Below are 72,089 nucleotides of genomic sequence, written 5' to 3' on the forward strand. Positions count from 1 at the left end.
CGAAGGTGGTTGGAGTTAATTAAGGACTATGATTTGGATAACCAGTACCATGAGGGAAAAGCCAATGTAGTTGCGGATGCCTTGAGTAGGAAATCAAGTCATAATGTTAATGCGTTAGTAGTTGCTAAGGAGCTGTGTAAGGACATGCAGCGTTTGAACCTTGAAATAGTAAGTGGTGAAAGCCTTGTAAGAATAATGAATGCCTTAACCATCCAACCGTCAATATTTTATGAGATTAGAGAGAATCAAGCTGGTGATGTAAAGTTGGAGCGAATCAAGGAAAATATTTCGCAAGGTAAGGAGTTAGATTTCCGAATCCATGATGATGGAAGTTTGAGGTACAAAGGCAGGTGGTGCGTGCCTCAAAAGTGTGGAGAACTGGAAGAGAGATTGATGAAAGAAGGGCATAATACGCCATATTCTGTGCACCGAGGGGGTGACAAGTTGTATAAGGACTTGAAAAAGGTCTATTGGTGGCCAAGGATGAAGAACGAAGTGGCTGAATTTGTGGCTAGATGTTTGACTTGTCAGAAGGTTAAAATTGAGCATAGGAGACCTCAAGGGAAGGTCCAACCTTTAGAGATTCCAAGCTGGAAATGGGACTGTATTTCTATGGACTTTGTCACTTGTTTACCTAAGTGAAAGACTGGGAATGATACAATTTGGATTGTGGTAGATAGGTTGACCAAGTCAGCAGTGTTTATACCAATGAAGGAAACCTGGAAAATGGAACAACTAGCTAAAGCCTACATTAAGAATGTTGTGAGGTTACATGGAGTTCCTAAGGATATCGTATCAGATAGGGATTCAAGGTTTCTTTCGAATTTCTGGAAAAGTGTGCAGAAGAGCTTTGGTACGACATTGAAAATGAGTACAGCCTTCCACCCAGCCACGGATGGACAAACTGAAAGGACTATCCAAACCCTGGAGGACATGCTTCGGGCATGCGTTATTGATTTCCAAGGAAGTTGGGAAGATAGCCTAGATCTGATTGAGTTTTCCTATAACAATAGCTATCATGCTAGCATTGGAATGGCACCATTTGAGGCTTTGTATGGACGAAAGTGTAGAAGTCCACTTTGTTGGAACGATATTAGTGAAACCGTAGTGTTGGGACCTCAAATGATAGAGGACACCATGAACCAAATCAGAACCATCCAATCAAAGATTCAAGCGGAGCAGGATCGCCAAAAGAGTTATGCAGACTTGAAACGTAGGGATGAAGAGTTCAACATAGGTGATAAAGTGTTGCTCAAAGTGTCACCAATGGAAGGTGTCATGAGATTTGGAAAGAAAGGGAAGTTAAGCCCTAAGTACATAGGCCCATATGAGATCTTAGAAAGAATCGGAAAGGTAGCTTATAGACTAGCCTTGCCTATGGACTTGCATAGAGTGCATAATGTGTTCCACATATCTCAGTTAAGGAAATATATCCCGGATAAATCGCATGTGTTGCAACCGGAGACCATAGAATTAGACCAAAGTCTAACCTTTGAGGAAAGACCTGTCAAAATCCTTGATAGCAAAGTGCGTAGTACGCGTACTAAAGATGTGAAAATTGTCAAAGTGTTGTGGTCTAATCAAGAATCTGAGGAAGCCACTTGGGAAGCGGAGGACGAAATAAGAAAGAAATATCCCGAGCTTTTTCCCGAGGTTAGTTGAGTTATGGGGTCGTAACTCGTGTCTTTTAAGGGGGGTAGAGTGCGGTAGAATTTTGCGCTTTTTACCTTGTTTTCCCCTATTTTATGCTCAATTTAGTGCTTTCCATTGAATTTGCACTTATTATTGTCCTGTTTAATCATGTGAAGAGTACAACAACTTAAATTTTTTGTAAATGAACGTATTGAAAGTCTCAGAAAGTCTCAAGTTTTGAATTGAATTTTGATTTCCGAACCCAAGTTTCGGGACGAAACTTCTTTTAAGGAGGGTAGACTGTAATACCTTGTATTTTTATAATATTTATAAATATATTTTATTATATTTATAAAGCATTTTACGATTTATTATCGTTTAAATAATATTTAAACGCATTGCATTTAATGTATTTTAATTAATTAGAATATTTATTAGTTTAATTAATTACGAAACGAATTTAATTCTTGAGTCGGAAAATTAAATGAGTTGCAAATGATTTTTAAAGCTTCGGGTTTTAAATAAAAAGTCCAAATCGTTTTATTAATCGAGCCCAATCCAAACAGTTTAATTTAAATCCTAAGCTAGCCCAATTCATTTAATTCCTAAGCCCAACTCAAATATCCTAAGCCTAGCCCATCAAGGGATTAGGGAGCCTATAAATAGACTCCCCCATCATTAAATGAACCCCTAAATTTCATAAAGCCCCTTTTTGATTTCTTGCACCTCACTCCTCTCCTCTCTTTGCTCGGCACACCGCACGCACGCACACAGCCCCGTGCTCGTGCTGCTGCGCCCTCGTGCTGCTCGGCCTCACGCCCAGCGCCCACTATCTCTCGCTCTCTCCTCGCGCACGCCAGCGCCCACTCCCTCTCTTCCTCTCTCCCTCGCGCACAGCGCGCCCCTGCTTCGCTCACCTTCTCTCGCGCACAGCGCCCACACTCTCGCCTTCTCTCGCTCTCTCCTCGCGCACAGCGCGCGCCCCTGCTGCCCTCGTCCCCTCGTCGCAGCGCGCCCCTGTTGCTCGTCGCCCTTGCTGCGCGCACACACACGGTCGTGTTTGTGTGTTGTTCGTTCGTTGTTCAATTCTTTTCGCCCAATCACAATATATTCGTGGTTGTTCCGTGCTATAGGCCGGATTGGTATAATTCTCTTCTTCCTTGCCTATTCTATTTAAATTCCGTATTTTAAATTATTATATTAATATTGTTTTGAGTAATTAAAATGCTAGGAACCGGTTATGAATACCGTGGTTTGAGGATTTGTGTGTTGTGATTCATTAGGTTTGTTTTAATTATCAAAGGATGAATTTTCAGATTTGTTTATTGAATAAAGCATTGATTTTTATGATAATAAACTAGTGTTATTGGGATTTTCAAGTTAGGGTTTTAACCTAGACCTAATGAGTCAATTGATTAGCATAATTAGGTGATGATTTTAATTATGATAATCAATTATATTTTCAGATTTGAATAAAGGTTTAAAGTGCCGATTTTTATTGATTTTAAAGGCGGAAAAAGTATGTTTTCGTACTAGGGATTGATTTTGCAAATTGAGACGATTTTATTATTGAAAAACGATTGAATTCTAAAGTCTAAAGGAGGTTTTAATTTTTATAAGTTGCTGGAAATTTAATGAACATGGAAATAATTTAAGTTTCATTATTTTGATGATAGGAGGTGATTTCTAGTTGAGTGCTCGTTATTGCAAAGTGGCCCCTACGCTTAGGTATTCTAGGTACGTACAAGTCTAGGGCGACCACACCTTTTGTCAATGACATTACATGATTGTTGATGATGTGAATTACATTATGTGGAATCATGTTTATTTAGGTGAACGAGCATGTGATTTGTAATGTTGGATTTATTGGATTAATTGTTGAACAAGCATGTTGAAATTATTATGAGTATGGATTTCATTGTCAATCATGTTGTTCAATATTTATGCATGTATGGTTTATTTCACATGCAAGGGATGGATTATTTATTTGTATGCTATTGTACGGGATGTCTAGCATACTTTGAGCCATTTATTTGTCCCTCGTTGTACTATTTATTTTACCACATGTGAAGGGTTAGCTCACGTAAGCCACCGCACATGTAGGGTTCAGTTGGGAATATTATGTATGAAATGAATTAGGATTTGTCGTGCAAGGGCACAACCCTCATGTTAATGTGCATGATGTGGAGTCTCACTTTGGTGAGGAGGAACATGGTAGTAATATCACAAGTGTCTTGCTTGGTTGATCACAAGTCTTAAATCATTAAAATAAGATTATTTTGGTTGTTGTTTATTAATGGTATGTATGCATGTTGTCGAGTCTTGAGTTCGCCTGTATTAAAATATTAATAAACGTAAAGTGCAACCGGAACAAGCTTCAAAACTCTTGGAACGTATATACCTTGAGTATGAACAATGGGGGGAGTCTTGCCGGAAAGCTTGTACTCCTACTAATGATACAAGACGTTGTTTCATTTATATTATGCGCAGGAATTCCGTCGGTATGGCCCGACACTCGGTATGGCCCGATTTTATTATTATTATATTTGGTGTATAGTTGGCTCCCATCACCTTTTCCCTTTGTGGATTATTCTTTTGGCCCGTTCGAAGCTTATTCTAATTAAATTGTGAGTCAATAGTCGAGTCAAGAGTCGAGTCTTGTGTCTCAGGATTGTTTGTTAAGTATTATATGGCTTTTGCATGTTGATTAGTACTTAGTGAGTGATGCATGTTTTAGTTTCATTTACTCTATGCTTGTAAGTACTCAGCTTTTGCTGACTACGTGCTTTGTGTGTTTCTGGTCATGGCCTTTGCCTTAATGACCCTATGATGATCCATCATTTGCACTTGCATTGTTGGGGAGTAGAATAATATAGCAGGTTGGTAGATCAAGTACGATCGAAATCATGTGGCTTGGGATGATTGAGAGAGTTGCATGCTTTCGTTCTTTGAAACTATTTTATTTAATACTTTAATTATGTTTGAAATGTTTGAATTATTTATATTTTGGGTTTTGGGCCATTATGGTTCCAAATTGTAGGAGGCCTCGATATTTATTATTTATGTTTTCAAAAGTTAGTTGACATTTAATTCCGCTGCGTAATTCTGGTAATAGCCTTAAGCGTTATCACGGTGGCGGTAATGCTTTAGTAATTCCTTTATTTTAAAGTTGGAAAATGGTTTTATAAAAGCAAGGAATTGTTAGGGTGTTACAGGGAGTGCCCAACATTAGCCCACGCGGTGTAGTCCTTTCTAGTTCAATTGTGACGACGATGGGACATGCGTTATGCTACATTACTACCCTGGATTGATTTTAATGCACAAATATTACTAAACAGATGTCAAAATGTTGATTTAGGTTAATTCAAGGTGCTTAGCAATAAACCGGTTTGTCCAAGTACTATCTTATTTAGACATGAGCAATATAACAGATTAAAGTGAACAAATTTATATAGTGACAAAAGCTGTAAAATACAGATTCAGGTTACAGTATAGCGTAAGCTACACTGCAGTTCTCAGAAACACCTACCACTTGACTTTACTAGCTTTCCTTTTGGCTTTAAAACTTTCCGGTGACTGACTGACTGCGGGACGGGATTCTTCCAGAGTTTTTGTATATTTTAGGCTTAGGAATTGGGTTGGGATTTCAGCAGCACTTCAGGAGTATTCGAACTGATTCAGGTGATCGTGCATGCAGGGACTGCTTAACAGAGTGTTAAATGCGGCAGACACACAAATACGAGACAGAGAAAAGCTTCAGTCAATACTCAAGCTTAGGGTTTAGGGTTAGGAATGTGTGTTATTTTTCGGATTTCAGAGGCCCTATTCATAGTAAAATAGGCCAGAATAAGATAAAAATTTTAAGAAATGTGAGTTTTTAGACTGAGATCTGTGCAGCGCTAGAAATTTCCAGCGCTTGGATCAGGAGCGCTGTTAATTTCTAGCGCTTCATATTCTCAGTGCCAGATTTGTTTTGATGACAACTGGATTAACTCTATCTTTGCGTGATTGTGTGAGAAACAAATTGCAGAGTCAGAATATAATGACGCTTTTGATTTGTGCGCTAGAAAATTGTGGCGCTTACATTGCCAGCGTTAGAATTTTCTAGCGCTGGTGTTTTACTTCACTTTTCCAGTCTTATCGGTTTTTACCCGAATCTCATCACGGTTTCTACCCTTTAGAATATGAGTTGGGATGCAACTCTTATCCTTTATCCAATGATAAATCGTAATGCACCTTAAACACTCGGATATTTTATCTTGCACAGTTGCCATTATGGGCAGTGTTTAGGCATATCAGTTAATATAAATATTAGTTTCTAAAAATGGAAATACAGTTTGCGGGATCATCGGTCAGTCTAGAATCGTTCGCGGCATATTTAGGCAAGCTTAGTCAATCGGTGTTTAGTTTTATCATTGAACACACCGTATCAGGCCTAGGGACAAATGTAGGCGTCTACAGGTGGCAACGGAAGAGCTTAGGGCTCAAAGATTCGATAGTGGACTAACTATGAATTTGCAGTTGATGCTAGTTGGAGAGACCTTTACCTCTTTAGACACCTTTCGGAAAAGCTTCCCATTTGTATGGACTGCAGCAGAGGACGAATGGAATTGGTGAGAAAAGAAAAGATGTTGGGAATCAAAATCAGGGAGGTAACCAACATAATCAGGGAAGAACAAGGGGAATAACAACTTTTAGTTCAAGGGAAACAATGGTGGAAGTCGCAACAACAATTTCCACAACAATAATGGTAATAGGAACCAGAATGGGGGAAATGGAACAAGGACTTATGATTGCAGACGCTGCAATCATAATCACCCCGGAAAGGATTGTGATGGTAATCTAGTGGTTTGTAGTGTCTGTGAGAAGTTAGGGCATAGGGAATTTGAGTGCTTTATTAAGAATGGAAAGCCTAACCAGAACAACTCTTAGAATAACCGCCGGAACAACTAGAACCGGAATGGAGCGAATGCTGGTAATAATGGTGGAAACCAGAGAGGTTACCAAAGTGGGTAACAACTACAGTAATGGCCAGAACAATGGAAAGTCTGGGAGAAACTATCAACAGAATGGGAACTGAAACACCAATGGAAATGCCAATGGAGGTGGCTATAACAAAGGAGTTGTCCAAGAAAGCTGAATGTGATCACCATGCAAGAAGCAGAAACTTCGTTTGACGTCATCGCCGGTACTTTTTTTTATTAACTCCATTTTAGTTAAAGAACTATTTGATTTTGGTGAAACTTATTCGTTTATATTGATGGGTCACTAGTAGAAAAAACCCCTGTTGCAGCCCCCTTGTTGCAGCGTACATGTATTAATACGCTTCAACAACCAATCGGTCAACGCGGGTCAAACCCTTTAAAGGGTTGTTGCAGCGTACAATTTAATTGTTCCCTGCAAAAAAGTTTATTGCAGCGTACATTTTAAAAGCCCCCTGCAATAGCCCGTTTTTGTTGCAGCGTACAATTTAAAGCCCCCTGCAATAACCAGGGAAACACAATTATTCTCTAGCTAATTCATAACAAATTAAGCCGCGTCTCAAAATTTTAATTCTGGCGCTCAACTCCCTTCTTTTTCCCTTACCTTTCCCTGCGTCGTCCCCTCAAAAAATAAAAAACCTAAACCGCATCCCAAAGTTTCAGTTCTCGTTGCTCGCATCCTGTTCTCCGTCAACCTTCTCGCCGCGGCTAGTTCTCTTCGTTGTCCCATCTCTTTTAGGTTTGTTCAATTCGTTTATCTGATTTTTGTTTTAAGAATTAGGGTTTGTTCAATTCGTTTTTAGGGTTCTGTGCTTTTGTTCAATTCGTTTTTAGGGTTTGTTCAATTCGTTTGTTCAATTCGGTTTTAGGGTTCAATTTGTTTGTTCGATCAATTCATTTGTAGGGTTTGTTCAATTCGTTTTAGGGTTGTTCTCGAAGATGGATATGCCGAAGACATTAGATGCGACTGGGGCAGCTGGTGAGAAGCGGACATTGGAGGTGGATGCTGTGATTGGAGCTGATGGGGCCAATTCTAGGGTTGCTAAGTTTATTTCTGCTGGGGATTATGAGTATCTATTGCCTTTCAGGTTAGTAGATTTATTATGGGGATTATAAGTCATATATTCCATTGTGAAAATGTCCAATTTCAGTAGGAATATAATACACTAGTAGAAAATACTCAAGTGCTTTGAGCCAAGTGCTTGGGTTTTAGAAATAACTGCTTTTAGCATTTGGTTTTGTTCTTCTTTTGCTTCTTTGTTGTTTGGGTTGTAAGCAGACCTGTGTTGGTTCTGCAGTTGTTGTTAGTTTATCTGAATTTATGAGAAAGGTAAGAATTTCTTCAATTGAGTATGTGGTGATAGTTTTTTGCGTTTTCTGTTTTTGTTGAGGTTCAGTGAATCAGTGATTGTCTAATGTACTTGAATTGCTTGTAATATGTGATTTCTTTATGTAAATTATTCCTTCTTAATGCATATGCTTATGACTTGCTGGTTATATTTGCGGGTTTCCGAGCTTGTTATGAGGTTTTAACTAGAAAGAAAAAGGTGTGTGTTTTTTTTTACTGAGTTAGTCTCTGTTGCAGTTGGGAAACAGATCATGTCGAGGCTGACCATTTAAAGGGTAGTAGAAACAGAGATTCAACATCAGTCTTTTCATTTACTCCGTAACTTTTTATGCAATTAGATCTCTTAGGGTCAAGAGCTTGAGATCGATATACTCATATTGAGTCACATTGTAACTTGATGCATTTGTTGGAAGAATAATGGTTGACATCAAGTGATTTTAATTTAAAAGTTTTAAAACTAACACTGGTTGCCTGAGGTTAGTTAGTTTAGCATCAACTGACATATTCAATTATGAAAATATTTTTATTTGTATGCAATATCCTGAAATCTTAGATGTAAACGTATCTGCCGTGTCCTTGTTATAACTTTGGGATTCACTGAGGTTGAAAATCATCTCAATTTAAATCATAAATGTAGATGAAATAAGCTGTTGTTTTTGGTTTTTGGTATAAGAAGATTTTGTTTTTGGTTCTTGGTATATGATTTAAAATCCATGTCATGGTAATTGTGTACAGGAAAATAATATATTTGAACCTCGTGCAACGAATCTTCAAGACCTTTTTAAATTTTTAGCATGATACTTCAGACACGGGGTTCACTCTATGTTTTATTTCATTTTTTAATTGAAAACCTTGTGCTGTAGGAGCTCTAATCTGTACGCAGTCAGCTTGTTGCAGAGCAGTCTTGGTGTTTTAAGCTTGAGGTATGTAATACCAGACCTGTTTTGATTTATTGTACTTTTTTCCGCTTGAGTTGACATCTTTGCAGCTTTGTATGTTCTGAAATATTTTCCCGCACGTTCGTCTTGGATATATGGATATATTTAAACCATGTTTGGATAGATACCCATCTCTTGTCGATGGCTGAGGCTAACTTAAAAACATGGGAAATAGCTTTGGGCATCTGATTTAAATAAATATTAGTGTAAAAGCTTTGGGCATCTGATTTCTAATCCATGTACTTATGTAACTGGCGTTTCATTTTTTTGCTCCCAAGTAATTGATGCGTGCATAATTTCTCATCTATTTGCTCCCAAGTAATTGACGCGTGCATAATGCCTTGACGGAGGGGAGGGGGTCTGATTTCTTCAACCATCAGAAATCTGTTTCTGACAACCTTGCAGCTTTGGCATAGATTGCTTATTCAGGCAAAGATTGTGGTATGTATTTTACTCTGAACTTTCAAATGCTGAATTTTTCAATCCCATCATTCCTTTTCTGGGTTTTCTAAGACATCTCTTCTTGCTAGGTATGAGTATGCCTAGTGCAAAAAGTTGGCAAATTGCTGAATTTTATAGCAACAAAGTATTGCTTGGAAACTCTTTTTGAATGATATAAAATTAATGCAAGTATCTAAAGAGTCAGATATGCTTACAGTCAACAAACAACTATTTTTGGATGAATTTAGAAAGAATTATTTTGTCAGTTCGTTTTTGGCCCTCTGATGTTCTTCAGAAGATGGTTTGCCATCACGCATACTGTTGTAATTTAAAATTTTGCGGCTTTGTACTGTACAAAAGTACTTGATATGGATTTTCTGATTGTTCGGATTGTTCATTGTTCTTAATTACTCAGGTTCTGGTTGAGTACAGAAATAAGGATCTTAATCACGTGGAGTGGGCCAAGGCTTTGAAGGAGCTCTACTTACCAGGTTTGAGGGATTATGTTAAGAGTTTCTATCCACTTGGACCACTGTGGAGTTTCTGTAGCAAAGCTATTGTCTCTGCTGCGCCTAAATCCCCTGCACCAGCTGCTCCTGCAACACCCCCACCACCTCCTGCTCCTTTCTTCTCAGATCTAAACCTTCCTCTTCAAAACCAAAGGTTGGGATGTCTATCGTTTTTCCCCTCAAAATCCTTCTATTATTCGGTTAATTTTTTCGTGACCATACTTTTTTCATTCCTAGTCCCGAGAAAGGTCACTGATGACATGAAGGCAAAGAATCGTGCTGACCGCAGTGGTGTTGTCCCTGTTTGTGTATGAGATGAAATTTTCTTTTCCATAGCTGATTAGTTTCCCTTTTGCACTTCTTATTTAGCGAATGGAAGAACTTGAAAGTGAAACGAGAAGAATGAGGAAAGATCTAGACAAAGAAAAGGTACAAGGGGAAACTTATTTTTATCTCCTTTTCTTTCTCTTCCTATTTTCTCCTGCTGTAAGAAGAATTTGTTGATTGTAGTCTAAAGCAGGGCTAAGCAATTCTGTGTAAATGAGTAATTGTCCAAGACAGAAAGTAACCTTTTTATGGTTTGCTTGTTGCAGCCAGAAGGCATCTATAGCTGAACTGAAAACATAGCTAGATGAAGAGCGTGACCAAAGAAGAGAAGAGCGAGAAAAGGCTGCTGCAGATCTGAAAGCTTCAATACAAAGGGTTCAGTCCGAGGCTGAAGAAGAATTAAAACGAGCATCAGATGCTGCTTCGAGGTGAGAAAGAGAACAACAAGAAGTTATCAGTAAACTTCAGGTACCAACCATTACTTTATTATAACCTCTATTTCATCTGTAGATTCAATGTAGGTGATGAATTTGTTTTATTTTTATTATCTGGAATCAGAAACATCGATATAGAGTATAAGACTATATGGATTTCTATACCATTTATGGTATTAATGTGCTATTGTTTTCACGGTTTTCACCCCATTTTGGATTGCTGCATTGATATAGAGTATTAGCAAGTTTGTTGGATTACGCGGTATTAATAGCAAACCAAATTAAGGGTCAAGTGTCTAGCTAGAGTAAGATAACAAGTCCTGACATCCCACCTATGTTGTCACTGACTAGTAATCTGTCATCAGTTTGCCTCTTTTGTTGATGGAAGTAGAGTTTTGGCTTGTAGTTCATGAGAAGTAAAAAGGGGAAGAGAAGAGCATTGAATTTAACGAGATAAATGAAGTTATGTTGCTCAATCACGAGACCCACTAATGAATCCATGTGTTTAAATCACCGGGCGATGTGGTTTAGTGTACTGCTCGCTTATCGACATTTTGGATTCTATATGTGATGTGACTAATTTCAAAATTGTTTTGCCTACTTAGAAGTAGGGGAGAATGAGTCTTAGAAACATAAAACTAAGTTCATTAGTTGAGAGTTGGGAGAGAAAACGACCATTTTAGTCAAACGAGGTTTAAATGTGCATAACATGACCAAAGTATGTGATAATGAGTATTGGCAACCTAATACTAAGTATATCAAACATATGAATGGTTTAAAATACCTATTTTGGTTAATTAGTTGAGAATTGGGAGCGAAAACGACTATTTAAGTCAAAATATGACATATAACGATCAAACGAGACTAAAATAACATTTTCGGTCCTAACTTTGAACTAAAGAACCTAAGGACCCATTTCAAACTTAATACATGATTAATATTCTTAGTTTTAAGTTTTCAATACTCATTCCAATCTATTTATGCACATTTAAGGCTCATTGGGTCATTATAGGTCATATTTAGGCTAAAATGACATTTTTGCTCCTAACTTTGAACTAACGAACCTAAGAACTCATTTCAAACTTACCACATGATTCATATGATTAGTTTTAACTTTCCAAGGCTCAATCCAATCTATTTATGCACATTTGAGACTTGTTTGGCCATTATATGTCATATTTAGGCTAAAATGACATTTTCGCTCCCAACTTTGAACTAAAAAACCTAAGAACTCATTTCAAACTTACTACATGATTTATATGATTAGTTTTAACTTTCCAAGACACAATCCAATTTATTTATACACATTTGAGACTTGTTTGGCCATTATAGGTCATATTTAGGCTAAAATGACATTTTCGCTCCCAACTTTGAACTAATGAACCTAAAAACTCATTTCAAACTTACTATATGATTTATATGATTAGTTTTAACTTTCCAAGACTCAATCCAATCTATTTATACACATTTGAGACTTGGTTGGCCATTATAGGTCATATTTAGGCTAAAATGACATTTTCGCTCCCAACTTTGAACTAACGAACCTAAGGACTCACTTCCAACTTATTATATGATTAATATGATTAGTTTTATGTTTCCATGATTCAATCCAATCGATTTATGCACATTTGAGACTTGTTTGGTCGTTATAGGTCATATTTAGGCTAAAATGAGGCATTTTCGCTCCCAACTTTGAACTAACGAACCTAAAAACTCATTTCAAACTTACTACATGATTCATATGATTAGTGTTAACTTTCCAAGACTCAATCCAATCTATTTATGCACATTTGAGACTTGTTTGGCCGTTATAGGTGATATTTAGGCTAAAATGACATTTTCGCTCACAACTTTGAACTAACGAACTTAAGAACTCATTTCAAACTTATTAAATGATTCATATGATTAGTTTTAACTTTCCAAGAATCATTCCAATCTATTTATGCACATTTGAGCCTTTTTTTTGCCATTATAGGTCATATTTAGGATAAAATGACATTTTCGCTCCCAACTTTGAATTAACGAACCTAAGAACTCATTTGAAAATTATTACAAGATTTATATGATTAGTTTTAGCTTTCCAAGACTCAATCCAACCTAAGGACTCACTTCCAACTTATTACATGATTAATATGATTAGTTTTAAGTTTCCAAGATTCAATCCAATCGGTTTATGCACATTTGAGACTTGTTTGGTTGTATTGGTCATATTTAGGCTAAAATGAGACATTTTCGCCCCCAACTTTGAACTAAGGAACCTAAAGACTCGTTTTAAACCCTTTAAATGATTAATATGCTTAGTTTTAAGTTTCCAAGACTCCTTCCAATCTATTTACGCACATTTAAGGTTCATTGGGTCATGATAGGTCATATTTAGACTAAAATAACATTTTCGTTCCCCACTTTGAACTAAAGAATCTAAGGACTCATTTCAAACTTATTACATGATTAATATGCTTAGTTTTAAAGTTTTCAATACTCGTTACAAAATAATTATGCACATTTAAGGCTCATTGGGTCGTTATAGGTCATATTTAGACTAAAATGACATTTAATCTAATGCTCCCATCAAAATTTTGTTTTTGAAGGTCTATACTCCGAGGAATGCGCCTTATGGTAGTGAGGAAATTGATGTGGTTCGTGAGCAATGGGATAAGTTTTTTACCTGCAAGTATTTATTATTGGCCTGAGCGCGTTTGATCGAGTTGGCTTAGATGTTATAGAACAATCTTTTATATTAAAATGTATGCGTACGTTGAAATTGGAACACATATATTTAAATGTACTACATGCACTTTGTTTTGGGATATATAATATACAAAACACCAGTTATTGTTTTTATAATTGTTATACAGGTTGCGATATTATTATTGTTGTGACAGGTTTCTATATTTAGTGCTAGGCAATCATCCCTAAATAAGATTAAAATTTTCCCGCCAAAAGTGTTTTGTTGCAGCGTACATATATATATGTACGCTGCAACAAGGGTGTAAATTTTGGCAAAATTTTAGACTTGTTGCAGCGTACAAATAGATGTACCCTGCAACAGGTGGGGTCTTTTGTAGCGTACACGAATTTGTACGCTGCAACAAGTCAAGATTTTGGCGAAAATTTTGGCACTTGTTGCAGCGTACATGTATATGTACGCTGCAAAAAAGTACTTTTCGCAGCGAACATTGTACGCTGCAACAAGTCCAGACTTGTTGCAGGCCCCCCAGTTGCAGCATACGATGTACGCTGCAACAGGGGTCTAAAAGCCCGCTGCAGTAAGGGTTTTTTCTACTACTGGGTATTTTGGAAAAATTAGACTTGAAAGAACCTGGAGCAATTGAGGTACCCATAGTTATACCAACGGGTAGGATAGTAAAGTATACCAAGATCCATAGAGATGTGCCTTTGACCACAGCCAAAATTGTATTCTTATCTAGCCTAATTGAGTTCGAATTAGGGGAACTAGACGTGATCTTAGGTATGGATTGGTTGTCCTTGTTCAAAGCCAAGATCGATTGTGAGAAACAGAAGATTCATTTGAGGTCTAGCTTAAGAAAAGTAGTATCCTAACGTTGTTTTGGAAAGCCTATAAGTGTAGGAATCATCACGGCAATGGAACTCGTGAAGCTAGTCAGTAAAGGAAACCCTGTTTTCTTGTGCATTCTAAGAAACCTTGAACATGTGACTAGGGATTAACTTGAGGACATTGCAGTAGTGAATGAATTTCTGGATGTGTTTCCGGAAGAGATCCCGGGAATGCCGCCCAATCGACCTATTGACTTTACCATAGACTTAGTACCTAGAACTGGACCTATTTTGAAAGATCCATATCGAATGGCTCTAGCAGAAATGAGTGAGTTGAAAGGTCAATTGGAGGATTTGCTAGAGAAAGGTTATATCAGACCAAGTGCATTACCATGGGGAGCACCAGTCTTGTTTGTGAAGAACAAGGATGGAAGTATGAGGCTCTATATAGACTACATGGAGCTCAATAAGGTCACAATCAAGAATAAGTATCCTTTGCATAGGATAGATGATTTGTTTGACCAGTTGAAAGGAGCAGGAATCTTTTCAAAGATCGATTTGCGATTGGGTTTTTCATCATTTGAGAATCGCGGATCATGATATACCAAAGACTTCATTTAGGACTAGATACGGTCATTATGAGTTCACTGTTATGCCTTTGGGGTTAACCAATGCACCCACAATATTTATGGACTTGATAAATCGTATATTCCATTCATTCTTAGACAAGTTTGTAGTGGTTTTCATAGATGACATCCTGGTATATCAAAGAGTGAAGAAGATCATGCGCAACACTTAAGGTCGGTGTTGAGTACGTTGAGAGACAACTAGTTGTACGCCAAATTCTCGAAGTGTGAATTTTGGTTGGAAAAGGTTGCATTTTTGGGACATTTTGTGTCTAAGGAAGGAGTTGCGTAGACCCTACGAAGATCAAGTTGTTAGTGAGTGGCCTACACCTAAGAGTGTCACCGATATTCTAAGTTTTCTTGGTTTAGCTGGATATTATTGGCGTTTTGTGCAAGGGTTTCTAGAATCGCAAAGCCAATGACTACTTTGATGAAAAAGGAAGCTAGGTTTGAGTTGAATGAGCAATGTGAGGAAGCATTACAATCTCTGAAGACGCGATTGACAACCGCGCTAGTTCTAACTCTACCAAAAGAGGTGATACCTACGATGTGTACTATGATGCATCGAAGAATGGTTTAGGGTGTGTATTGATGCAGAACGGGAAGGTTATTGCATTTGCGTCAAGACAGTTGAAGCTGTATAAAGCAAATTACCCTACCCATGACTTAAAACTAGCTGCCATAGTGTTTGCATTGAAGATATGGCGACACTACACTACTACAAAACTGGGCAAAGAGACCCATCCAAAATGGCATAAGAGACCCCATATAAGGGGGTCTCTAGATAGGGGGGTCTCTTTATAAAAGAGACCCGCTCATCTATAGGGGGTCTGTTTGTTAAAAACAAGAGACCCGTTATTTAAGAAAAGGGGTCTCTTACGTTTACCTAGACCTGATCAAAAGGCGGGCCGGGCCGAGGGCATAAAAATCTGCCCATTATGTCGGGCCGGGCCGGGCTAAACTTCGGGCCGATTTTTTGTGCCCAAAACCCGCTTTTTCGGGCAAAAAATAGCGAGCTTTTCGGGCCATTTTCGGGCCGGGCCAAATTTATAACTAAAATTGTTGTTTTATACTATTTTATCCAAAAAACCCAGACCCCATATATAAGATAAGGGGTCTATTTGAGTTTTTTAATATTTTTATAATTAACAAATTCGGACCCCATATGTTAGATAGGAGATCTCTTTGAATATTTTACTATTTTTTATTATTCTACTTGAGAGAGCCCTTTTTATACCCAACGGGTCTATTTTCATTAATTTTTATTAAAAAAAAAATATCAGTATACCCAGACCATTTTTCGAAAAATAAAAAAAAATCAGCACACCCAGACTATTTTCCGTCCTAAAAAATTAGCATTTAACCAATTTGGTAATTCCAAATTAATTCATACAATTACAATAGGGAAAAAATCCTCCCACTTTACATAAGTTGTAATCTCCAAAACATAAAAACAACAAAAATCTACATAATTGTGACAAGATTTGATAATAAACGCGGACACAAGCACACGTGGTATTAAAATGTATAGAATAACAAAATTGCAACTTCAGGTCCTATTTCAAAATGAGGGCTCAATGAATTAATGCACGCAGAATAAAGAATCACGTACCTTACCTGCACAAAGTACGCAGTGGAATCAGCAATATTGAAATGAAGACAAGTTACCCCGACTCCCAAAGTACATGGGGTTACAAGAAGAGAAAAGAATTCAATTCAGATACTTCGTATAAAATTTGCTTCAAACTTTCCCAAAGAAAAGATTACTTGGAGATTACTAAAATGGGTAGCAAATGCGCTATCTCTCAGTTTTAGCTTTGATTGCTGGGACAAAGCTGGGTTGGAAAATTAATCCATAAGCTTAGGGTGCGTTCGGCACTACTACCGATTCTCAGTTTTTTGTTTCTATAAAACAAAACTAGTTTTGTTTTAGCTTCTTATTTTATTAAAACTAAAAGAAACGTACATTTAAATTGCTCATTTTCTCTCATTTCCGTGAATCGTTCTTGGATTCACTACCAATCGAGGAAATTTACTGTTACCTTTCTAAAAGGATTTACTGCAGTGCAAGATATTTAATTATAAACAATAATTAAAACATACATTGAAGCATGCAAAGTCAAAAACATTTATCATGAGTAATAACTTGAAAATTAAAGCAATCGTGCAATTTAAACAAGTTATTGGCATTTTATTCGAATTTATTGTTCCGGCAGGTGTGAATAAAATGATTCCAAGATCCTTAAATCATTGAAGAATTAAGCACATTATGTATTTAGACTCAATTCTAAAATATTTTAGGTAAGCAAAACCTTTGCTAATAGTCTAGAAACTACTCTTGGTTGATAGGTACGTCTAAGAACTTATTAGGTAAACCTATCCCGTTTTCCACGACATACAAGGACTCCTTACTTATATCGTTGAGTTTCACCAAAACTAACATGTACTCACAATTATTTGTGTACCTTACCCCTTTTGAATCAATAAGTAACACCTCGCTATGGCGGAAAACTATTACTAAGATTGATGTAAAGGTTATCCAAGTAAGTGTTATTTTGGCATGGCACCTTTTAACTCAATTTTTAAGTTTGGAACTTAAGGCTCTTACTATGTTGGTTAGATTTTAAGTGAACTAAAATCCTTAATCATGCAACATAATCAAGCCACAATCTCATGCATAATTAAGACATATTGTAACACCCCGACCTCTAAATCACTTATTAAAGCATAATTAGCAGCGGAATTAACCTAACTTGGTCGAGACATTACCTGCCGTAATTCCCTCTTGGAAATTACAAGGCAACTATCATAACATAAGCTATCAAAACCCAAATTATTATAATAATCCTTTATATTCCCAAAATACAAGAACATAAATTACTAAAAGTCTTTAATTAAACTATTAAAACATTAAGCATAAACTAGGTGAATATTAATAAAGTGAAGTTCCTCGCCACTACTCGTGTCCATTGTTCCCCGCAGTACCTAAAACGGAAAACAAAACGGTGAGCCGAAGACTCAGTAACGACTACCCTAGCAACGTAAATTCATTTCAACTCATTTTATTTAATAACACGGGGAGAATAGAATAAGTAAAACATTTAATAAAACATCATTTTAAATTCATTCATAAACTTTTAATGAAAACGTCATTCATTAACATGCTAGTTGTCGGCAAGTACGAACCGTGAAGGAATTCTCCACTGGGCCTGGGCCCATAAGAGTCTGGGCTCATCATCGAACTGTAACATTGGGCCTGGGGCCTGAGCCTGGGCTCATAACCATGGGAGCCTGGGCTCGTAATCCATGGGTGGACAGGTGTCCGTGGTGCATGCATGACCGATAGATAGGAAGATGGTAGTTTATATACCGCTAGACAAACCAGGTCTTTCACTTTCATTTATCATGTTGTATGTAATTTTACCAAGCCTTGGCTTGTATTTCAATTGAAATAACATAACTCATTTTATATCATAAAACATCATTTTGATCATGGGATCAATAAAATATCAATTCTTTCATAGCATTGCATAAACATCATTTTATGAGAAAACTCAATCAAATCATATTATAGGAAACAATTCAATCAAATGATATTTCATCCCACAATCCATAAAACACATCAAAACATTTAATACATTTAATTCATAAATTCAATCATATCGTCATATTTTCATAAATCATATTTATAAGGGGATTGCGGGTACTAGCAATAGCCGTTACCTCAACTGTAGTTTTATACTTCCCGTCTGATGGATCGTTCTTCCTGAGCTCCGAGTCCGAATTCTTTCAAAATATTAAATTATTGAATTAGTAGTTAAAACGATAAATAATCTAAGATCAATATTTCATAAATTAGTTTATAAATAATGAATTTTCAAATAACGAACTTTAATAAAATTATAATTTCATAAGTTTAACGAAAATATTATTGTTAATCGAAATTTCAAAAATATAAATTTATAACTCATATATCACTTTACATGAAAATTACTTAAATTCCCTTTTTGTTAGCTCAAGCTAGTAACTTAGTTTTAGTAAAACCGGAAATTAAATATATTTTCCTACCTGAAATAATAAACAATTTTATTAGTAATTATTTATATAAATATATATATATTAAAATACTTTATCAAATTTATTTAGAAAAACATGAAAGGTAAATTCATAAATCTGAAAATAAAAATAGAAAATGAGCTTACTAAAACCCAAATATTAAAATTGGGCCCAACCCTTTTGTTTTGGATTTGCTAAAACAATAAAACGTATTTTTGGTTTCTGGTTCCTGGAAGTCGACCAAATAGGAGAGGGAGTGCGAAACAGGGGAGCACGAAGGGGAGGAGGAGAGGAGAGGAGATGAGAGGATAGGTGAGATGGGCGGCGCAGATGCACAAACCCGGCGCCGGAGGCGACAGTGATGGTGGTGGTTGTGCTGCGGTTCACGACGGAGTAGTGAGGGGAGATGTAACACCCTAATAATTCCTTGCTTTTATAAAACCATTTCCAACTTAAAATAAAGGAATTACTAAAGCATTACCGCCACCGTTATAACGGTTAAGGCTATTACCAGAATTACGCAGCGGAATTAAATGTCAACTAACTTTTAGAAACCATAATTAATGAAATATTGTGGCCTCCTACAATTTGGAATCATAATGGCCCAAAAACCAAAGTATAAAAAGTTCAACAATTTCAAACGTAATTAAAATATTAAATAAAAAAGTTTCAAAGAACGAAAGCATGCAACTCTCTCAATCATCCCAAGCCACATGATTTCGATCGTACTTGGTCTACCAACCTGCTATGTTATTCTACTCCCCAACAATGCAAATGCAAATGATGGATCATCATAGGGTCATTAAGGCAAAGGCCATGACCAGAAACACACAAAGCACGTAGTCAGCAAAAGCTGAGTACTTACAAGCATAGAGTAAATGAAACTAAAACATGCATCACTCACTAAGTACTAATCAACATGCAAAAGCCATATACTAATTAACAAACAATCATGAGATACAAGACTCGACTCTTGACTCGACTCTTGACTCACAATTTAATTAGAATAAGCTTCGAACGGGCCAAAACAATATTCCATAAAGGAAAGGTGATGGGAGCCAACCATACACCAAATAATAAATAATAAAATCGGGCCATACCGAGTGTCGGGCCATACCGACGGAATTCCTGCGCACAATATAAATGAAACAACGTCTTGTATCATTAGTAGGAGTACGAGCTTTCCGGCAAGACTCCCCCCATTGTTCATACTCAAGGTATATACGTTCCAAGAGTTTTGAAGCTTGTTCCGGTTGCACTTTACGTTTATTAATATTTTAATAAAGGCGAACTCAAGACTCGACAACAAGCATACACACAATTAATAAACAACAACCAAGACAATCTTATTTTAATTGCTTTAGGACTTGTAATCAACCAAGAAGACACTTGTGATATTACTACCATGTTCCTCCTCACCAAAGTGAGACTCCACATCATGCACATTAACATGAGGGTTGTGCCCTTGCACGACAAATCCTAATTCATTTCATACAAAATATTCCCAACTGAACCCTACATGTGCGGTGGCTTACGTGAGCTAACCCTTCACATGTGGTAAAATAAATAGTACAACGAAGTACGAATAATTGGCTCAAAGTATGCTAGACATCCCGTACAATAGCCATAATCCATCCCTTGCATGTGAAACAAACCATACATGCATAAATATTGAACAACATGATTGACAATGGAATCCATACTCATAATAATTTCAACATGCTTGTTCAACCAACAATTCAATAATTCCAATAATATTAATCCACATGATCGTTCACCAACACATATATGAATCCACATAATATAATCCACATCATCAACAATCATGTAATGTCATTGACAAAAGGTGTGGTCGCCCTAGACTTGTACGTACCTTGAATACTTAAGCGTAGGGGCCACTTTGCAATAACGAGCACTCAACTAGAAATCACCTCCTATCATCAAAATAATGAAACTTAAATTATTTCCATGTTCATTAAATTTCCAGCAACTTTATAAAATTTAAAATCTCCTTTAGACTTTAGAATTCAATCGTTTTTCAATAATAAAATCGTCTCAATTTGCGAAATCAATCCCTAGTACAAAAACATACTTCTTCCGTCTTAAAAATCAATAAAAATCAACACTTTAAACCTTAATTCAAATCTGAAAATATAATTGATTATCATAATTAAAATCATCACCTAATTATGCTAATAAATTGACTCATTAGGTCTAGGTTAAAACCCTAACTTGAAAATTCCAATAAAACTAGTTTAATATCATAAAAATCAATGCTTTATTAAATAAACAAATCTGAAAATTCATCATTTGATAATTAAAACAAACCTAATGAATCACAACACACAAATCCTCAAACCACGGTATTCATAACCAGTTCCCAGCATTTTAATTACTCAAAACAATATTAATATAATAATTTAAAATACGGAATTTAAATAGAATAGGTAAGGAAGATGAGAATTATACCAATCCGGCCTATAGCACGGAACAACCACGAATATAATGTGATTGGGCGAAAAGAATTGAACAACGAACGAACAACACACACACACGACCGTGTGTGTGCGCAGCAAGGGCGACGAGCAGCGACGGGCGCGAGCGGGGAGAGGGGCGCGCGCGCTGGGCGCGAAGGAGAGCGAGAGGGCGAGCGGGGGTGCAGCACCGTGCGCGAGGGCACGAGCGAGAGAGAGGGGCAGCAGGGGTGTGCACGAGCACACGAGAAAGGGGACAGCAAGGGTGTGCGCGAGCACACGAGCAACAAAGGCACAACAGCAGCGCAGGGCACGAGTGCTCGCTGCGGCTGCGGGCGAGAGAGGAGAGGCGAGAGAGTGTGTGGGCGAGAGGCGGGCACGAGGGCACGAGGCCGTGCGGGCGTGCGGGTGCAGCACGAGGGCACGAGGGCTTGAGGGCGTGCGGGTGCCGAGCAAAGAGAGAGGAGAGATGGAGTGAGGGGCAAGCAAAGCAAAAGAGGCTTTATGAAATTTTAGGGGTTCATTTAATGATGAGGAGTCCTATTTATAGGCTCCTTATTGTTAATGGGCTAGGCTTAGGAAATTAGAATTGGGCTTAGGGAATTAAATGATTGGGCTAGCTTAGGACTTGAATTAAATTCTTTTGATTGGGCTCGTTTAATAAAACGAATTGGACTTTTCATTTAAAACCCGAAACCTTTAAAAATCATTTGCAACTCATTTAATTTCCCGACTCAAGAATTAAATTCGTTTCATAATTAATTAAAATAATAAATATCCAAATTAATTAAAATATATTAAATAAAATACATTTAAATATTATTTAAATGTTAATAAATCGTAAAATGCTTTATAAATATAATAAAATATACTTATAAATATTATAAAAATACAAGGTATTACAGTCTAACCTCCTTAAAAGAAGTTTCGTCCCGAAACTTAGGTTCGGAAATCAAAATTCAACTCAAAACGTGAGACTTTCTGAGACTTTCAATACGTTCATTTACAAAAATTTAAAGTTGTTGTACTCTTTACATGATTAAACAGGACAATATTAAGTGCAAATTCAATAGAAAGCACTAAATTGAGCATAAAATAGGGGAAAACAAGGTAAAAAGCGCGAAATTCTACCGCACTCTACCCCCCTTAAAAGACACGAGTTACGACCCCCGTAACTCAACTAACCTCGGGAAAAAGCTCGGGATATTTCTTTCTCATTTCGTCCTCCGCTTCCCAAGTGACTTCCTCAGATTCTTGATTAGACCACAACACTTTGACAATTTTCACATCTTTAGTACGCGTACTACGCACTTTGCTATCAAGGATTTTGACAGGTCTTTCCTCAAAGGTTAGACTTTGGTCTAATTCTATGGTCTCCGGTTGCAACACATGCGATTTATCCGGGATATATTTCCTTAACTGAGATATGTGGAACACATTATGCACTATATGCAAGTCCATAGGCAAGGCTAGTCTATAAGCTACCTTTCCGATTCTTTCTAAGATCTCATATGGGCCTATGTACTTAGGGCTTAACTTCCCTTTCTTCCCAAATCTCATGACACCTTTCATTGGTGACACTTTGAGCAACACTTTATCACCTATGTTGAACTCTTCATCCCTACGTTTCAAGTCTGCATAACTCTTTTGGCGATCCTGTGCCGCTTGAATCTTTGATTGGATGGTTCGGATTTGGTTCATGGTGTCCTCTATCATTTGAGGTCCCAATACTACGGTTTCACTAATATCGTTCCAACAAAGTGGGCTTCTACACTTTCGTCCATACAAAGCCTCAAATGGTGCCATTCCAATGCTAGCATGATAGCTGCTGTTATAGGAAAACTCAATCAGATCTAGGCTATCTTCCCAACTTCCTTGGAAATCAATAACGCATGCCCGAAGCATGTCCTCCAGGGTTTGGATAGTCCTTTCAGTTTGTCCATCCGTGGCTGGGTGGAAGGTTGTACTCATTTTCAATGTCGTACCAAAACTCTTCTGCACACTTTTCCAGAAATTCGAAAGAAACCTTGAATCCCTATCTGATACGATATCCTTAGGAACTCCATGTAACCTCACAACATTCTTAATGTAGGCTTTAGCAAGTGGTTCCATTTTCCAGGTTTCCTTCATTGGTATAAACACTGCTGACTTGGTCAACCTATCTACCACAACCCAAATTGTATCATTCCCAGTCTTTGACTTAGGTAAACAAGTGACTAAGTCCATAGAAATACAGTCCCATTTCCAGCTTGGAATCTCTAAAGGTTGGACCTTCCCTTGAGGTCTCCTATGCTCAATTTTAACCTTCTGACAAGTCAGACATCTAGCCACAAATTCAGCCACTTCGTTCTTCATCCTTGGCCACCAATAGACCTTTTTCAAGTCCTTATACAACTTGTCACCACCTGGGTGCACAGAATATGGCGTATTATGCCCTTCTTTCATCAATCTCTCTTTCAGTTCTCCACACTTTTGAGGCACGCACCACCTGCCTTTGTACCTCAAACTTCCATCATCATGGATTCGGAATTCCAACTCCTTCCCTTGCGAAATCTTTTCCCTGATTCGCTCTAACTTCACATCACCAGCTTGATTCTCCCTAATCTCATCAAATATTGACAGCTTGATGGTTAAGGAATTCATCATTCCCTCAAGGCTTTCACCAATCACTATTTCAAGGTTCAAACGCTGCATGTCCTTACACAGCTCGTAGCATCTACTAACGCATTAACACTATGACTTGATTTCCTACTCAAGGCATCCGCAACTACATTGGCTTTTCCTTCATGGTACTGGATATCCAAATCATAGTCCTTAATTAACTCCAACCACCTTCGTTGGCGCATATTCAAATCCTTCTGTGTGAAGATGTATTTAAAACTTTTGTGATCCGTAAATATCCTACACTTCACACCATACAGATAGTGTCTCCATATTTTCAATGCAAATACTATAGCCGCTAGCTCTAAATCATGGGTAGGGTAATTGGATTCATATGGCTTCAATTGCTTTGACGCATTCGCAATAACCTTCCCGTTTTACATCAATACACACCCTAAACCATTCTTAGAGGCATCACTATATACATCGTATGCACCACTCTCATCTGGTAAGGTTAACACTGGCGCGGTTGTCAATCGTGTCTTTAAGGCTTGGAATGCTTCCTCACACTGGTCGCTCCATTCAAACTTGGTTTCCTTCTTCATCAAGGTAGTCATGGGCTTGGCTATCCTAGAGAAGTCTTGCACAAAGCGTCTATAGTAGCCAGCTAATCCCAGAAAACTACGAATGTCAGTCACACTCTTGGGTGTAGGCCATTCACTAACAGCTTTAATCTTAGCAGGGTCAACTGCCACTCCTTCTTTAGATACAAAGTGTCCCGAAAATGCAACTCTTTCCAACCAAAACTCACACTTTGAGAACTTGGCATACAACTGGTTATCTCTCAAGGTACTCAACACCGATCTCAAGTGTTCCGCATGATCCTCTTCACTCTTTGAATACACTAGGATGTCATCTATGAAAACCACTACAAACTTGTCCAAATAGGCATGGAATACACGGTTCATTAAGTCCATAAATATTGAAGGGGCATTGGTTAACCCAAAAGGCATAACAGTGAACTCATAATGTCCGTATATAGTCCTGAATGCAGTCTTTGGTATGTCATGGTCAGCGATTCTCAATTGATGATAACCCGAACGCAAATCGATCTTTGAAAAGATTCCTGCTCCTTTTAGTTGGTCAAATAGGTCTTCTATCCTAGGTAATGGATATTTATTCTTGATTGTAACCTTATTGAGCTCCCCGTAGTCTATACAGAGCCTCATACTTCCATCCTTTTTCTTCACAAACAACACTGGTACTCCCCAAGGCGATGCACTTGGCCTAATATAACCTTTCTCCAATAGATCCTATAGTTGGATTTTTAATTCATTCATTTCTGCTGGAGCCATTCGATAAGGTGCTTTTGAAATAGGGGCGGTTCCAGGCACTAAATCTATGGTAAAGTCAATAGGTCGATTGGGAGGCATCCCCGGGATCTCTTCTGGAAATACATCAAGGAATTCATTGACTACTGCAATATCCTCAGGCTGATCCTTGATCACATGCTCTAGATTTCTCACATTGCACAAGAAGGCTGGGTTCCCTTTAATGACTAGCTTCACGAGTTCCATTGCCGTGATGATTCCTATGTTCTTAGGCTAGACCTCAAGTGAACCTTCTGCTTCTCACAATCTATTTTGGCTTTGAACTTGGCCAACCAATCCATCCCTAGAATTACATCTAGCTCTCCTAACTCGAATTTGATTAGGTTAGATAAGAACACGGTCTTGGCTATGGTCATAGGCACATCTCTATGGATTTTGGTACACTTCACTATACTACCAGTAGGTATGACTATAGGTACTTCAATTGATTCAGGCTCTTTCAACCCTAATTTCCCAAAAGCATCTACTGATATAAAAGAGTAAGTCGCACCAGAATCAAATAGAACTTTAACTGAAACGAAATTAATAGAAAAAGTACCCGCTATGACGTCAGAGGAAGTTTCCGCTTCTTGCCTAGATATCACATTCAACTTTCCTTGGGAAACTCCTTTGTTATAGCCACCTCCATTGGTGTTCCCGTTGTTGTTTCGGTTCCCATTATGTGGTTGGTTTCCTCCAGGCTTCCCATGGTTCTGGTGATTGCCATTGCTATTTCCATTGTTACCACCTTGGTAGTTCCTTTGGTTTCCACCTCCATTTCCCCCATTCCGGTTCTGATTGTTCCGGTTATTGCCTTGGTGATTACCTTGATTAGGTTTCCCGTTCTTAGAATAGCATTCATACTCCCTATGGCCTAACTTCTGACAGAATCTACAAGTCACCAAATTCCCATCACAATCCTTTCCAGGGTGATTCATGTTACATCGCCTACATTCGTAGGTCCGTACTCCATTCCTTCCAGACTGATTTCCACCACCTTGGTTGTTGCGATTACCACCATTGTTAGCCCTAAACTGGAAATTCCCATTTCCTTTGTGCTTCTTAAAATTCCCCTGATTATGTTGGTTATTCCCTTGATTCGAGCTTCCACCATCCTTTCTCTTTTCAGCACTACCGTTCTTCCTTTGTTGTAACCCATACAGGTGAGCAGCTTTTCCGTACAGGGTGTCTAACGAGGTAAAGGTCTCTCCAGACAACAACAGCTGTAAATCCATGGTTAAACAATTCTCAAATCTTTGAGCCCTGAGCTCCTCCGTTGCCACCACTTCAGGTGCAAACCTAGACAGCTCTATAAACTTAGAATAGTATTCCGTCACAGACAGACCTCCCATTTTGAGTTCAATGAACTCCTGCGCCTTTTGCTTCTTCAGGTAAGGTGGGTAAAACTTGTTCCTTAATGCAGTTTTGAATGCTTCCCATCCAAAGTTAGGTGTGGTTCTAAGGGTGTTTTCACATCATTGCCACCATAAATCAGCTTCACCTCTCAGGTAGTACACAACACTATTCACCCTAAGGTTTTCGGGGCAATTCACAGCTACAATGAGTTTATCAAACTCTCTCAACCAGTTCTCCAACACACTTGGTTCAATCTCTCCGCTATAGAGTGGAGGCTTGCTTTGAGCTATTTTCTTAAACATTTCCCCAGCCGAATCATGCATTCGGTTTGCTCTGGTTTGAGCTAGGTCACGAACTACCTCAGCTAGTTGTCTAACCACTTCAGAAATCTCTTGGCTAGCCATATCCCTTCTCCTGAATAAATAAAAGGCTAACTTTAATATTGGTTGGACATGACATCACTAAGGCACTAGTTCGACAACGAACCTACTCACAACAAGAAAACATTTAAGCGCAACCTAGGGGGAAAGAGTTGGCGCCACTTTTGGGCCTTCTCACCCCACTATTCGATGCAAGTAGATTTAGATGGTTGCTACTAAACCACCTTGCACATAAAATTTCATTGAAGAAATAACAAAAAATCCCTTTGCGATACCCACAAGACTTAGGATTGAGAATTAAACTTAAAGGATAACGAAAAGGAAATTCTATTCTTTTATTAAAACTCCAATGAATAAGTCTTACATCCACTAATGCCATAACATTTATTCTCCAACTATAATAAAACTAAAACCATAAATAGTAGCTTTGCCACTTTATTAATCAACGAAAAATAAAACTAATGATTACATTTCTCTAGAGACTAACGTCATCACGACGATCATTTCTTTCCTTGTATTGCTCTGGAGTAAAGTCTCGATCATTAGGATCATCCAAGTCTTCTTCCGGATCCGAGTCTTCATCCATAGCCTCATCATTTTGCTGTGGCTCACTATCAACCACATTATTCTCTTCAAGCTCATCTTCAGATCCACTGGATATCTCAATGGTTGGTTTAGGAACTATAGGGTTAGGATTTTCAATCTCTACCACATCATCATCACTATCCTCCTCAACATCACTAGCTTGCTCATCATGGATCATGCCATCCTCACCATCACTTTCTATTCCTCCATAGCCCATACCTAGACCCGCAGAATACTTTCCATCCTCATAGCTAATTTTCGCAACCTCTAGGATAGTAGCAAGAACCTCAGAATCATACTTCCACCTACCATCACTAGTCCCATATTTGTACCAATTAGGGGTACCATCACCATAATGCATGTCACTGAACCTATTCTTGAGGTCTATGTAGGGGTTTTTATGTGGTAAACAATGTATAATCATACTAGCCATCATATCTTTGTGCCTAAGGTGGGGCATATCCTTGGTCGAAGCCAAATAGTCACAAGCAAACACGATCTTTTGAACATACGTGCGAGGAGTCTCATTATCCATCTTCTCTAAGTATCCTAGACTGGTGAACTTAGAAGGTAGCATCCTTAATTCCTGGAAATTCACAACTCAAAAGTCTTACTAACGCGTTTCCATAGAGATTCCAACCCCAAGGGATACAATAAATAGTTTGTGGAGCCATACAATTTCAATGCACAAATATATGCTCAACATGAAATATGATGCAATTAATCACATAAATCAAGATAAAACATGATTAGAACATATACATGGCAATTAATATTCCACATAATCACATAAGATGCATACTTAAACTAATATTCCCTTTCTTAATCTACCCGTTTCTCACTTGAAAATAATATTAATTTTCGAAATTAATTAAGAAATAACTCCTAACTTTGTTGAAATTATTTAAATTAAAATCGAAAATTAATAAAAATTATTAATTAATTAAATAAATAAATAAATAAATTTCGGATAATTTAAAATAAAATAAAAGAAATCCGAAAAATAAAAAAAATTGAAAAAATATTCGAATAAATAAATAAATAAATAAATAATAAATAATAAAATAATTCGGATATTTAAATAAAATAATTTCCGAAATTATTAAAATAAATTCGAATTAATTTCGAAATTTTCGAATAAAATAAAAAAAAAAAATTGGAAAAAAAAAATTAATTAATTTTACGTAATAATCCAACTTTTCAACTCATTTCAAACGACCCAAAATAATTGATATTTGACCTTTAAAATATTGAGTACTCAAAATAATACGTTTTGACTTTAGGAAAATAATATTTAAAAATCCTAAAGTTCCGCATTAGTCTCCGATTACCACTTTGTAGTATTGATTACTACAAAGAAGGAATGAAACTAAGCTCTAGTATACCACTTTGCAATCGTAGTTTAAGGATTTACCACTTTGCACTATTAGTTAATGCAAAGCAGCTCTCAAACTAGAGCTCTGCAAATACCACTTTGTAACACCCTAATAATTCCTTGCTTTTATAAAACCATTTTCCAACTTAAAATAAAGGAATTACTAAAGCATTACCGCCACCGTGATAACGGTTAAGGCTATTACCAGAATTACGTAGCGGAATTAAATGTCAACTAACTTTTAAAAACCATAATTAATGAAATATTGAGGCCTCCTAAAATTTGGAACCATAATGGCCCAAAAACCAAAGTATAAAAAGTTCAACAATTTCAAACGTAATTAAAATATTAAATAAAATAGTTTCAAAGAACGAAAGCATGCAACTCTCTCAATCATGCCAAGCCACATGATTTCGATCGTACTTGATCTACCAACCTGCTATATTATTCTACTCCCCAACAATGCAAATGCAAATGATGGATCATCATAGGGTCATTAAGGCAAAGGCCATGACCAAAAACACACAAAGCACGTAGTCAGCAAAAGCTGAGTACTTACAAGCATAGAGTAAATGAAACTAAAACATGCATCACTCACTAAGTACTAATCAACATGCAAAAGCCATATACTAATTAACAAACAATCATGAGATACAAGACTCGACTCTTGACTCGACTCTTGACTCACAATTTAATTAGAATAAGCTTCGAACGGACCAAAAGAATATTCCATAAAGGAAAGGTGATGGGAGTCAACCATACACCAAATAATAAATAAGAAAATCGGGCCATACCGAGTGTCGGGCCATACCGACGGAATTCCTGCGCATAATATAAATGAAACAACGTCTTGTATCATTAGTAGGAGTACGAGCTTTCCAGCAAGACTCCCCCCATTGTTCATACTCAAGGTATATACGTTCCAAGAGTTTTGAAGTTTGTTCCGGTTGCACTTTACGTTTATTAATTTTTTAATAAAGGCGAACTCAAGACTCGACAACATGCATACACACAATTAATAAACAACAACCAAAACAATCTTATTTTAATTGCTTTAGGACTTGTGATCAACCAAGAAGACACTTGTGATATTACTGTTAGGTTATGATACATATGACATTACATAAATCATGCGGAAACAACCATTAACCCAGGATTACATATTATTTACACATAATCATATAGCATAATTTAGATGCATACTCTTTGTTGCGTGCCCTCCCTAGCTGCGCCCGAACCGAACAAGAACTAGTCTTTAGGACTCCAAGTGTCGTCCCTCCGTAGATAGTCCACAGCACGTCCGGATCCGCCTTAAGATTGACCAACTAGAATCGCCCTTAAGGTACTAGAATTTTCGGCACTTTTGAGCAAGATGTGTGATTGAATTTTTCTCTCAAAAACTCACTTTGAATACTTTTAAACTCGTTATAAATTGTGAACCCAGGCCACATATTTATAGGGGTATGGAAAGGGAATTGGAATCCTATTCAGATACAAATTAATTAAACCTAGAATCCTACAAGAACTCTAATTAATTAATTTATCAAATAGAATTAGGAATTTAATCATTAACCGAACTCTGCATGTTTTAGGAATCGTGCATGAACACAAACACTTACGCACACACACACGGCAGCCACGATGGGCCGCCCATGCGCGTGCGTGCGAGCAGCAGCCCACGCAGCGAGGCCTACGCGAGCTACAAGCCCACGTAGCTCCTGCGCGCGCTGTGCGCGCTGCCACGGCCTGCTGGGCCTGGCCTTGCGCTGGGCCTGGCGTGGCCTTGGCTGTTCGTGTGGCGCGCTTGGCTTGCTGGGCGATGGCCTGGCTTCGTGCTGGGCCCTCGTCCGGCAGGCCTCGTCCGATGCTTATTCGTAAGATACGCTTCCGATTAAATTTCCGATTCCGGAATTCATTTCCGATACGAACAATATTTAATATTTCCGATTCCGAAATTAATTTCCGTTTCGAACAAATATTTAATATTTCCGTTTCCGGAATTATTTTCCGATTCCGATAATATTTCCGATTCTGACAATATTTCCGTTTCCGGCAATATTTCCGATTCTGGCAATATTTCCATTTCCGATAATATTTTCCGATACGTACCATGTTTCCGTTTCCGGCAACATCTACGACTTGGATAATATTTATATTTCCGATACGATCCATATTTCCGTTTCCGGTAATATCATCGTTTCCGGAGTATTCATTTCTTGCCTGTGACGATCTCAGCTCCCATTGAAACCAAGATCCGTCGATTCCGAATATTCATAGATGGAGTATTTAATGCCATTAAATACTTGATCCGTTTACGTACTATTTGTGTGACCCTACGGGTTCAGTCAAGAGTAAGCTGTGGATTAATATCATTAATTCCACTTGAACTGAAGCGGCCTCTAGCTAGGCATTCAGCTCACTTGATCTCACTGAATTATTAACTTGTTAATTAATACTGAACCGCATTTATTAGACTTATCATAGAATGCATACTTGGACCAAGGGCATTATTTCCTTCAGTCTCCCACTTGTCCTTAGGGACAAGTGTGCATTTCCTAATTCCTTTGTCGCTCGATGCTTGCTCTTGAACATAAGGTAAGAGTTGTCATCCTTATTATGTCCAGAGGTGTTCCTCGGTTTCAGAGTTCAACTGATCAAATAAACAGATAATCATAGCCTATGATTCATCCGAGCACGGCCATGCATTTTCACAGTTTCTAGCTCTCCGAGTGGCCTTGTACAACTTTTAAGCATCTCATCCCGATTTATGGGAGGACAATCCCAATCTTGCGATCTTGAGATTAGACTTCGTTTGATAGGTGATTACCTGAGCGTTGCCTTTATAGTCTCCTTTTACGGTGCGACGGTTGGTCAACGTCAAAGCAACCAGTTCTCAAACAAGTAATCTCAAATCACTCAGGTATTGAGGATTTAGTGTCTAATAATTTAATGAAATTTACTTATGACAGATTTTCATCTCTTACAGTAAAGTTTCATAGGTCTTGTCCGATACTAGTCTTCCCAAAGTAAGTATCTATGCAAATGATTATGACATTGCCATGTCCACATAGTTCAAGAAACAGAACTACTAGTCATCTTGCATTCTAATCGTCTAACGTTTTCTATGCGTCCAATTTTATAGAAAACTCCGATTAGGGACCATTTTCAACCTTTGACATTCAAGTTCACTTGATAGACATTTCTTAGTCACAGGACTGGTCCTGACAGTCTATCTTGAATATATCGTCAAATTGAAGGGACTCATCATTTAATAAACCACAAATTAAATGGAAAAATGAATTCTTTTCATTTATTGTGAATGATTAACCAATAATGTTTTACAAAGATTTAAACTCTAAAACTTTAAAACATTAAATAGAGACATCAAAGCCATTCTCCAATATGCTTGATTCCCATAGCTGCAGTGTGCGAGTTGTGCTTAGCTTGCGGCAGAGGTTTAGTTAATGGATCTGATATGTTGTCATCAGTTCCAATTTTGCTTATCTCGACTTCTTTTCTTTCAACGAACTCTCGTAGAAGGTGAAATCTACGAAGTACATGCTTGACTCTCTGGTGGTGTCTAGGCTCTTTTGCCTGTGCAATAGCTCCGTTATTGTCACAATACAGGGCTATTGGTCCTTTAATGGAGGGGACTACACCAAGTTCACCTATGAACTTCCTTAGCCATATAGCTTCCTTTGCTGCTTCATGTGCAGCAATGTACTCCGCTTCAGTTGTAGAATCCGCAATGGTGCTTTGCTTAGCACTTTTCCAGCTTACTGCTCCTCCGTTGAGGCAGAAGACAAACCCAGACTGTGATCTGAAATCATCTTTGTCGGTTTGGAAACTTGCGTCCGTATAGCCTTTAACAATTAATTCATCATCTCCACCATAGACCAGGAAGTCATCTTTATGCCTTTTCAGGTACTTCAGAATGTTCTTGGCAGCAGTCCAATGCGCCTCTCCTGGGTCTGACTGGTATCTGCTCGTAGCACTGAGTGCGTACGCAACATCCGGGCGTGTACATATCATAGCATACATTATTGAACCAATCAATGATGCATATGGAATCCCATTCATTCGTCTACGCTCATCAAGTGTTTTTGGGCACTGAGTCTTGCTTAGAGTCATTCCATGAGACATGGGTAGGTAGCCTCGCTTGGAGTCCGCCATCTTGAACCTATCAAGCACCTTATTGATATAAGTGCTTTGACTAAGTCCAATCATCCTTTTAGATCTATCTCTGTAAATCTTGATGCCCAATATGTACTGTGCTTCTCCTAGATCCTTCATCGAAAAACATTTCCCAAGCCAAATCTTGACAGAGTTCAACATAGGATTGTCATTTCCGATAAGTAATATGTCGTCGACATATAATACTAGGAAAGCAATTTTGCTCCCACTGACCTTCTTGTATACACAAGATTCGTCTGCGTTCTTGATAAAACCAAAGTCACTGACTGCTTCATCAAAACGTATATTCCAGCTCCTGGATGCCTGCTTCAATCCGTAGATTGATTTCTTTAGCTTGCATACCTTTTTAGCATTCTTTGGATCCTCAAAACCTTCAGGCTGTGTCATAAACACAGTTTCTGTTAAAACGCCGTTTAAGAAAGCAGTTTTGACATCCATCTGCCATATTTCGTAATCGTAATATGCAGCGATTGCTAACATTATCCGAATAGACTTTAGCATTGCAACTGGTGAAAATGTTTCATCGTAATCCACACCGTGGACTTGCCTGTAACCTTTTGCAACCAATCTAGCTTTGAAAACTTCAAGTTTCCCATCCTTGTCCTTTTTCAGTTTGAAAACCCATTTGCTTCCAATGGCTTGATAGCCATCTGGCAAATCGACCAAATCCCATACTTGGTTTTCAGACATGGAGTCCAATTCAGATTGCATGGCTTCTTGCCATTGCTTGGAGCTAGGGCTCGTCATAGCTTGTTTGTAAGTCGCAGGTTCATCACTTTCAAGTAATAGAACGTAATAGCTCTCGTTCGTCAAAATACCTAAGTACCTTTCCGGTTGAGATCTATATCTTTGCGATCTACGCGGGGTAACATTTCTAGATTGACCATGATTCTCACCAGATTCTTCTAAAGATCTCTGAGTTTCATCCTGAATGTCATCTTGAGCATTCTCTAGAGTTTGTTGTTCGACTCGAATTTCTTCGAGGTCTACTTTTCTCCCACTTGTCATTTTGGAAATGTGATCTTTCTCCAAAAAGACACCATCTCTAGCAACAAACACCTTGTTCTCAGATGTATTGTAGAAGTAATACCCCTTTGTTTCCTTTGGATAGCCCACAAGGATACATTTGTCAGATTTTGGATGAAGTTTGTCTGAAATTAATCGTTTGACGTATACTTCACATCCCCAAATCTTAAGAAAAGACACATTTGGAGGCTTTCCAAACCATAATCGTATGGAGTCTTTTCGACAGCTTTAGACGGAGCTCTATTTATAGTGAGTGCAGCTGTATTTAGTGCATGTCCCCAAAATTCTAATGGAAGTTCGGCCTGACCCATCATTGACCTGACCATGTCTAGCAAGGTTCTGTTCCTCCGTTCCGACACACCGTTCCATTGTGGTGTTCCAGGAGGAGTCAATTCTGATAGAATTCCACATTCTTTCAGATGGTCATCAAATTCATAGCTCAGATATTCACCGCCTCTATCAGACCGCAGTGCCTTAATCTTCTTGCCTAATTGATTCTCTACTTCACTCTGAAATTCCTTGAATTTGTCAAAGGATTCAGACTTATGCTTCATTAGGTAGACATAACCATACCTACTGAAGTCATCAGTGAAAGTGATAAAGTAGCTGAAACCACCTCTAGCATTTGTACTCATTGGTCCACATACATCTGTATGGATTAAACCCAATAGTTCATTTGCTCTTTCTCCAACTTTAGAGAAAGGTTGCTTTGTCATTTTGCCAAGTAAACATGATTCGCATTTACCATAATCCTCTAAGTCAAATGGTTCTAGAATTCCTTCCTTTTGAAGTCTTTCTAAGCGTTTCAAGTTTATATGGCCTAATCGACAATGCCACAGATAGGTGAGATCTGAATCATCCTTTTTGGCCTTTTTGGTATTTATGTTATATACTTGTTTGTCGTGATCTAATAAATAAAGTCCATTGACTAATCTAGCAGATCCATAAAACATCTCTTTAAAATAAAACGAACAACTATTGTCTTTTATTAAAAAGGAAAATCCCTTAGCATCTAAGCAAGAAACTGAAATGATGTGTTTAGTAAGACTTGGAACATGGAAACATTCTTCCAGTTCCAAAACTAGCCCGGAGGGCAACGACAAATAGTAAGTTCCTACAGCTAATGCAGCAATCCGTGCTCCATTTCCCACTCGTAGGTCGACTTCACCCTTGCTTAACTTTCTACTTCTTCTTAGTCCCTGTGGATTGGAACATAAGTGTGAGCCACAACCTGTATCTAATACCCAAGAAGTTGAATTAGCAAGTATACAGTCTATAACGAAAATACCTGAAGATGGAACGACTGTTCCGTTCTTCTGATCTTCCTTTAGCTTCAAGCAATCTCTCTTCCAATGCCCCTTCTTCTTGCAGTAGAAGCATTCGGATTCAGAAGTGGGTTGACTGACCTTCCTCTTTACAGATTTGGCGCCAGTTTGCTTAGTTGGGCTGGCCTTGTTGCCACCTTTCTTAGCATTCCTCTTCTTTCCAGATTTCTTGAACTTGCCCCCACGCACCATAAGCACATCCTGCTTATCACTTTTGAGCGTCTTTTCAGCGGTCTTCAGCATACCGTGAAGCTCAGTGAGCGTTTTGTCCAGACTATTCATACTGTAGTTCAGTTTGAACTGATCATACCCGCTATGAAGAGAATGGAGGATGGTGTCTATAGCCATTTCCTAAGAAAATTGCTGATCCAGCCGACTCATATTCTCAATGAGTCCAATCATTTTGAGAACATGTGGACTTACGGGCTCGCCTTTCTTAAGCTTGGTCTCAAGAATTTGCCTATGAGTCTCGAATCTTTCGACTCGAGCCAGATCTTGGAACATGTTCTTCAACTCACTGATGATTGTGAAAGCATCTGAGTTGATGAATGTTTTCTGCAGATCCGCACTCATGGTGGCGAGCATTAGACATTTCACATCCTTGTTGGCATCAATCCAACGATTGAGGGCTGCCTGAGTGACCCCGTCGCCTGCAGCTTCGGGCATCGCCTCATCTAGGACATACTCCTTTTCTTCCTGCATAAGAACTATTTGCAAGTTCCTTTGCCAGTCAAGGAAGTTTTTCCCGTTCAACTTCTCCTTTTCGAGAATTGATCGAATGTTGAATGAATTGTTGTTTGCCATATTAAAAACTACAATTGAAAAGAATAAACAAATAAATAACCATTCACAGTTTCTCTTAATAAACTTAAATTCTAGCATACATGCATAATTCAATGTTTATTAAGCATTTTATTCAAGTTATGTGTTCCGGCAGGTGTGAATAAAATGATTCCAAGATCCTAAAATCATTGAAGAACTAAGCACAGTTTGTCGACTTAATTCTAGAACATCTTAGGTAAGCAAAAGCCTTTTCCTAATAGTCTGGAAACTATTCTTGGTTGATAGGTACGTCTAAGAACTTATCAGGTAAACCTATCGATTTTGCCACGACATAAAAGGACTCCTTACTTATATCGTTGAGTTTCACCAAAACTAACATGTACTCACAATTATTTGTGTACCTTGCCCCTTTAGGACCAATAAGTAACACCTCGCTGAGCGAAAACTATTACTAGATTGATGTAAAGGATATCCAAGCAAGTGTATATTTTGGCATGGCACCTTTTAACTCAATTTTTAAGTTTGGAACTTAAGTCTCTTACTATGTTGGTTAGATTTTAAGTGAACTAAAATCCTTAATCATGCAACATAATCAAGCTTTTGATCTCATGCATCTTAAGACATATTTAAAAGCAATAAATAACTTAAACATGCATAAGATAAATGTGATCTAGTATGGCCCGACTTCATCTTGAAGCTTTGACTTCAAAGTCCGTCTTGAAAATCTCCGTGGGAGGCACCATTTTCTTCAAATAGGATAAGCTATAACTAATTACAACTATTTGATGGTTCGCATACCATATTTGAATTGAAAAATAACTTTGGTACTTTAGACCAATTACATTCAAATTAATGGTACGCAGACCATATTTTCTATCCTATTTGGGCCATACTAGTCACTTCATAACCTGCAAAACAGTACATATACAATATATACCATTCACCCATTCATTATCATGAATGGCCCACATAGCTGGTTAGTAAAACACATTATGCATCACGTAAATATTTGCAGCAATTAATCAAGGGCACCAATAATCTACCAATTATTCAGTCCTTATTAATTCTAATCAAGTTGTTTTAACCTTAAGGATTTGTAGACCTAATCAAGAGTTTATGACTAAAAAGCGCTCCCACTTAAACCAATAAATTCATATGCTTTACTAATTTTAAACATAAAAATGTATTTCTAGTCTAACCGGAAACATACAAATTTAATTAAAATTTAAAGCTCATATAAATTTATAATTGAATCCAAAAAGTTTAATTTAATTTCAGTCGTTATTTAAATTAATTCATGATTTTAATTTTAGTAAAATAATTAGAATAAATAACATTTATTATAATTACAATATTCAAAATTAAAATCCAAGAAATAATTTAAATTATTAATTTTAAAATTAATTAAAATTACGTGAACTGAAATTTTCAAATTAAACATTCAAAACGATCTAATCGTAACGCAAACACCCTACGCATTGCACGCCAATGGGCCGCACGCATACAGCCATTGCTGGCCATATGCGCGCAGCCCATGCGCTCGTCGCATAGCTGCTGCTCTACCAATCGCAAGCCATCGCACGCTGTGGTGCTCGCTGGGCGCCCGACATCGCTCGCTGTGCGCGCGAGCAACGCTGGGCGCAGCGCTCGTGGCACGCGAGCTTGCGCTCGCTGCGCGCGAGGCTGCGCGCTCTTGCGCGAGGCAGTGCGCGTTGTGGCGCAGCTCGCTTGCTGCCCACACGCGACTGCCTTGGCTTGCCTTTCGCCCATGCCCATTTGTTCATAGCTCGTGGCCCACGACACAAGGCAGGGCTGCTGCCTTGTGCTCGTGCACTACGCCCTTGCTCATTGCATTCGTGCCGCACGGGCGACAAGCTCCCTTGCTCGTCGTCGCATGCCCGCACTATACAACACCCCTTAAGGGTAACACGAAGCGTCCATTGCTTTGTGCGTGCAAGTTATATGAACGAATCGCATAAAAATTTAAAATTTATATTTAAAATTAATGACAAATTAATAAATAATATTAATTTCATAATTTTAGGGCGAAAAAATCGAAAATTTATTATTCAATTGATTTCCGATTTACATGGATTCAAGTCTAGGTCATAAAAATTTAAAACTTATCATAAATTTACAATTTTTATGGTGGTTTTTAATCATAGGTTTCTAATTAAATTATAATTAATTATGAAAATCAAATTAATTCTAAATTATTCTAATTTTCAACAAATTAATCATAATTACAAATTAGATTGCATAATTAACAAGGCTAGGCATTCAAACTTGTTAAACATATACAGTAGGTCAATCAAAAATTCAAGATTTATCAACAAGAATCTCAAATATTTAATTTAACATCTTAAATTTACGAAATTTTGCATTCGAAAAACTAAAACCTTCGAAAAGTCATAGTTAGGCTTCGAATTTGAGAATTCTGGGTTCGGCAGAAAAATATTACTTTTGTCAAAATTTTAGAATGCCTTTTACATGCGGAATTGACACAAAAATCACTCGATTTGGATGAGTAACGAAGAAACTGCCGAAAAACTGCGTACGTATAATTAAATAAACGCAATTTGCAATTAATTAACAATTACGAAAATTAATCACCCCTTTTAATTCTTGCAAATTTTTAATATTTAACCATGTTTATGCAAATTAGATTATGAAAATAATAAGGGGCTCGTGATACCACTGTTAGGTTATGATACATATGACATTACATAAATCATGCGGAAACAACCATTAACCCAGGATTACATATTATTTACACATAATCATATAGCATAATTTAGATGCATACTCTTTGTTGCGTGCCCTCCCTAGCTGCGCCCGAACCGAACAAGAACAAGTCTTTAGGACTCCAAGTGTCGTCCCTCCGTAGATAGTCCACAGCACGTCCGGATCCGCCTTAAGATTGACCAACTAGAATCGCCCTTAAGGTACTAGAATTTTCGGCACTTTTGAGCAAGATGTGTGATTGAATTTTTCTCTCAAAAACTCACTTTGAATACTTTTAAACTCGTTATAAATTGTGAACCCAGGCCACATATTTATAGGGGTATGGAAAGGGAATTGGAATCCTATTCAGATACAAATTAATTAAACCTAGAATCCTACAAGAACTCTAACTAATTAATTTATCAAATAGAATTAGGAATTTAATCATTAACCGAACTCTGCATGTTTTAGGAATCGTGCATGAACACAAACACTTACGCACACACACACGGCAGCCACGATGGGCCGCCCATGCGCGTGCGTGCGAGCAGCAGCCCACGCAGCGAGGCCTACGCGAGCTACAAGCCCACGTAGCTCCTGCGCGCGCTGCGCGCGCTGTGCGCGCTGCCACGGCCTGCTGGGCCTGGCCTTGCGCTGGGCCTGGCGTGGCCTTGGCTGTTCGTGTGGCGCGCTTGGCTTGCTGGGCGATGGCCTGGCTTCGTGCTGGGCCCTCGTCCGGCAGGCCTCGTCCGATGCTTATTCGTACGATACGCTTCCGATTAAATTTCCGATTCCGGAATTCATTTCCGATACGAACAATATTTAATATTTCCGATTCCGGAATTAATTTCCGTTTCGAACAAATATTTAATTTTTCCGTTTCCGGAATTATTTTCCGATTCCGATAATATTTCCGATTCTGACAATATTTCCGTTTCCGGCAATATTTCCGATTCTGGCAATATTTCCATTTCCGATAATATTTTCCGATACGTACCATGTTTCCGTTTCCGGCAACATCTACGACTTGGATAATATTTATATTTCCGATACGATCCATATTTCCGTTTCCGGTAATATCATCGTTTCCGGAGTATTCATTTCTTGCCTGTGACGATCTCAGCTCCCACTGAAACCAAGATCCGTCGATTCCGAATATTCATAGATGGAGTATTTAATGCCATTAAATACTTGATCCGTTTACGTACTATTTGTGTGACCCTACGGGTTCAGTCAAGAGTAAGCTGTGGATTAATATCATTAATTCCACTTGAACTGAAGCGGCCTCTAGCTAGGCATTCAGCTCACTTGATCTCACTGAATTATTAACTTGTTAATTAATACTGAACCGCATTTATTAGTGTAACGCCCCGACCTCTAAATCACTTATTAAAGCATAATTAGCAGCGGAATTAACCTAATTTGGTCGGGACATTACCTGCCGTAATTCCCTCTTGGAAATTACAAGGCAACATCATACATAAGCCATAAAAACCTCCAAATTAATATAATAATCATTTATATTCCCAAAATACAAGTACATAAATTACTAAAAGTCTTTAAATTAAACTATTATAAACATCAAGCATAAACTAGGTGAAAAATATAAAAGTGAAATTCCTCGCCTCTACGCGTTTCCATCGATTCCCGCAGTACCTAAAACGGAAAACAAAACGGTGAGCCGAAGACTCAGTAACGACTACCCTAGCAACGTAAATTCATTTCAATTCATTTTATTTAATAACACAGGGAGAATAGAATAGGTAAAATATTTAATAAAATATCATATTTAATTCATTCATAAACTTTGCAATTTAACATACTAGTTGTCGGCAAGTACGAACCGTGAAGGATTTCTCCACTGGGCCTGGGCCCTGAGCCTGGGCCCTGAGCCTGGGCTCATCATCGTAACATGGGCCTGGGCCCTGAGCCTGGGCTCATAAACCATGGGAGCCTGGGCTCGTAATCCATGGGTGGACAGGTGTCCGTGGTGCATGCATGACCGGTAGATAGGAAGATGGTAGTTTATATACCGCCAGACAAACCAGGTCTTTCACTTTCATTTATCATGTTTTATGTATTTTTACCAAGCCTTGGCTTGTATTTCAGTTGAAACAACATAACTCTTTTAGATCATAAAACATCGTTTTGATCCTGGGATCAATAAAATAACAATTCTTTCATGGCATTGCATAAACATCATTTTATGAGAAAACTCAATCAAATCATATTATAACAAACAATTCAAACAAATCATATTTCATTCCCACAATCCATAAAACATGACAAAACATTTAATTCATAAATCCAATCATAACGTCATAATTTTCATAATACATTTATAAGGGGGATTGCGGGTACTAGCAATAGCCGTTACCTCAACCGTAGTTTTTATACTTCCTGTCTGATGGATCGTCCTTCCTGAGCCCCGAGTCCAATTTCTTTCAAAATATCGAATTATTAAATTAGTAACTAAGACGATAAATAATTTAAAATCAACATTTTATAAATAATAAATTTTAAGTAGTGATGTTATAAATAACGAATTTCGATAAAAATATAATTTCATAAACTTAAAGAAAATATTGTTTTTGATCGAAATTTCAAAAAAATTTAAATTTATAATTCATAAATCAATTCACATGAGAATTATTTAAATTCCATTTTTGATAATTAAAACTAGTAACTTATTTTAGGAAAGTCGATAATTAAACCTGGAAATAGTGAACAATTTATTAGTAAATGAATAATAATTATATCATAAATTTTTTATTAAAATAAGTTACAAGATCTGAAATAGCAAACTAGTTCCTTACCAAAAGCCCAAACTAGAGTGGCCCAATTAACTTGTGGGTTTTAAGGAGAATAAAAACCAAGGACCAAATATTGGTTTTGGTTTTCTGGAAAGGAAAGCACGAGCAAAGGGGATGCAAGCAGAGAAGCACGAAAGAGAGGAGAGGAGAGGAGGGAGGGCGGCTGAGCTGGGCGGCGCAGCCACGCCAACCCGCGCCAGAGGCGACGGTGGAAGGTGATTTGCGGCGGAAGAGCACGAGGGGAGGAGAGAAGACACGAACAGGGGAGAAAACAGGGGAGGGGGCCGAGAAAGGAGAACACGAAAGGGAGGAGGAGAGGAAGGAAGAAGGCGATTGGGCGGTTTGGTGCTGCCGGATTGCGCCGTCTAAGGCGACGGTGGTGGTGGTTATTTCGCGGCGGCAGGATGACGGGAGAGAGGGAGGTTGTGCGTAAAGAAGAGGGGAGACAGGGGATTTGTGGGCTGGGTGGTTCATGGGATGCGGTGGCTGCGCAAACAAGAGGGGATGTGGAGTGTGGTGGCACGGCGGTGCCGGAGGATGAGTGCAGAGGAGAGCAAGGCAGGGGTGGGGTGCGAAAACTGGGAAGCAGGGGAGGTTGAGTGGGGGATTTGGGTCGGGTTCTTGCCGGCGATGAAGGTAGGTGGGATGAGTAATGGTGGTAGGGCGGTGGTGGTCGGCTAACGAAGCCGGGAGGTGGGGCGGTTAATGGTGGCAGTGGTTGTTGGTGGTGACTAATGGTGGTGGGAGATGGTTCGAATCAGAGAAACTGAGAAAATGAAATTGAAATTTGATTTTTGTTTTTTGGTTGGAATTTAGTTGAAATTGTGTCTGATTTGTAGAGTCAAGTAGAGTGAATGAGAAGGAAAATGGCTTGGAGATCAAGGCATGAATCAAGACTGAATTTAGGGAAGGAGAGGAATGAAGAGTTCACTTCATTCTTGCTGTGTACGTGGAGAGTAAAGAGAAGAAGAAAATTGGCATTTTGGCTTTGTAAGGGCATTTTCGTAATTTCACTTACTTAGGCAAGAATTCAGAAAATTGATCTCTATTTTTAGGAAACTAATTGGAATAGAAAATTTTAGTTAAAACCAAGTTTTAAAATAATTATTTATAAAAAAAAATATCGTTAAAGAAAAATAAATTTAGTTTTCGAATGAGAACGTTCCGAAATTATTAAAAATCCGAAATAAATCACGGAATAATTTAGATTTTTAAAAAGTAGCTTAAGCTTGTAAAATTTGAAATTTAATCATAGAATCTGAAAATTAATAAATCGTGTAATAATATTAAAAATTCAAGCGAAATAAAACTTCGTTAATTAAAATAAAGTTTGAAATTAATATTTAAAACGATTTTAAGCTAAATAAAAAAAAAAAAAATAATAAAAAAAATAATTAAGCATGATTAATCAAATTTAAAAACTTCGGGGTATTACACTCTTACCCCCTTAGAAAAAGTTTCGTCCTCGAAACTTGAAAATTAGATTTATAAAATGATTGTTGAAAATTGAAAACGCTCGAATAAAAGTATAATGTTTTATTTAAAACCAAGATCTCACAATTTCAATTCTGACAATGTCTAGCCTTCATTCCGCCATCATGTTTTAGAACTCCGCTTCAACTCGAGACCTAGAATCGAAGAGTAAAGAATACAAAAGGGGCAAAATTATATTGATCCTTAATCGTCATTAAGGTCAATTACATTCCGCCATCGTCTTTCGCATCTCCACTTTACTTCATAAAATAGGATCGAGGAGCAAAGAACATAAAAGGGGCAAATTGTTAGCTTAGACTAGGCTCCCATTTTACTTTGTGATATCTTGTTTGAAAATATTTTCTACCAAAATAGTAACTTTTAATGAAAAATTAAATTATAATTCTGAAAATATATGTATATGTAGTGAAAATAAATATTTATCAACCAATTTCAATACACGAATAATTTGTAAAAGTCATGTATTATATCAATCTCGTACTCTGAGCTCAGGAGAACTTCCATCGGAGGCGGCTTCCATTTATAACAATTAGATTACCAGTACAGTCATGTCAGCATAAACATAATCCACATCATAAGGACATAATTCATAAACTGAAAATTTTCATATTCAACATAAGCATAACATTCATAATCATTTGATTTAACACACGAGCATGATTGACCATAACATAATCATTTATAGAAAACATAGTCATTCATACATCATATCGTTCATGGGCGAATGATTAGAGACATTTCACTTTTATTTGCTATTGGCCTCTTTGTTGCAGGAATCTTGTCGTTGACTTTCGTTATTCGATTCGTTTTGATTTCGATATCCGCTCTTTTCTTCTACGTTGAACAACTTTGTTGACTACGTTCGTTTACAGGGGTTCGAGTCCAATCACGTTACAAGAATTACATTGTTAGACATGCGACTTCGTTATTTATCCTTAATATTTAAGTCATGTAAATCTCGTGTTTTGCGGATAACGATAAGCCATCAAGTGTGCCTTTAACAGAAACAATCTAGCTCCTAGAAAACTCAGTTCAGACTACCTGGTTCTATAGACATGCCATTTTGTCGATTTCCTATTCTCAATCCCATTGCGTTCCTCAATCATTCATAATTCCTTTCGAATTTCACAACATTCATTGATACCATCAACCTAATAGACGGACTAAATCTCGTTAACTTACCTTGATCCTCAAAGCTTTATGCAAACTCAGTTTCATGTTCCCACCATAAATCATAGATAACATCTTTACAATACCCTACATTCTCTAGTTTAACTTCCTTGATGGAGATTATCAAGCATTCTTTTAGATAAATACACAAAAATAATCCTATCAAAGATGCGGAAAGGTAAACCAAGAATACTATCAACCTAACTGACAGACTAATTCCTGATAATTTCTCTTGGTGTAATCCTTAGAATTTCATAAATTCAATTTCTTCTTTTCACCATAAATCATATTCTTGCATAACTTTTAAAATTTCTAGCTTAGTTTCCTTAACATATCTGAATACACACTTAGGTAAAACAATCATTATGAAGGGTGCGGAAAAGTAACTCATAAATCAATCATAACTTCAACGCTTTAAACCTTGAATAACCTTAATTTAATTGGTGATTCGCCACTTATAAACATACAAACTCATGCTCTTTTGGTAATCTATCCTTTAACCTTATTGACAGACTAATTCTTGATAGCTTTATTTTGGTAAAATCCTCAAGATCTTATTCATGTGTCAACTCAAATAGGTCCTTTATCATAACTTATGTTGGGTTCATAACTTTTCTTAATAACTCCTTAGCTTCCTTAATAGAGGCACAAGGCATACCAATCATCTTCTAGATAATAGACTTTAGTACTTATAAACATCAATGTATTCGTCATGACTAACACGGGGAGGTAACCCTAGAATCAATATCATTCATAACTTGAACACTTTAAATCTAAAATAACCTCAACTTAATTAGTGATCCATCACTCATGAAATACATCCTTGTACTCATCTTAATACTCTAACATTTATACCATCCTTTATGATTTCATAATCATGAAAATTCCTCAAAACAATTCATATCCACAAAATCTTTGTGTTCGCACCGTGCTTAACTTAACTTCTTTCAAGGAAACAATAAAGCTTAAACTTTTCCTAGTCTATCTAGGGTAGAAAATCATAACATGACATGTGACGACAAACATAAAATCAAGGGAAGTTCGATTCTAAAGCGAGAGAGAGCTAAATCAAAATAATATCAGCGTTGGCGTCATCTTCGTTTTTCATCATGTAAGCTCTTACATATGTTGACGGGCGTGATGGATTTAGCATTGTTGTTGTTTCGTTCATGATTGGTCGAGGTTATTGTTCCGATATTCGTTGGAGGTGGTTTAGGACAATCTTTAACGAAATAATCTTTTCCTCGACATAAATAACAAGTATTCGTTTTTCGCACGATATTCGCTTTCATTCGTCGAAAGTTTCGAGTAGTTGGTCCATATGATTGATCTAGTCTTTTAAATTCCATCGAATTGGCTTGCGATCATAGATTGGTGGATTCGAAGGTGAAAACTTCTTAAATAGTGACACTTTTCCGTTCGCATTAGTAACTTTCGTTTGCCGAGAATCTTTGACTAATTCAGTTGACAACGTAGGTGCAGTTTCTTAATTGTTCCATCATCTCCTTGGGGTCTTCTATAGGTTGGTCGTCATAGAAATCATCATAGGAAACATCATTGTGGGAGACGTCATTGTGAATGTTGCGCTTTGATGTGAGCTTCGTTCGTGGCATCGTTGGTAAGTTCGATAATCGATATTTCGCATAACATATTCAATCAAGAAAACATCAATAACATAAGAAATGAATCCCTTTTATCCCGTGCGTTCCTACGCTCACACTCATTTCATTTTAACTTGACTTGATTTTAACATATTCTTTTTAACTTATTCCTTAAAACTCTTTGCTTAAAGCCTATTGAATTCTACTATGCGCAAAAACCCGTAAGGTTTAGCACTTATGGTCCAGAACCTTTGCTCTGAATACCAAACTGTAACGCCCCGACCTCTAAATCACTTATTAAAGCATAATTAGCAGCGGAATTAACCTAATTTGGTCGGGACATTACCTGCCGTAATTCCCTCTTGGAAATTACAAGGCAACATCATACATAAGCCATAAAAACCTCCAAATTAATATAATAATCATTTATATTCCCAAAATACAAGTACATAAATTACTAAAAGTCTTTAAATTAAACTATTATAAACATCAAGCATAAACTAGGTGAAAAATATAAAAGTGAAATTCCTCGCCTCTACGCGTTTCCATCGATTCCCGCAGTACCTAAAACGGAAAACAAAACGGTGAGCCGAAGACTCAGTAACGACTACCCTAGCAACGTAAATTCATTTCAATTCATTTTATTTAATAACACAGGGAGAATAGAATAGGTAAAATATTTAATAAAATATCATATTTAATTCATTCATAAACTTTGCAATTTAACATACTAGTTGTCGGCAAGTACGAACCGTGAAGGATTTCTCCACTGGGCCTGGGCCCTGAGCCTGGGCTCATCATCGTAACATGGGCCTGGGCCCTGAGCCTGGGCTCATAAACCATGGGAGCCTGGGCTCGTAATCCATGGGTGGACAGGTGTCCGTGGTGCATGCATGACCGGTAGATAGGAAGATGGTAGTTTATATACCGCCAGACAAACCAGGTCTTTCACTTTCATTTATCATGTTTTATGTATTTTTACCAAGCCTTGGCTTGTATTTCAGTTGAAACAACATAACTCTTTTAGATCATAAAACATCGTTTTGATCCTGGGATCAATAAAATAACAATTCTTTCATGGCATTGCATAAACATCATTTTATGAGAAAACTCAATCAAATCATATTATAACAAACAATTCAAACAAATCATATTTCATTCCCACAATCCATAAAACATGACAAAACATTTAATTCATAAATCCAATCATAACGTCATAATTTTCATAATACATTTATAAGGGGGATTGCGGGTACTAGCAATAGCCGTTACCTCAACCGTAGTTTTTATACTTCCTGTCTGATGGATCGTCCTTCCTGAGCCCCGAGTCCAATTTCTTTCAAAATATCGAATTATTAAATTAGTAACTAAGACGATAAATAATTTAAAATCAACATTTTATAAATAATAAATTTTAAGTAGTGATGTTATAAATAACGAATTTCGATAAAAATATAATTTCATAAACTTAAAGAAAATATTGTTTTTGATCGAAATTTCAAAAAAATTTAAATTTATAATTCATAAATCAATTCACATGAGAATTATTTAAATTCCATTTTTGATAATTAAAACTAGTAACTTATTTTAGGAAAGTCGATAATTAAACCTGGAAATAGTGAACAATTTATTAGTAAATGAATAATAATTATATCATAAATTTTTTATTAAAATAAGTTACAAGATCTGAAATAGCAAACTAGTTCCTTACCAAAAGCCCAAACTAGAGTGGCCCAATTAACTTGTGGGTTTTAAGGAGAATAAAAACCAAGGACCAAATATTGGTTTTGGTTTTATGGAAAGGAAAGCACGAGCAAAGGGGATGCAAGCAGAGAAGCACGAAAGAGAGGAGAGGAGAGGAGGGAGGGCGGCTGAGCTGGGCGGCGCAGCCACGCCAACCCGCGCCAGAGGCGACGGTGGAAGGTGATTTGCGTCGGAAGAGCACGAGGGGAGGAGGGAAGACACGAACAGGGGAGAAAACAGGGGAGGGGGCCGAGAAAAGAGAACACGAAAGGGAGGAGGAGAGGAAGGAAGAAGGCGATTGGGCGGTTTGGTGCTGCCGGATTGCGCCGTCTAAGGCGACGGTGGTGGTGGTTATTTCGCGGCGGCAGGATGACGGGAGAGAGGGAGGTTGTGCGTAAAGAAGAGGGGAGACAGGGGATTTGTGGGCTGGGTGGTTCATGGGATGCGGTGGCTGCGCAAACAAGAGGGGATGTGGAGTGTGGTGGCACGGCGGTGCCGGAGGATGAGTGCAGAGGAGAGCAAGGCAGGGGTGGGGTGCGAAAACTGGGAAGCAGGGGAGGTTGAGTGGGGGATTTGGGTCGGGTTCTTGCCGGCAATGAAGGTAGGTGGGATGAGTAATGGTGGTAGGGCGGTGGTGGTCGGCTAACGAAGCCGGGAGGTGGGGCGGTTAATGGTGGCAGTGGTTGTTGGTGGTGACTAATGGTGGTGGGAGATGGTTCGAATCAGAGAAACTGAGAAAATGAAATTGAAATTTGATTTTTGTTTTTTGGTTGGAATTTAGTTGAAATTGTGTCTGATTTGTAGAGTCAAGTAGAGTGAATGAGAAGGAAAATGGCTTGGAGATCAAGGCATGAATCAAGACTGAATTGAGGGAAGGAGAGGAATGAAGAGTTCACTTCATTCTTGCTGTGTACGTGGAGAGTAAAGAGAAGAAGAAAATTGGCATTTTGGCTTTGTAAGGGCATTTTCGTAATTTCACTTACTTAGGCAAGAATTCAGAAAATTGATCTCTATTTTTAGGAAACTAATTGGAATAGAAAATTTTAGTTAAAACCAAGTTTTAAAATAATTATTTATAAAAAAAAAATATCGTTAAAGAAAAATAAATTTAGTTTTCGAATGAGAACGTTCCGAAATTATTAAAAATCCGAAATAAATCACGGAATAATTTAGATTTTTAAAAAGTAGCTTAAGCTTGTAAAATTTGAAATTTAATCATAGAATCTGAAAATTAATAAATCGTGTAATAATATTAAAAATTCAAGCGAAATAAAACTTCGTTAATTAAAATAAAGTTTGAAATTAATATTTAAAACGATTTTAAGCTAAATAAAAAAAAATAATAAAAAAAATAATTAAGCATGATTAATCAAATTTAAAAACTTCGGGGTATTACAATTAGACTTATCATAGAATGCATACTTGGACCAAGGGCATTATTTCCTTCAATTACTACCATGTTCCTCCTCACCAAAGTGAGACTCCACATCATGCACATTAACATGAGGGTTGTGCCCTTGCACGACAAATCCGGCACCGGAGGCGACAGTGATGGTGGTGGTTGTGCTGCGGTTCACGACGGAGTAGTGAGGGGAGATGTAACACCCTAATAATTCCTTGCTTTTATAAAACCATTTCCAACTTAAAATAAAGGAATTACTAAAGCATTACCGCCACCGTGATAACGGTTAAGGCTATTACCAGAATTACGCAGCGGAATTAAATGTCAACTAACTTTTAAAAACCATAATTAATGATATATTGAGGCCTCCTACAATTTGGAACCATAATGGCCCAAAAACCAAAGTATAAAAAGTTCAACAATTTCAAACGTAATTAAAATATTAAATAAAATAGTTTCAAAGAACGAAAGAATGCAACTCTCTCAATCATCCCAAGCCACATGATTTCGATCGTACTTGATCTACCAACCTGCTATATTATTCTACTCCCCAACAATGCAAATGCAAATGATGGATCATCATAGGGTCATTAAGGCAAAGGCCATGACCAGAAACACACAAAGCACGTAGTCAGCAAAAGCTGAGTACTTACAAGCATAGAGTAAATGAAACTAAAACATGCATCACTCACTAAGTATTAATCAACATGCAAAAGCCATATACTAATTAACAAACAATCATGAGATACAAGACTCGACTCTTGACTCGACTCTTTACTCACAATTTAATTAGAATAAGCTTCGAACGGGCCAAAAGAATATTCCATAAAGGAAAGGTGATGGGAGCCAACCATACACCAAATAATAAATAATAAAATCGGGCCATACCGAGTGTCGGGCCATACCGACGGAATTCCTGCGCACAATATAAATGAAACAACGTCTTGTATCATTAGTAGGAGTACGAGCTTTCCGGCAAGACTCCCCCCATTGTTCATACTCAAGGTATATACGTTCCAAGAGTTTTGAAGCTTGTTCCGGTTGCACTTTACGTTTATTAATATTTTAATAAAGGCGAACTCAAGACTCGACAACATGCATACACACAATTAATAAACAACAACCAAGACAATCTTATTTTAATTGCTTTAGGACTTGTAATCAACCAAGCAGACACTTGTGATATTACTACCATGTTCCTCCTCACCAAAGTGAGACTCCACATCATGCACATTAACATGAGGGTTGTGCCCTTGCACGACAAATCCTAATTCATTTTATACAAAATATTCCCAACTGAACCCTACATGTGCGGTGGCTTACGTGAGCTAACCCTTCACATGTGGTAAAATAAATAGTACAACGAAGTACGAATAATTGGCTCAAAGTATGCTAGACATCCCGTACAATAGCATAAAAATAAATAATCCATCCCTTGCATGTGAAACAAACCATACATGCATAAATATTGAACAACATGATTGACAATGGAATCCATACTCATAATAATTTCAACATGCTTGTTCAACCAACAATTCAATAATTCCAATAATATTAATCCACATGATCGTTCACCAACACATATATGAATCCACATAATATAATCCACATCATCAACAATCATGTAATGTCATTGACAAAAGGTGTGGTCGCCCTAGACTTGTACGTACCTTGAATACCTAAGCGTAGGGGCCACTTTGCAATAACGAGCACTCAACTAGAAATCACCTCCTATCATCAAAATAATGAAACTTAAATTATTTCCATGTTCATTAAATTTCCAGCAACTTTATAAAATTTAAAACCTCCTTTAGACTTTAGAATTCAATCGTTTTTCAATAATAAAATCGTCTCAATTTGCGAAATCAATCCCTAGTACAAAAACATACTTCTTCCGTCTTAAAAATCAATAAAAATCAACACTTTAAACCTTTATTCAAATCTGAAAATATAATTGATTATCATAATTAAAATCATCACCTAATTATGCTAATCAATTGACTCATTAGGTCTAGGTTAAAACCCTAACTTGAAAATTCCAATAAAACTAGTTTAATATCATAAAAATCAATGCTTTATTAAATAAACAAATCTGAAAATTCATCCTTTGAAAATTAAAACAAACCTAATGAATCACAACACACAAATCCTCAAACCACGGTATTCTTAACCGGTTCCCAGCATTTTAATTACTCAAAACAATATTAATATAATAATTTAAAATACTGAATTTAAATAGAATAGGTAAGGAAGAAGAGAATTATACCAATCCGGCCTATAGCACGGAACAACCACGAATATAATGTGATTGGGCGAAAAGAATTGAACAACGAACGAACAACACACACACACACGACCGTGTGTGTGCGCAGCAAGGGCGACGAGCAGCGACGGGCGCGAGCGGGGAGAGGGGCGCGCGCGCGCTGGGCGCGAAGGAGAGCGAGAGGGCGAGCGGGGGTGTAGCACCGTGAGCGAGGGCACGAGCGAGAGAGAGGGGCAGCAGGGGTGTGCACGAGCACACAAGCAAGGGGACAGCAAGGGTGTGCGCGAGCACACGAGCAACAAAGGAACAGCAGCAGCGCAGGGCACGAGTGCTCGCTGCGGCTGCGGGCGAGGGAGGAGAGGCGAGAGAGTGTATGGGCGAGAGGAGGGCACGAGGTTACGAGGCCGTGCGGGTGCAGCACGAGGGCACGAGCCCTTGAGGGCGTGCGGGTGCCGAGTTAAGAGAGAGGAGAGATGGAGTGAGGGGCAAGCAAAGCAAAAGAGGCTTTATGAAATTTTAAGGGTTCATTTAATGATGAGGAGTCCTATTTATAGGCTCCTTATTGTTAATGGGTTAGGCTTAGGAAATTAGAATTGGGCTTAGGGAATTAAATGATTGGGCTAGCTTAGGACTTGAATTAAATTCTTTTTATTGGGCTTGTTTAATCAAACGAATTGGACTTTTCATTTAAAACCCGAAGCCTTTAAAAATCATTTGCAACTCATTTAATTTCCCGACTCAAGAATTAAATTCGTTTTGTAATTAATTAAAATAATAAATATCCTAATTAATTAAAACATATTAAATAAAATACATTTAAATATTATTTAAATGTTAATAAATCGTAAAATGCTTTATAAATATAATAAAATATACTTATAAATATTATAAAAATACGAGGTATTACAGGAGAGTGGTGAGTTGTGCGAGAAAATGGGAAGTTTGTGTGTGTTTTTGGTCGGTGGTTTAGGGTGTCGGTTCAACGGCGACGGTGGGTGGTGTTTATATGGTGGCGGAACAACAAGGGGAGGGTGGTGAGTGGTGGTCGTGGCTGCAGCTTACGCGGGTGAGGGCGAAAAGCAGGGGAGTGAAGACGAGGAGGCTCTGCGGCCTGGTTTGGTCGAAGGAAAGGGGAAGGGATTTGTGGTGGTGTTCGACAGAAAAAGCCGGTGGTGAGGGTGGGTGTGATGGACGGTGGTGGAGCGTGACGCTGGTGGTGCAGCGAGGCAGAGAAAGGGAAAGAGACAGGGGAGGGGCAGGGGAGTTGCGACGGGGGAAAGAGAGGATGGTGAGGGGAGTGGGGTGCGTGTGGTGGTGGATGGTGGCCGAGGCAACAAGGTGGTGGGTCTGGGTCTGGGCGGTGGCAGGTGATGGTCGATGGTGGTGGTGGATGGTGGTTTGAATCACAGAAACAAAGAGAATGAGATTTTCAGTTTTGGTAATTGATTTTGGTATTGAAATTCATCAGAAATTGAATGGAATTTGTAATTTAGGTAGGATTCTAGAAGGGGGAAGGCCTTGGGGCTCAAGCAATGAATGTGGACTGATTTGAGGGAAGGAGAGGAAGTCTTGACTTCCTGGTTTATACGTGGAGAGCAAGGGAAGAAAAAGAATGGAATTTTTCTCTTGAGGGGTAATTTAGTAATTTCACAATATTAGGAAAAAATTCAAAAATTGTTGTCATTTTCAGAAATTTATAAAAATAGAAATGCTTAACTAAATTAATATTTCGTAAAATATCGTTAACGAAAAATAAATAAATTTAGTTTTCGAGTAAAGATAAGAACGTTTCGAAATTATTAAAAATCCGAAATAAATTACAAAATAACTAATATTTAAAAAGTAGTTTAAGCTCGTAAATATAAAAAAATTAAATTATAAAATCCGAAAAGTAAATCGTGTAACAATCTTAAAATTTCAAGAGAAATAAAACTTCGTTAATTAAAAATAAAGTTCGAAATTAAGATTTAAAATGCTTTTAAGCTAAAATAAAAATAATTAAGTATAATTAATCGGGTTTTAAAAATTCGGGGTATTACATTCTTACCCCCTTAGAAAAAGTTTCGTCCTCGAAACTTGAAAATTAGATCTATAACATAATTGTTGAAAATTGGAAACGCTCAAATAAAAGTATGATGTTTTGTTTTAAAACCAAGATCTCTCAATTTCAATTCTGAAAGTGTCTAGCCTTCATTCCGCCATCATCTTTTAGGACTCCGCTTCAACTCGAGACCTATAACAAATAGTAAAGAATACAAAAGGGGCAAAATTATATGTTGATCCTTAATCGTCATTAAGGTCAATTACATTTCGCCATCGTCTTTCGTATCTCCACCTTACTTCATTAAATAGGATCGAGGAGCAAAGAACATAAAAGGGGAAAACTTGTTAGCATAGATTAGGTTCCCATTTTACTGTGTGAGATCTTGTTTGAAAGAAATTTTCTACCAAAAATAGTAACATTTAGTGCAAAAATTATAATTCTGAAAATATATGTATATATAATGAAAATAAATATTTATCTATCAATTGCAATACTCAAATAATTGTAAAAGTTATTTATTAACACAATCTCGTACTCTGAGCTCAGGAGAACTTCCATCGGAGAGGTCTTGCATGTATAATGTTTAGTTATTATCAATACAATCATGTCAGCATAAACGTAATCCATAAAGCATATCATAAAGACATAATTCTTAATTGAAAATTGCACATTCATCATAATCATAACATTCATATCATAATCATTTGATCTAACACACGAGCATGGTTGATTCATAAAATGTTTACATAAAACATCGTGATTCGTACATTATATCATTCTTAGGCGACTTATTTGGAGATATTGCGTTTTCGTTTGCTCTTGAGCTTCTTTGCTCCAGGGATCTTGTCGTTGACTTTCTTTATTCGATTCGTTTTGATTTCGTTCTCCGATCTTTTCATCTACGTTGAATAACTTCGTTAACTGCGTTCATTGCAGGGGTTCCATTCCAATCACGTGGCTAGATATATATATCGTTAGACATACGACTTCGTTACTTATCCTTAATATCTTAAATCAATGAGTCTCGTATTTTGCGGATAACGCTAAGCCATCAAGTGTGCCTTTATCAGAAACAATCTAGCTCCTAGAAAACTCAGTTCAGACCACCTGGTTCTATAGACATGTTATTTTGTCGATTTTATATTCTCAACTCCATTGCATTCCTCAATCATTCACAATTCACTTCGGGTTTCATAACATTCATTTGACATCATCAACCTGATAGACATAATTCTTGATAACTTATTTCAATGATTTATACGCAAACTCAATTTCATGTCTTCACTATAAATCATAATTTTCCTCACAACATCTTTGCAAAATCTTACATTCTCTAGTTCAGCTTTTCTTTTATGGAGATAATCAAGCGTCCTTTCAGATAACTACACAAAAACAATCCTTATAAATGATGCGGAAAGGTAAACCAAGAATACCATCAACCTTACTGAAAGACTAATTCTTGATAACTTCTTTTATAATTCTCAGAACTTCATGTGTAACCTTAATCATGTTTGGTTTCGCATAATATCCTTACATAACTTTAAAAGCTTAGCTTCCTTAACATATCTAAAAATACACTTAGGTACTTACAACCATAGAACAATCAAAAGGGTGCGGAATAGTAACTCAAAAATCAATTATACTCACACGCTTTAAACCTTGTATAACCTTGATTTAATCGGTGACTCGCCACTTAAAATACAAACTTATGTTCTTTCGGTACCTTATCATTAAATCTTATCGACAGAATAATTCTTGATAACTTATTTTGGTAAAATCCTCAAGATCTTATTCATGGGTCAACTCAACTAGGTCTCTTATCATAACTCATGTTGGGTTCATATAGCTTCTTAGCTTCCTTAACAGGGGCATATCAACCAGCTTTTAGATAATAGACCTTTGTACTTATAAACACCAAAAATATTCATCGGAAAGGTAACCCAAGAATCACTTTTGTTCGTAATGTTAGCACTTTAAACTTCGAATAATCTCAATTCAATTAGTGATCAACCACTCATGAAATACAACCTTATGCTTGTTTGGCACTCTAACATTTATACCATCCTTAAATCCTTCATAAAAGTTCCTTAAAACAATCCATATCCACAAAATCTTTGAGTTTGAACCATGCTTATCTTAACTCCTTCGAAGAAAATAGTAATGCTTAAACTTTTCCTAGACTGTCTAGGGTAGGAAACACATAATATGACATATAACAATAAAGGTGGAATCAAGGGAAGTTCAGCTTCAAAGCGAGAGAAAACTAAATTAAAATAATATCAACGTTGGCGTCATCTTCGTCTTTCATCATGTAAGCTCTTACATATGTTGGTGGGCGAGGTGGATTATGATTATCCTTAGCATTTTTGTTGTTTCGTTCATGATTGGTCGATGTTGATGTTCCGGTATTCGTTGGGGGTGGTTTAGGACAATCTTTAACGGAATGATCTTTTCATCGACATCGATAACAAATTTTCGTTTTAGCACGATATTCGCTTCCATTCGTTAGAGCATTTCGAAAGTCTCGAGTAGTTGATCCATATGATTGATCTAGTCTTTTAAATTCCATCGAATCGGCTTGTGATCATAGATTGGTGGATTCGAAGGTGAAAACTTCTTAAATAGTGACGCTTTTCTGTTCGCATTAGTGACTTTTGTTTTCCGAGAATCTTTAAACACTTCAGTTGACAACGTACGTGCAGTTCCTAATCGTTCCATCATCTCCTTGTGGTCTCTTATAGATTGGTCGTCATAGAAATCGTCATGGAAAACATCATTGTGGACGACGTCATCGTGAATGTTGCGCTTGATGTGAGCTTCGTTCGTGGCGTCATTAGTAACCTTGATAATCGATATTTCGCATAACATATTCAATCAAGAAAACATACATAACAGGAGAAATGAATCCCTTTTATCCCGTGTGTTCCTACTCTCACACTCATTTCATTTTAACTTAACATGATTTTAGAATATTCCTTTTTAACTCATTCCTTAAAATTCTTTGCTTAAAGCCTAATGAATTCTATTTCGTGCAAAACCTGTAAGGTTTAGCACTTAAGGTCGCAGAACCTTGGCTCTGATACCAAACTGTAACACCCCGACCTCTAAATCACTTATTAAAGCATAATTAGCAACGGAATTAACCTAACTTGGTCGGGGCATTACCTGCCGTAATTCCCTCTTGGAAATTACAAGGCAACTATCATAACATAAGCTATCAAAACCCAAATTATTATAATAATCCTTTATATTCCCAAAATACAAGTACATAAATTACTAAAAGTCTTTAATTAAACTATTAAAACATTAAGCATAAACTAGGTGAATATTAATAAAGTGAAGTTCCTCGCTACTACTTGTGTCCATTGTTCCCCGCAGTACCTAAAACGGAAAACAAAACGGTGAGCCGAAGACTCAGTAACAACTACCCTAGCAACGTAAATTCATTTCAACTCATTTTATTTAATAACACATGGAGAATAGAATAAGTAAAACATTTAATAAAACATCATATTTAATTCATTCATAAACTTTTAATGAAAACGTCATTCATTAACATGCTAGTTGTCGGCAAGTACGAACCGTGAACGAATTCTCCACTGGGCCTGGGCCCATAAGAGTCTGGGCTCATCATCGAACTATAATATTGGGCCTGGGCCCTGAGCCTGGGCTCATAACCATGGGAGCCTGGGCTCGTAATCCATAGGTGGACAGGTGTCCGTGGTGCATGCATGACCGATAGATAGGAAGATGGTAGTTTATATACCACCAGACAAACCAGGTCTTTCACTTTCATTTATCATGTTTTATGTAATTTTACCAAGCCTTGGCTTGTATTTCAATTGAAATAACATAACTCATTTTATATCGTAAAACATCATTTTGATCATGGGATCAATAAAATATCAATTCTTTCATAGCATTGCATAAACATCATTTTATGAGAAAACTCAATCAAATCACATTATAGGAAACAATTCAATCAAATCATATTTCATCCCACAATCCATAAAACACATCAAAACATTTAATACATTTAATTCATAAATTCAATCATATCGTCATATTTTCATAAATCATATTTATAAGGGGATTGCGGGTACTAGCAATAGCCGTTACCTCAACCGTAGTTTTATACTTCTCGTCTGATGGATCGTTCTTCCTGAGCTCCGAGTCCGAATTCTTTCAAAATATTAAATTATTGAATTAGTAGTTAAAACGATAAATAATCTAAGATCAATATTTCATAAATAAGTTTATAAATAATGAATTTTCAAATAACGAACTTTAATAAAATTATAATTTCATAAGTTTAACGAAAATATTATTGTTAATCGAAATTTCAAAAATATAAATTTATAACTCATATATCGCTTTACATGAAAATTACTTAAATTCCCTTTTTGTTAGCTCAAGCTAGTAACTTAATTTTAGTAAAACCGGAAATTAAATATATTTTCCTACCTGAAATAATAAACAATTTTATTAGTAATTATTTATATAAATATATATATATTAAAATACTTTATCAAATTTATTTAGAAAAACATGAAAGGTAAATTCATAAATCTGAAAATAAAAATAGAAAATGAGCTTACTAAAACCCAAATATTAAAATTGGGCCCAACCCTTTTGTTTTGGATTTGCTAAAACAATAAAACTTATTTTTGGTTTCCGGTTCCTGGAAGTCGACCAAATAGGAGAGGGAGTGCGAAACACGGGAGCACAAAGGGGAGGAGGAGAGGAGAGGAGATGAGAGGATAGGTGAGATGGGCGGCGCAGAAGCACAAACCTGGCGCCGGAGGCGACAGTGACGGTGGTGGTTGTGCGGCGGTTCACGACGGAGTAGTGAGGGGAGAGTGGTGAGTTGTGCGAGAAAATGGGAAGTTTGTGTGTGTTTTTGGTTGGTGGTTTAGGGTGTCGGTTCAACGGCGACGGTGGGTGGTGTTTATGTGGTGGCGGAACAACAAGGGGAGGGTGGTGAGTGGTGGTCGTGGCTGCAGCTTGCGCGGGTGGGGGCGAAAAGCAGGGGAGTGAAGACGAGGAGGCTCTGCGGCCTGGTTTGGTCGAAGGAAAGGGGAAGGTATTTGTGGTGGTGTTCGGCAGAAAAAGCCGGTGGTGAGGGTGGGTGTGATGGACGGTGGTGGTGCAGCGAGGCAGAGAAAGGGAAAGAGACAGGGGAGGGGCAGGGGAGTTGCGACGGGGGAAGGAGAGGATGGTGAAGGGAGTGGGGTGCGTGTGGTGGTGGATGGTGGCCGAGGCAACAAGGTGGTGGGTCTGGGTCTGGGCGGTGGCAGGTGATGGTCACTGGTGGTGGTGGATGGTGGTTTGAATCACAGAAACAAAGAGAATGAGATTTTCAGTTTTGGTAATTGATTTTGGTATTGAAATTCATCAGAAATTGAATGGAATTTGTAATTTAGGTAGGATTCTAGAAGGGGGAAGGCCTTGGGGCTCAAGCAATGAATGTGGACTGATTTGAGGGAAGGAGAGGAAGTCTTGACTTCCTGGTTTATACGTGGAGAGCAAGGGAAGAAAAAGAATGGAATTTTGCTCTTGAGGGGTAATTTAGTAATTTCACAATATTAGGCAAAAATTCAAAAATTGTTGTCATTTTCAGAAATTTATAAAAATAGAAATGCTTAACTAAATTAATATTTCGTAAAATGTCGTTAACGAAAAATAAATAAATTTAGTGTTCGAGTAAAGATAAGAACGTTTCGAAATTATTAAAAATCCGAAATAAATTACAAAATAACTAATATTTAAAAAGTAGTTTAAGCTCGTAAATATAAAAAAATTAAATTATAAAATCCGAAAAGTAAATCGTGTAACAATCTTAAAATTTCAAGAGAAATAAAACTTCGTTAATTAAAAATAAAGTTCGAAATTAAGATTTAAAATGCTTTTAAGCTAAAATAAAAATAATTAAGTATAATTAATCGGGTTTTAAAAATTCGGGGTATTACACATATTTAAAGCAATAAATAACTTAAAACATGCATAAGATATAAATGTGATCTAGTATGGCCCGACTTCATCTTGAAGCTTCAACTTCAAAGTCCGTCTTGAAAATGGATTGGAAACTCCGTCTTGAATTTCACCATGGGAGGCGCCATTTTCTTCAAATAGGATAAGCTATAATTAAATTAATTACAACTATTTGATGGTACGCAGACCATATTTAAAAAAAATAAAAATTTGGTACTTTAGACCAATATTACATTCAAATTAATGGTACGCAGACCATGTTTTCTATCCTATTTGGACCATACTAGTCACTTTTCAATAACCTGCAAAACAGTACATATACAATATATACCATTCACCCATTCATTATCATAAATGGCCCACATAGCTGGTTAGTAGAACATGTTATGCATCACATAAATATTTGCAGCAATTAATCAATGGCACCAATAATCTACCAATTATTCAGTCCTTGTTAATTCTAATCAAGTTGTTTTAACCTTAAAGAAATGTAGACCTAATCAAGAGTTTATGACAAAAATTCTCCCACTTAAACCAATAAATTCATATGCTTTACTAATTTTAAACATAAAATTGTATTTCCTAGTCTGCCCGGAAACATACAAATTTAATTAAAATTTAAAGCTCATATAAATTTATAATTGAATCCATTTAATTTATTTTCAGTTGAATTAAAATGAATTTAAATTAATTCAAGGTTTTAATTTTAGTAAAATAATTAGTATAAATAAAACTTATAATAATTAGATTATTCAAAATTGAATTCCGAGAAAACAATTTAAATTACGAATTTTAAAATTAATTAAAAAAAACGTTTCCCAACTGAAATTTAAAATTAAAATTAAAACGCATCAATCATAACAAAACGAGGCACTTGGCCTTGCCCCAAGCCCCGTCGAGTGCACGAGGCAGCATCGCCCCTCGACTGACCGTACAGCACCACGCAAGCAGGCCACACGCAACGCAGCAAGCCCAGGCCACGCTGCGCGCAGCCCGCTCACTCGTCGCGTCTGCTTGCTTCGCTGGGGGCGGCAGTGCGCGCTGTGGCGCAGCTCGCTTGTTGCCCACACGCGACTGCTCGCCTGGCTTGCGCCAACGCCCATCGCCCTCGCCCTTGCCCCTTCTCCCACGCTGCACACAGCACTCGACACAAGGGCAGCATGCTGCCTTGTGCTCGTGCGCCATTGCCCTTGCTCGCTGCATTGTACTGCATGGGCGACGAGCTCCCTTGTTCGTCGTCGCATGCCCGCACTATACAACACCCCTTAAGGGTAACACGTAGCGTCCATTGCTTTATGCGTGCAAGTTTTATGAGCGAATTACATAAAAATTAAAACTTTTATTTAAAATCAATGACAAATTAATAAATAATATTAATTTCATAATTTTAGGGCGAAAAATCGAAAATTTATTAATCAATTAATTTCCGATTATCAATGATTCAAATCTAGGTCATAAAAATTTAAAATTTATCATAAATTAACAATTTTTATGGTGGTTTTTAATCATGGATACCTAATTAAATCGTTAATTAATTATGAAAGCCAAATCAAATTCTAAATTATTCGAATTTCAACAAATTAATTACAATTACAAATTAGGTTGTATAATTAACAAGCTTAGGCATTCAAATTTGTTAAACATATACAGTAGGTCAATCAAAACTTCAAGATTTAACAACAACAATCGCAAATATTCAATTTAACATCTTAAAATTACAAACTTTTGCGCTCGAAAAACTAAAACGTCCGAAAAGTCATAGTTAGGCTTCGAATTTTGGAATTCTGGGTTCGACCGAAAATTTATATTTTTGTCAAAATTTTGGAATGCTTTTTACATGCGGAATTGACATAAAAATCACTCGATTTCGTTGAGTAACGAAGAAACTGCCGAAAAACTGCGTACATATAATTAAATAAACGCAATTTGCAATTAATTAACAATTACGAAAATTAATCACCCCTTTTAATTCTTTGCAAATTTGTAAAATTTAACCATGTTAAGCAATTATTATGGAATTAATTAGAGGCTCGTGATACCACTGTAAGGTTATGATACATATAAACGAATATAAATCATGCGGAATTAACCATAAATGCCAGGATTCCAAATTAATTGCCACATAACAATTAGCATAATTTAGATGCATACACTTTGTAGCGTGCCCTCCCTTGCTGCGCCCGAACCGAACAAGAACAAGTCTTTAGGACCCAAGTGCCGTCCCTCCATAGAAAGTCCACAGCACGTCTGGGTCCGCCTTAAGATTGACCAACTAGAATCGCCCTTAAGGTACTAAAATATTCGGCTAATATGGGCAAGTGTTTGGCTGAATTTTTGCTCAAATTCTTACCTTTGAATACTTGAAACTCGTTGTAAATTATGAGCCCTTAACTCATATTTATAGGCCATCGAATAAGTAATCGAATCCTACTAGGATACGAATTAATTAAATTAGAATCCTAGCAGAACTCTAAATTAATTAATCTATCTTTTTGGATTAGGAAATTCAATCAACAAATGAATCCTATACGCTTTAGGTTTCGTAAGTGAACACAAACACACACGCATGAGCAGCAGCCCACGAGGGGCGCCATGCGCGTGCGCGCAGCCCACGAGCACTCGCAGCCCACTGCCACGAATCCCACATGCTGCCGCAGCCTTGGGCGCGCGTTGGGCCTGTCTTGCGGTGGGCCTGGCGCAGCCTTGGGCTGGTGCGTTGTGGTGTGCGTTTCTCTTGCTGGACGTGGGCCTGGCTTCGTGCTGGGCCTTCGTCTAGCAAGCTCGTCCGATGCTAATTCGTACGACGCGCTTCCGATTAATTTCCCGATTCCGGAATTCATTTCTGATACGAACAATATTTAACATTTCCGATTCCGGAATTAATTTCCGTCTCGAACAAATATTCAATATTTCCGTTTCCGGAATTATTTTCCGATTCCGATAATATTTCCGATTCTGACAATATTTCCGTTTCCGGCAATATTTCCGATTCCGGCAATATTTCCATTTCCGATAATATTTTCCGATACGTACCATGTTTCCGTTTCCAACAACATCTACGACTTGGATAATATTTATATTTTCGATACGATCCATATTTCCGTTTCCGGCAATATCATCGTTTCCGGAGCATTCATTTACTTGCCTTTGACGATCTCAGCGCCCACTGAAACCAAGATCCGTCGATTCCGAATATCCATTAGATAGAGCATTTAATGCCATTAAATACTTGATCCGTTTACGTACTATTTGTGTGACCCTACGGGTTCAGTCAAGAGTAAGCTGTGGATTAATATCATTAATCCACTTGAACTGAAGCGGCCTCTAGCTAGGCATACAATTCACTTGATCTCACTGAATTATTAACTTGCATAATTAATACTGAACCGCATTTATTAGACTTATCATTAAATGCATACTTGGACCAAGGGCATTATTTCCTTCAAGGAGGTGATTTCTAATCTAGAGCCTTAATTCGCAAAGTGGCCCCCGTACTTAGATATTCGAGTTACGTACATGTCTAGAGTGATACTTTATTATCGTGAATCATGTGACTTGGATTATATTGGCCTCGTGTTTATTTTTGTGAACAAACATGTTATGGATTATTATTATTGAATTTATGAATTCTATGTGAACAAGCATGTTGTGATTGTTTATAATCGTTGAATTTAATATCAAGCATGTTGTTCAAGTATTATTATGCATGTATGGTTGTTTCACATGCAAGGGATTATTATTATGCTATTGTACGTAATGTCTAGCATATTTTGAGCCAAGTATTCGTGTCTCGTTGCACTATTTATTATACCCCGTCTGTAGGGTATGTTTGGGAAGTCTATGTCAATTGAACTAGGGATTTTTTATTCCTTGTGCACATCCCGCTTGTTAACTCACATGTCGGGTTATCTCAATAGTATATTGAGAAGGAACAATGGGAGTAATATCACTTGAGTCTTGTATGTTTGATCACAAGTCCTAATGAATTAAAAGAAGAGTGTTGTTTGGTTGCTTTTATTGTATGCCATGTTGTTGTGTCTTGAGTTCACCTTGTGAGTAAAATATTAATTAACGTAAAGTGCAACCAGAACAAGCTTCGAAACTCTTAGAACGTATATACCTTGAGTATGAACAATGGGGGGAGTCTTGTCGGAAAACTTGTACTCCTACGAATAATACAAGACGTTGTTTCATTCTTTTTATGCGATGGAATTCAGTCAGTATGGTCCGACAATTGGTTACTTTTATTTATTTTGGTGTTTGGTGGGCTCCCAACACCCTTCATTTTATGGATATTTCGTTTGGGCTTGTTCGAAGCTTATTCTTAATTAATCTATGAGTCAAGAGTAGTGTCAAGTGTCGAGTCTTGTCTACATGATTAATTGTTTATTAAATGGCTTTTGCATGTGGATTATTTATATTGTTTGATGAATCATGTTAGACTAGGATTTCATTCTAGCTTGTTCGTACTCAGCTTTCGCTGACTTCGTGCTTCATGTTTCTTTGGTCATGGATTTTTCCTTAATAACCCTATGATGATCCACCATTGCTTTTGCGTTGTTGGGGAGTAGATTTTAAGTAACAGGTTTGTAGAGATAACTTGCGGGAGAAGTTATCTAGCATGGGATTGAGTTTGAGCGTCGTTTTCCTTCAGCGTAATAAACTCTACTATTTTCTTAGTCATGAATACTTAAATTATTGAAAGTGCTAGTTAATGGATTTTGGATTATTAAATGTTTTGGTTTTGGGTCGTTATGGTTCCGATTTGTATGGAGGCCATTAACTATTAATTATGTTTTGAAAGTTAGTTAATTCCGCTGCGTAATTCTGGTAATAGTCTTAACCGTTATCACGTTGGCGGTAATATCTTAGTAATTCCTTTATTTTTAAGTTGGGAATGGTTTTATAAAAGCAAGGAATTATTAGGGTGTTACATAGGGCATATGACTGATTTTGTTCGTATGATTCTCCTCATTATGTATACTATTTCTTCAGACTTTCCTTCTAATCTTAGTTTTATAGGTCCTAAATGCGGCAAAAATTGCCGATTGATTTCTAAATTTTATGTTCTTGTGCTCTTGTATTGCTACAAAATTGTGTTAGTGTAATGTACAATATTTGTTACACCTGTTTGTTGAAATGCGTTAATGAAAGTATTGACCAAATACAAACACGATGATCATTTTTATATTGCTCAGACGCTTGTATGAATCGCGGAAGTGCAATGCTTCCTAACTGTTTGTCAAAATGCCTGAAAGAAAGTACGGAACAATGCAGAGACAACGATCCTTTATACTTCGTGTTTTCCTTAGACCATGTGCATCCTTGACTCTCGGTCAAGTGTAATATAATTTCTCTCTCATCATCTCCTTCCTCCACATCCTCTCCCACTAATTTGACATAACTCATACTTTAACCTCTATTTTTTTTTCTACAATCTTGACTCTAGACTACTATTTTCTCTCACCTATTTTATATATATATAAATATATAATATTTTCCTAATTAACTTCATAAAACTTATTACCCACATCTTTCCACAGTACTCTCTCTCCCCTTTCATTTTTTTTCATTTGTTCATCTTCTTCCCCCAAAACAAGAGCAACCCATATATGGATTCCTGCTCAAAAATTCCAAATTGAAGCCTCCAAACTTTAATTAGATTACTTTTTAATTTTTTCAAATTGAAGCCTCCAAACTCTATACCTTCATCTTCTTCAAATTGTAACCATGGCTAAATTAAGGTATTTACTCTATACCTTCATCTTCTTCAAATTTGTAACCATGGATGTTGGGAAACCTTAAAAACGATGGAAGAAGAAATTATGGCGAAACTTTCAAGAAGATGGTTGAATCTACGTTTTTAAATTAACTAAATTAATTTTTATACTCAGCAATAATTATTGATAACTCTGTTTATAATTACTGGTTAATTATTTCTTCCATTCTACAAAAGAGCTTGACATGGGGGCACATATGTGACCACATCAAGTATCAACCCAACTTGACAGGAGTTCATTGTGTATCATTTTTGTACTGTCAACACCTACTTGACAGAAGGCTACTGTCAAGGTTGTATATGCTCTTAGAGGTAGGGGAATATTACTATGTGTTATAGTGGGTCACGTGACCCAATTTTAAAAATAATTTTTTTTTAAAATCAAACGTCTTTTACAAAAAAACAAGTGTGTTGCCCAGGCGTTGCTCCAGGTTTTACTTTTAGTGAGCTTTACTTTTTGTAAATATGTGCCCGTTTTTAAAAGGATTGTATTTTACATTTACTTGGGAAAATATATCATACATTGTACCTAGCTAAGATGGTAGGAAGTGAAACTTTTAACCCATGAGTTTAATGTTCGATCTTTTTTACATGTATGTTTTTTGGTTGTCAATAATATCCCATGATGCGTAATAAGGAGGGATATAACGTGACACATATATATACTCCGTCCCGAAATACTCGACCCGGTTTGACTGGCACAGAGTTTGAGGAACTTGAATTGACTTATTTAATTTAATAGGTAGTAGTTGATAGTGGGGTATTATTTTAATGTAGTTAGTGAGAGGTTGGTTAAGAGGTGGGGTTGGGGGAGAGTAGGGGTTGAATTTTTAATTATTTTTTGTATGGAGTAGGGGGTAGGTGGGTTAATAGGGGTGGAGTGAGAAATAATATAATATTGAATATTTCCATTTTTAGAAACAGGTCAAGTATTAAGGGGCGGCCCGATAAGGAAAACATGTCAAGTATTCCGGGACAGAGGGAGTGTATATATATATATATATATATATATATATATATATATATATATATATATATATATATATATTATATATATATATATATATATATATATATATATATATATATATATTATATATATATATATATAATATATATATATATATATATATATATATATATATATATATATATATATATATATATATATATATATATATATTGTGAGAACCACCTTAAGGTGAGAACCTCTCTTAACGTGAGAACCGCAATATAACCGTTGATTTACTTCAATCTGGACCTTTCATTGCAAAACACTACTTGATATTAACGCGAACGATTAAAACTCAACAACATCCGCGACACTTGAGTTCGTAGACCGGGAAATATCTTTGCAGCCATGGGCCCATGGCTCTCCTCTGATTATTCTCTCTTTCTCTCCACGACGACTTTTTCCTCCTCGTCCCTGCCGCCGCTCCTCTCACCCCTCCACCACCGGCTGTCGCCGCTCCTCTCGCCCCTCCACCACCTCCTGCCGTCGCCATTTTTCTCTCTTTCTCCGCTCTCTATCACCTCTCGTATTCATAAGCGTGAAAGCACCATCAACTTCAACTAGGGGTGAGCCCCCTGTCTGTATGTGTTTTCAGGTAGGTCGTACTCACTGAGCCGGAGGAGCACCAAGTGTCGGACACGACGGTGAGAGGGCGAAAAGTGTTGGATGCGACATCACCCCCATTTCCAATTCAGCTATTACAAAAACAGAGCACCAGATTCCAAAAACCCTCCATTGATGAGCATCGCTTCTCTTTCCTTCTTTAAAATCTCAATTCCCTTTTTGGAAAACAAATTAGCTTCGTATTTTCTTCTCTTTTTCTTAATCCATATTTTTGTGTTTTTATATTTTTTCAACAGGTATAAAAAGAGAAATTCAAAATGTACTATCTGCAATTTTACATCTACGATAATGGCGACAAAGTCTACATTAACACTGTCTGTTAAGTTTACTTTTACTGGAATTGGAGTTAATCAAAGATGCTTCATTTGTCCTATGTGGGCCCTTAGATGGATAGGTTATGGTCTTCCCACTGTTGGAACTTGGAAGACTTGAATTTCACATCCTCTTAAGATTATGTTATTTGCTCTCAATTTAAAGTACTTGGATGATCTAATCTAACAGATAACTAAATATATTTTTTAAATCACATTTGTATGCATGTTTTTTGAATTATATATGCATATTTTTTGAACTATATATGCATAATATTTCAACTATATGAAATGTGTACATAATTTTTTTTTACCAGGATGTGTCTTTTTTTAAAAAAAAATACCCTAAAAAAATGGTGCATAAATAGTTTAAAAGTTATGCACATATAGTTCAAATAATACGCACATATAATTCAAAAAATATGCACAAAGAAGGTTCTCACGATAAGGGAAGTTCTCACCATAGGAGAGTTCTCACATGAACCTCACGAGAGATGTATATATATATGTATATATAAGGAGGAGTTTTTTGGAAAGCATTTGTAGAGCCACGTAAGATTTCCACGTCATAAAATATATAAGTAATATATTTCAGATTTTAAAATAAAAATTAGATAAATAAGCACCCGATAAAAGATAATAAAAGATAAATTTTTTCATGAGTAAAAAAGATAGATGCATCTGTTTACTGTCAGGGGAGGGCTACTCAACGTAGAACTCTGCTTGCTAACAATATTTTACCCGGGCTTTAATTTCGGATGGCTCAAACATTAGCTATTTGCATTGGTTTATACTTTTGTGGAGCTCCTTACTGTGCATCCAGATCAAGTGAGAAGAATCATATTATTTCCCTAAGAATGCAACTTTAGTAGATTTGTGAAGCATGTAAATTGTAGATGTACATTGAAAAGTTTTTGGTTAGATTAGTAAATTTTCGACTATGCAGATTAAATGGAGATCAATAAGAGCTAACTTAGAGGTGATAAAATATCATCATTGTTATTTAAGATAATGTTTTTTTTTTGGTGTCAATGAGTGGTAAAGCCCACATAAACAAAGGAAAAAGAAAGCTAGGCTAGAAAGAAAAATAAACAGCAGAAAACGAAATAACAAGAGCAACAAAAAAACTAAACTACTCTACAGCCAGCACTCAGGCACCATCTCCTTCTCAAGCTACAATCGTAGGTACTCGTCGCAGAAATCCCACTTCGCTCAGGTCCTCCAATAAAACAGCACGGAGAACCACCAGGGCCGCCTCCATGAGAACGAGCTTAGGTACAAGGCCAACCCCATAGTTAGCTAACCAATCTGCCGCCCGGTTAGCTTCTCTATAGCAATGTTGTACCACGACTCGCCATTCCTGTTTTCAAACCATCTCTTGACATCTTCGGATTATGTGATAATAGGGAGAGCTAGGTTGGAGATCCCCTAGCAGGATGTTGGCCACCACCTTCGAGTCCACCTCCAGGATGACTCTCTTGTGGCCTTTGTTCCAGGCATATGCCATACCACGTAGTACCGCTAACAATTCCGTCGTCGTGCTAGATGCTACACCACAGTTCGCCGCGAACATTCCCAACAACTCACCTTGATCTCCTCTTATAATTCCACCAGCACATGCTTGGCCAGGATTGGATTTCGAAGCTCCTTCAGTGTTAACCTTAACCAATCCCTCCCCAGGGTGCTCCCACTTCACCATAATTTCCCGCCTTTGTCTTCCGCCCACCATTGTTTCCTCTCTCTCCATGGCTTTCTTGATGACAACAACTCTCGCCATAATGAAACCAATTTGATCCACTGGTATATCTACCTTCTCATCGAAGATCCTCTTATTCCTCCACTTCCATAGCCACCATAAAGTTGTGACAAAAATTAGGGGCCATTAAATTCTGCATCTCTCGTACCATCATCCTTGATGTTATCATCAATCCACTGCTCATAAGGTTTATAAAATAATTCATAATCATTCAAAGCAGGAAACTGTCTCCAAACCATAGTGGCTTCGGGGCATCTGCGAATTATGTGATCAGTATTCTCTTCAACTTCCCCACACACCAGACACCTAGGATCTTCCGTAAGGTGCCGAAGAAACCTGTTTGCATTAGACATAATCCTGTTATGGAGAATCAGCCATAGAAAAAATCTTAACCTCTTCGGTATTGGGAGTTTCCAGACTCGACTCCAATTTTCTGTAGCCTCAAGTCTTGTTGGCCACGAATTATATTCAGAGCTGACTTAATTGTGAAGCCACCAGAAAGCGACCCATTCCAATACACCTTATCTAGGAAAGATGTGGAATCAAAGAGAGAGAAAAGCATGAGGATTGAATTGAAGAAAGGGCCAATAAAATTACATCTGCAAGAGAACATAGATTGATAATTGAGAAGGAGAATAGAGATTGAGAAGGAGAAAAGAGATTGAGAAAGAAGAAAGAGAAAGTCGTTGGGGGTGGGGTCACAAACAGAGAGATTTAACGTTTTCTGTTACAAGGTATTGTTAGTAAACCATATCAAACTTATAAGGTAGGAAAATATAAAAAAGTTTTTATAAGATAGTAATTCACAAAACGTTCAAATATTAAGATAGTGTTTCACAAAATTTGAAATAAAAAATTATTTAAGGCCGTTTTTCGTTGCGAGTGGGCTATAAAATGTCATTTTGGGCAAATTTTAGAGAGTAAAGTAATCTGAAGGTCCCTAAACTTTGCCTAACGGTGCAGTTTAGTCCCTCAAGTTTCAAAAGAAGCATTTTAGTCCCTGCGTTTTGATGGAATCCGCTGCTTTTTGTCTTTTAATACTAACATTTGTTAAAATGAATTAAAAATAAAGGAAAATTAATATAAAAGGTAGAAAGTGACAAAATAACAATTACTTTTACCCATAAACATTTAAAAAATAAAGATAAAATGCATATTTAGTCCTCCCCTTTTTCTCTCCTCCTTTTAATGGTGTCTTCTAAGGAAGTTTCCAGCATGATTAAACCAGACTTTATTTTGAAGGAATAATGCCCTTGGTCCAAGTATGCATTTAATGTTAAGTCTAATAAATGCGGTTCAGTATTAATTGACAAGTTAATAAATTCAGTGAGATCAAGTGAGCTGAATGCCTAGCTAGAGGTTGTTTCAGTTCAAGTGGAATTAATGATATTAATCCACAGCTTACTCTTGACTGAACCCGTAGGGTCACACAAATAGTACGTAAACGGATCAAGTATTTAATGGCATTAAATACTCCATCTATGGATATTCGGAATCGACGGATCTTGGTTTCAGTGGGAGCTAAGATCGTCAAAGGCAAACAATGAATACTCCGGAAGCGATGATATTGCCGGAAACGGAAATATGGATCGTATCGGAAATATAAATATTATCCAAGTCATAAATGTTGCCGGAAACGGAAACATGGTACGTATTGGAAAATAATTCCGGAAACGGAAATATTAAATATTTGTTCGAAACGGAAATTAGTTCCGGAATCGGAAATGTTAAATATTGTTCGTATCGGAAATGAATTCCGGAATCGGGAATTTAATCGGAAGTGCATCGTACGAATTAGCATCGGACGAGACTTACTAGACAAAGGCCCAGCGCAAGGCAAGGCCCGCGTCCAGCAAGCCACGCACTCGACACAGGCAGCCGAAGCCTTGCCAAGCCCAACGCGAAGGCCAGGCCCAACAAGGCCGCGGAGCACGCAGCTCGCGGGCTGTGCATCTCGCGTGGGCCGAAGGCTTGCGCGGGCTGTGCGGCTCGGGCTCGGGCTCGTGTTCGTGCAACGCTTGTGTTCGTTACGAATCCTAAAGCTAATGGAATTCGTTCTATGATTAAATCCTAATCCTAATAAAGATAGAATTTGTTTAAATAGAATTTTAATAGGATTCTAATTAAACTAATTGGTATCCTAATAGGATTCTAAATCCCTTTCCATAACTCTATATATACGAGCCTAGAGTCACATATTTATATCGAGAATTCAAGTATTCAAAGTGATTTTTGAGAGCAAAAATTCAGTCACATCATTGCCTACAATAGCCGAAAATTCTAAGTACCTTAAGGGCGATTCTAGTTGGTCAAGCTTAAGGCGGATCCGGACGTGCTGTGGACTATCTACGGAGGGACGACACTTGGAGTCCTAAAGACTTGTTCTTGTTCGGTTCGGGCGCAGCTAGGGAAGGCACGCTACAAAGTGTATGCATCTGAATTATGCTAAATGATTATGTGTAAATAATATGTTTCCTGGCTTTATGGTATTTCCGCATGATTTATGTTTATTCATATGTATCATAACCTAACATATTTGACCCATCAATTTCTCTTTCCCCCCATTAACAATAAATCCAGATTTTCTCATTCTTCTTCCCCATCTAAACACAGCTCTCTCTATCCTCCCCCTACATTTTCCCGACCTACCCTTTTCGATATAAAGCCGGAAGAACAAATTCGGGAGTCGAAACAATCAAGGGACAATAAGCAAGCAATATGTAAGGACGAAGTTTATGAGGAGGAAGTGGTAAAGCAGCTTCCTTGCTTGCATTACTACCATGGGGAATGTATAGTTCCATGGTTGAGACTTCAAAATTGTAACACCCTAATAATTCCTTGCTTTTATAAAACTATTTTCCAACTTAAAATAAAGGAATTACTAAAGTATTACCGCCACCGTGATAACGGTTAAGGCTATTACCAGAATTACGCAGCGGAATTAAATGTCAACTAACTTTTAAAAAACATAATAAATGAAATGTCGAGGCCTCCTACAATTTGGAACCATAATGGCCCAAAACCCAAAACATAACAGTTCAAACATTTCAAACATAATTAAAGTATTAAATAAAATAGTTTCAA

At 37.3% G+C, this 72,089-nt stretch overlaps 1 long non-coding RNA gene across 2 annotated transcripts; it reads left to right on the forward strand.

Moving 5' to 3' along the window:
- Positions 1 to 7,338: 7,338 nt before the first annotated feature.
- Positions 7,339 to 13,455, forward strand: LOC110803372 (uncharacterized). 2 transcript variants are annotated; one of them, XR_008921113.1, is made up of 8 exons: positions 7,339 to 7,353; positions 7,519 to 7,702; positions 8,826 to 8,885; positions 9,220 to 9,341; positions 9,757 to 10,004; positions 10,220 to 10,279; positions 10,444 to 10,645; positions 13,200 to 13,455. It is a non-coding gene; the product is annotated as an uncharacterized lncRNA (long non-coding RNA). The 2 variants fall into 2 exon arrangements; XR_008921112.1 differs by lacking the exons at positions 7,339 to 7,353; positions 7,519 to 7,702; positions 8,826 to 8,885 and having other exon boundaries at positions 9,198 to 9,341.
- The last annotated feature ends 58,634 nt before the right edge of the window (positions 13,456 to 72,089 follow it).

Source organism: Spinacia oleracea, chromosome 5 (genome assembly GCF_020520425.1).
Source record: "Spinacia oleracea cultivar Varoflay chromosome 5, BTI_SOV_V1, whole genome shotgun sequence".
NCBI lineage: Eukaryota > Viridiplantae > Streptophyta > Magnoliopsida > Caryophyllales > Amaranthaceae > Spinacia > Spinacia oleracea.